The sequence below is a fragment of the Eurypyga helias genome, unplaced genomic scaffold, assembly GCF_000690775.1.
Source record: "Eurypyga helias isolate BGI_N326 unplaced genomic scaffold, ASM69077v1 scaffold1144, whole genome shotgun sequence".
Taxonomy (NCBI): Eukaryota; Metazoa; Chordata; class Aves; order Eurypygiformes; family Eurypygidae; genus Eurypyga; species Eurypyga helias.
The window spans coordinates 1-52,887 of record NW_010245464.1 but is presented as its reverse complement, the minus strand read 5'-3'; the positions used below and the strand labels follow the sequence as shown (position 1 = coordinate 52,887).

The 52,887-nt window shown below is 39.8% G+C and overlaps 1 protein-coding gene across 1 annotated transcript; it reads left to right on the top strand.

Moving 5' to 3' along the window:
* Positions 1–26,450: 26,450 nt before the first annotated feature.
* Positions 26,451–50,213, top strand: LOC104508432 (collagen alpha-1(XIV) chain-like; the record flags this gene model as incomplete). The annotated part of the gene is made up of 14 exons (XM_010150065.1): positions 26,451–26,606; positions 27,215–27,334; positions 28,722–28,886; positions 29,269–29,430; positions 31,151–31,302; positions 32,299–32,428; positions 37,467–37,612; positions 38,931–39,060; positions 42,155–42,294; positions 43,975–44,101; positions 44,661–44,800; positions 47,893–48,025; positions 49,194–49,259; positions 50,083–50,213. Coding segments are annotated over 14 exons (1,898 nt in total), but the record flags the coding sequence as incomplete, so codon positions are not given.
* Positions 50,214–52,887: the final 2,674 nt, after the last annotated feature.

Genomic DNA, 52,887 nt, shown 5'->3' with positions numbered 1-52,887 from the left:
CTTTCCTGGCTGAATGCAGCACAAGGGGTTATGTTTTATTTAGTATACTATTTCTTTGCTGCAGGTGAAAACATGTAGTACTTAATGAGGTTAGAGTTTCATTTGACAATATGATGCCTTGCTTGAGTAAAACCAGATACAGCATATATACAAATCCTTTTTTGCTCTCCTGTACTATATTTTTTTTTTCCCTTCCTCTGACAAGTGGTTGCTAATTCTTGAGATGAAAAAAGGTCAAACATACGAAGCTTTGAGGATATCCTCTGGTTTAGTGCATTGGAAGTATGTTTTTAATGCTTCCAAGCTGTAGCTGATGTACAAAGAATTCTCAAGCCTACAGTAAAATTTTATTTTTAAAATATACAGGTATACTTTCTTAGTCTACTGCTGTTTGTAAATTATACATAGTATGTAACTAACAAAGATCACTGGGGATTTTTTTCCTTTTAAAATGAATCTGTAAAAACATTCAGTAGGTAAGGGTTTTTTTGTCTGCATAAGTATGTGAGTAAAACTGGTGTCTTCTTGTCTGTTCTTTCTATGTGGTTAGAATTTTGACAGTTAAAACTGGCTTTTCCAAATCCAGAAATCCCTGATAGGATGTGATCAACTTGTCTCCTATGAGGATTTTCAGACTTTTGTACTGTTTCCCTGGAGACTTGCAGCTCCACAGCACTAGCATTAGCGGAGACCATCAAGCAGCTCCTTAGAATCATAGAATGGTTTGGGTTGGAAGGGACCTTAAAGATCATCTAGTTCCAACCCCCCTGCCATGGGCAGGGACACCTTCCACTAAACCAGGTTGCTCAAAGCCTCATCCAGCCTGGCCTTGAAGACATCCAGGGATGGGGCATTAGCAAGCATTAGCTAATTAGCATTAGCCTTTTCTCAAAGGGCTGCTCTTAGAAGGCTAAGCAATGGTGTCCTTTTTTACTAGCATTATTCTCGCAAAAGAATGAAATTACCAGGTGAATGTTGAAGACTTGTTTAGGTAAGGATTAGACCCAGGCTTCTGAGTAAGGCCTGGTGTCATCACGGCTTTATCTGTAACCCAGCTAATAACCAAGACCTACCTTGGTAAAAGCTGACTCCTCAGCAAGCTTGTGGACCTGAACTTGCTTCTGAATCAGTTTGACAACCGTTTGCTAAAGGCAGAGGTGAGGTACAGGTGCACATGCTGTTAGTAAGGAGGGATGTAGAAACTTTGGTTACTTTTTCACTAGTATTCCTACCTCTGTTCCTGGGGTGTGAGGGCTGCAGGTTCTGCAGAGGGTTATTGCCCTGAGAAGGTCACACTCAGATGTTTAGCAATGGCTGCTTGTCTTGTGAAGACCTTAGGATGGTCTTGTGATTGTGTTTTGGATTGGAACTTAGAGCACCCTTGGCTGTTTCAGATATTCCATATACCATTCAGTAAATTAGTGAAATCCATTTGACTTTGGTTCCACTTCTATAGAACAGAAAACTTGTTTCTTGAAACATAGGATACAAAATAGACAGGTAACCTTCTTTCAGTGTTAGGGGTTTTTTTCACAATGTAGTGCAGACAGACTCTGATCCAGCCTAAGACTCTGTGCCTGCCTGGATGAATACTGGTCATAATCCAGCTCTACATAAAATAAGGGTATAGTTGGAGTAGAATTTTATTTTCTATGAAAGATAGTCTCTGTTTCATTCCTTTAAGCTGTTCCTGGCCACTGCCTACAGCTGGGGTGTTGACACCAATTAGCATGGTAAGGAAATTCTGAAAGGATTTTGTTTTTCTAATATGTGATGTTGGCAATGATTTTGCCAGTGTATTTCAGACTGAGTAGAGCGATACTGGATACTAATGTAATATTAGGAATTGCTAATCAAGCTGGCTTCTGCTTGGCTGTTATGAGAGATTTGGGACATAATAAGGGAGGTATCTCGCCCACTTGTGGGACGGGGAACTGTTGAAGTCTGAGCTTTGGAACAACTTTGCTCTCATGGGAGAATCTGGTGCCCCAAACACAGATATGGGCATGAGATCTAAGTTGTTTCTTTAAAGGGGATAATGTAACAGCTGGCTTATGTGCTTTTGTGTTGAATGACTTGGAGTGCAACTCGGCAATGCTGGACTTCCCTCAGCTAGCTTTGCCAATTTTCTGGACTGTATTTCCAGTGCTGGATCTTGTCAATGCAGGCTTATGTGCTGATGTCACTGTATTCGGACACTCCTGTGCGAGGAGAGCCACTTCTGAGAACTTTAATGATGGCAGGATGGGGGAAGATGCAAAAAAGAATAAACCTGGAGGGAGGGAAAACCCAGTAACTGTTGTTACCTAAGCATATTGCAAGGTGTCATATGCAACGTCTTTATCTGGAATAAGAAAATTACTTGCTTCTGACTGCACTGTTCCTAGTTTGATTGACTGTTTTCCTCATCTTACTTTTCAGTTAAAGATATAGAGAGAAGAAAAGAAACAAGTAAATCCAAGGTGAAGGATCCAGAAAAAACAAATGGGAGTAAACCAGCTCCAGAAGGTCAGATCATAACACATATGACTTGTGATATTCTGAAAATAATCAGCCTTTTTATTTACCTTGGCCATTGTATAGATTTTATTTAAGTCAGTACTTTAAATCTGGTTCCCAGGGTTAAGTTAAACAGAAGAAGGCGGGAGGGGGGAAATGAGTATCTTCAGGCATAATGGAGAGTTGTTACAACAGAGGTATTGCTTTCAGTTCTGTGTGCTGCTTTATAACTTTATACAGTAAGCACTGAATACCACCATGAATAGCATAAAAGCAGTCTTTAAACCCGCATGAAAAATCATATTGCCTGTACTTCCCCACTGGGTGCACTTTGAGTAGTGAAATAGTTGTGTGTGTGTGTACACACATAATAATTTCATATTATCTTGGCTGCAAGAAGGACTTGAAGCATTAATTCCCACCTAAGGTCAAATTGCTTATTGTATAATTAGGCACATAATAACTTGTAACTCTGTCCTAATGTAGGTCATATGTATGATAACATTTTGAAGTGTTTTGCGGCGGCGGGAAAGGAGTTCCTTTCATCTGGTTGCAAGAAGCCAATCTTCGGGTGAAATGTGTTTTTTGCTTGTTTGGTATAGAAAGTAACCTATTTCAAGCTTAATATATAACTCTATTTCCTGTTATTCTAAAATTCAAATAGCAGCTTCTTTATGAAGTAAGCCCAACAGTAATTTTTCCCTTCAGTGGTTATTTATGATGTACAGAACATGCACAGATGACAATAGCTTGATATGACCTTAAATAGTCTCTGTGTATAAATTGGACTATTTCAAGGATCCCATTTCTCCTGTCCCTTTGACACTTGCACTAGTAGGAGACAGAGCTAAAAGACCTCAACCAAAGCTCCTTGAAGCCCCTGCAAATTTTTCTCACTTCAGTGGGTGGTTCTTCTTGCCATACATACTTGTGTCATGTTGTATTTATTAACACTATACAAATTTCTTTCCATACAACGTTTCTCAAGCCAAGACACCCTTGAATTCATCACGTTGGGTGCACTGGGGAAAACATTAGCGAGCATTTACAATACTTAATAGAAGCGAGATATACCTGCTGGTTCATGATGAGGTAGTGGATAGGTGATCTTTCATGTCTAGAGGAAGACTGAGCAGGAAGAAACGAGAGAACTAAAGAAGGAAAATGTGATTTCTTTTCTTAATGAAGGACAAGTGATAGAAGTTGAAAGAGGGAAAACTGGGCCTGTAATAGGAAAAAGTTGATTAAATGCAGACAGAGGGAAGTGTCTGCGAGACTGTGGGAGAGGATTTATGCTTTTGCATGAAGCAGGGGCAAAAATTACAGTTGGCAAGAGGAGGTTGGATCTACAGTCTCTCCCTTTTTAGGATTCTTGTTTCCTTGCAAGGTCTTTAGCCCAATCACTTTGCTCCTCCCTGTACAGCTTTTTACTCATCTAAACTTCTTCAGTTCTATCAGGGCAGTTTGTATTGAGGCAAATTACACTTACATCTAGCATTTGTGAAAAGCTGGTGCCTTAAGCTTACTGTAGCAGGTTTTACTAGAAAACTGAGATATAATTTTGAAAGGCAAAACTTACAAACTTCTTAATCAGTAAAACTGACCAGGAAGAAAAAGTATGCTGATTTTAATGAAATCTTGATTTTTGTTTAGCCCTATTCCCAACTCAGCTATATTTTAATGTAAAGTAATAGACTTTTTTCCAACTGTCTAGCTATTGCGTATTTTTACCCTTTGCACAGTATAATGATTATTCAAAGTGATGGAGATTCCAACTGAATGACTTCAGTGGGAGTAGAGCGAGAGTCCAAGCAAAAATGCTGTGCAGAAATAACAGCATCAGCAAAAAATGCAGACATGGGATAGAAGTGAATTCAGAACTGATACACAAACAATAATGGTATCAAAACATTTCCAGTTTAATATATGAAGATTTACACCTCAAATTGAAATTGGATCAGAAATAAAACTCAGGAAGAGTCTGTGAAAGAAATGCATTAAAGAAGTAAGATGCATAAGAAATAAGATCTTATGGCAAAACCATGAAGAATAACTTGATCTTCTGCAGATGTTTGACAGGAAATGATTTGAGTATGACCAAATGAATTCAGGCCAGCAGTTAATTGGTTTCATAACTGCTTAGTATATGGCTAAATTTGATGGATTTAGTAGCAACCTTGATACATGCTGTGTCTGTGTTAGATCGTTGATAAAGTTGATAAAACCTTAGGAGTTAACAGTAGAAAAGAAATCCTTAGGTAGTATAACGCCTTACCTGAAAACAAGAGCCATCTTTGCCCACAAAACACATCAAAACCAATCATTGTCCCCATTGGTGTTGTCAGTGGTTGTGGCTTCTGCTCTTGGCTTACGCTATTCCTTCAGACAAGACTATTTCACCATTTCTGCAAGTATTAGAGTCAAGTTGTGCTGTAAGGAGGTGCCTTCTGCGAACATCTATCCCACTTTTTACAGAAGGATGTTTATGTAGGAAGAACCTGGATTGTCTTTGCAAGACTTAGAAAGGCAAAGTCATCTGTCATTATTCTGCATATGGGGAACTGTCTGGCAAAATTCTCCAGTGTGACTATTAGGATGGATTTGGCAGGCCAGATAATCCAAAATCAAGGTTTTGGGGCAAAACAACTAAATTGTGGTAACACGCTTGTCAAAGTATATGAAAAAGCACGTGGACTTTGTAATCATGCAAGACCCAGTTCACGCATTACGGTAACTCTTGTGATGTGATCTGTGTGCATCCTGCCGATTTTCCTGAGAGTCACAAAAGGCACACAGTCATAGAAATTTATTGTTTATAAATACTTAGCAAATGTATTTTCTTCAGGGTCACATAATAAAACCTAGAAATTTCACTTTCAGTTTCAGTGGGACAAAGATTTCACCATAACCTTTCTACTCATAAACCCCAGCTTTTTCACTAATAAAAACAAGGTGGCCACATAGATTGAGGGTTTCAAAAACTCTCACTTCAACTTTCATCAGCAGTTGGGAGGACTGATTCTGCAGTGCTGTCCAATATTTGACTGCCAGCTGTCTAAGGCTTTAGGTAGGCCTAAGAGGTGTGGATGTCTTCTCCTAACCTCCCAAACCTACCTTTTTCTTCTGTCTCAAAATTAGCTTGTATTTGGGTTTCACTCTGTCTTTATGGAACCCTGTCAGTGACTTGTGCGGCTTGCTAGTAATTTTTCCAGCAGCTTCAGTAACCTAGATTAAAATTTTCCATTGTGTCCTGCCCATTCAAGTAGTTTGAAAAAATTTACTCCTTTCTTTCCTGCTCTAAGAACCATTCTTTTATCTCAAACAAACCTTCAGTGTATATCCACTAATGTTATTGTAGCAAATTAATTCAGGTTTTTGTCAAACACTCGTCCATCAGATGTTCAGTTTGTTTGATTTCCAGAAACCTCTTCTAGTTCTTTTGCCCAACCAATTTCAAGTCTTGAAGCTTCTTTCCGTATTTTTCAGAACCTGTCAGTTTTTGGCTTAGTGATTTATCTCTGCTGCACACTCATATTAGTAATGTCAGAGGCCTTTTCTCTTTCTCTCTGTTGAGATAAAGTTCACAGACTCGGCTTCTTTCAGCACGCACTGATATTTGAGTACTTGTACCCTGGCACTTCTCCAACTCCCTCATGTACAAAGCTCCTTTTTGTACAGTGACAGGGGTTAATACATTCTGTACCTTCTCAGATGTTTTACAGTTTCTCAGAGAGCTTCTACCAGTGATTCTCTAACCAAATCCCTTTGGGCAGGGGGGGATCTCTGTTTTGATTATGTCCTGTGGCAAATATGCAACTATAGCCTTTCTCTGCAGAGTACTTCTCTGTGTGTCTGAAGTGGTTTTAGCCACCCATTTCAATAAAAACAACCAAACACTGAGGGCCAGTTTTATTTTCTTGCTTGTGGACTTACTTTGGGGGGTTGTTAGTTAAGAAGTGTGGTGGGTTAATCACGCTCCCACCTAGCTACTTGCTTGCTCCCCTCCCCAGCAGATGGGGGAGAAAATGGGAAGAATGGGAATTAAAAAAAAAAAAAGCTCATGGGTTGAGATGAAAGCAGGGAAACTGTTTACCAATTACCATGGCAGGCAAACAGACACAACTGAGGGAAGACTTACTTAATTTATTGCCAATTAAAATAATAATAAAATAAATTAATAATGGGGGTAGTGGGAAAGAAAAAGACAAACATAGAAACAACAGATTTCCTCCCCACTTTCCCAGGCTCAACTTGACCTTCCCTCTCCTTCCAGACTCCTTTCTTCCTCCCTTGTTATCAGAGCAGGTTACACTCAGTCCAAGTCCCTTCAGAGAAGAAGCAAGCAGTGCCAAAGGGGTGGTGAGGGGTTGTAATCAGGACGTAGTGGTTTCTCTCTGCCATTCCTTTCTTCTGACACCTTTCTGCACCAAGGTATGGCCTCCACAGGCTGCAGGGAATATCTGCTCCAGCATGGAGCACCTTCTCCTCCGACCTTGGGGTTCCCTCTATTGTTTCTCACTTGTTTTCCACTCCTTTCTCTGCCTGGCATTTTCTGTCCTTCCTTAAATCTATTTTCCTAGGGGTGGCACCAGCTGTGCACAGGCACAGGGCAGCCCCGGCCTCTTCTCAAAAAGAGCACCCCTGCAGCCTCCCTGATGCCAAACCTGGGCGCAGGCACTTTGTAAAAGTCGCTCTATTAATGCTTTACTCTAGTAAAGCTTTTAGAGTCTTAAACTTGTCCTGTTCAGAAATTTCCTTAGGCAAGTTTCAAATCTGGATGATTTAGGACGGCATAGAGCACGTATGGACCAGATTTCTCTTCTGAATCAAGTTTTTGCAGGATAAGCCTTCTACGGACTGTAGACTATTAAAATGTTGGGAAATAATCCCCCTTAAAAGATTGTGATTTATGTATGCTGTGATGTAACAGCTATTTTCTCATTGTAAAGTGCGTGTGATATAGTCATATAGTAAGTATGACTTGTTAGGGAGGTCAGAGATCTTTGCTGCACAGAACATGCTGGTTAGTTCAACCTTCCCAAATGAGAATTGCATTTCATCCCTGGAGCAAGTCCATTAGGGGCAGGTGTGGTTTTTTACAGATTCCTATGAAAATCTAGTGACGTGTGGCCTAGTTAAAAATCCTGGGAGAGCTCTAGCTTTTTTAATTCCTCAGATACTTCCTTCTGATGGAGTCACGCAAGGAACCAAATTGTCAAAACCTCACCCGAGCTGCCTGGGCTGCTGTGGGGCCAGCTGGATGGCCTGAGAAAAAGGGTATTGCCCCTCTGTTCCCTGCCCAAAAGGAGCATGTGTGAGGAAGCTCTAGGATAAATCAGCTTGCAATAAAAGCTAGATCAGTTTCTCATCATGGAAAACTGAGACCAGCAGGTAGATGTTTAGGAAAGAAAGTTTATAGCTGATCTGTTGAGTTATAGGTATAGAAAGGACAACCTGGGAATGGAAAAATCTGACACTGGGTGAGTGGGCCTCAGAGATAGGAAAGAACTGCAGAAGCTCTTTTTAATGAGCTGTGTAATGCCATACCTTGTCTGCCACAAATGTAATAGAAAGGTGCAGATGCCGGGTTATATTATCTGTATGTAGGTAATATTACATGAACTAATGCTGAAAACATTGAATAGTGACTTCATATGTCTTGACTGATATTCCTGTGTCCATGTATTAATTAAAATATAAACTTTTTTGAGGAAGAGGTAAAAACAACCTGTAAGGATAAACAAATCTTTCCTTTGAAAGAATTTAACATTATTAGTGATCCTTACTAGTGATTAAATGTAGTGAATTCAGTATCATTAGTGATAGATATACATACAAGTTATAAATATCATGGAGAATGGCTCCTGGCTCAGAATTCCCTCTGATACATGCTGGTCCTACTCTCTTCTTTTTCTCCACTACTCCAGTGCTGCACAGAGGTTTTGGATATTTTGTACTAAATACAAAGTTTTTAGTACTTTCAAAATTCAGTACCATAAAGTCTTCTAGAAAGAGACCTGAAGCCATCTGTCACGTGATACTTATCTGTTAAGTAGTAATAGGAATAAGTATGCCTGCAATTTTTTTCAGAGTAGTGTGCTCTGCCACTGCTCTGAATCATGCAGAAACCATGTCTCTTAAGTGCTGGATCTTGTGAGCATAACTTTAGCTTCCTGGTCCATGTCTAGAAAATACGTGGAGTTTTCAGCTGCCTGCAAAAAGTGTGTAGGCATATCCAAAGTTATTTTGATTTGCAGTGAGATGGTTTTTGATTTTTTTTCCCATCTTCCCCATGTATTTTACATTATTAGTGATGATATTATTTACATTATTTCTAGAATCTTTAACTGTTTCTGGTTTTTTTTCAATAGATTTTCTTTCGGTGCCATACACACTGTCAGATAATGCAAAATGCATACCATTCTTCAAAATGACATGGTATACATATCTGAGGTTTCTATTATAATAACTCTTGCAGTGAGGTCACATCAGTCATCAGATAGTGATAGAAATGAGATGTGCAGTAAACTTGAAAAATACAGTGATTCAATTTTTTCTTTCAGTACTTCTGTCACCTTTGATGCAAGTAAGCTTTGACATTCACTCAGTAGTGGTTGAATGGCACTAGTTAAGCAGAGTAGGAAAAAATCACCAGAGAGGTCTAATAAAATACTGTTCAGCAGAAGAGACTAATTATCTAATTTATTAACTTGTCTGTTTAGTTAATGTCAGATGCTTCAGTAAGTATTACTAGACAGTGTGAAATGAGTGCTGTGAGGTATTTGACTAAGCCACAGGAATGAATACCTTCTGAACTTCTGCTCTGCTGGCTGCATTTTGTAGTTTTACTCACTTCGTCCTGGCTAATATAAGCGCAAATGTTGGGTTTAGTCATGACTTTTTTTTTATTACTTACTGAACTCCTAGGCTATGGAACTTATTAGCAATGTCTTTACACAACCTATACTTGGCCTTATTGAAGTGTTTCCCTGAGCTTTCTGGAGGGCACATTAGCTCTTGCATTATGAGCAAGCAGAGGAAAGAGACCGTAACACTGTTGTGTGGGCATTTTTCCCCAGTGCCATTCTGTTCTTCCTAAACAGTCTTTATCTTCTCAACCCTTGCACGTTAATCTGCTTCTGCAATCTGAGGGTCAAAGCAAAGTTTATTATAGGAAAGTGACAGGGGACAGATAACATTATAGTGGGTGTCTGCTATAGGCCACCCAACCAGGAAGACAGAACAGAAAAGACCTTGTATGGACAGATAGGAGCAACCTCACACTTTGAAGCCCTGGTCCTCATGGGAGACTTCAACTGCAACATTCCAAGCAACCCCAGGTTGGAGAGACAACACATCAGGGCATAAGCAAACGAGGTCTGAGACCACCTAAGGAACCTGAAGGTGCATAAGTCCATGGGCCCTGATGAGATGCATCCATGGGTCCTGAGGGAACGGTTGGATGAAGTTGCAAAGCCACTATCCATCATATTTGAGAAGTTGTGGCAGTCTGGTGAAGTTCCCTGTGATTAGAAAAGGGGAAACATAAGCCCTGTTTTAAAAAGGGAAATGAAGAGGAGCTGGGGAACAGGCCTGTCAGACTCAACCTTGTGCCTGGCAAGGTCATGCAGCAGATCCTTCCAGAAACTATGCTAAGGCACATGGAAAATGAGGAGGTGATTGGTGACAACCAACATGGCTTCACTAAAGGCAAATCATGCCTGACAAATTTGTTTGTCACTTATGATGGGATTACAGCATTGGTGGGTAAGGGAAGAGCAACAGATGCCGTCCACCTGGACTTGTGCAAAGCATCTGACACTCTCCCGCACAACATCCTTGTCTCTAAATTGGAGGACTATTGATTTGATGGATGAATCACTCTGTGGAGGAGGAACTGGGTGGATGGTCACACTCAAAGAGTTGCAATCAACATCTTCATGTCCATGGGGTTAGAACTAGGTGATTTTTAAAGTCCCTTCCAAACCATTCTATGATCCAACTTGTCTCTTCCACTGTTGATATGATTTTGTTTTTGTCTTGTGTTAAAAATCATTGAATCCTGTAGCTCAGTAGAACCATGCAGGGTTTCCCCAGCTCCATGCCCCCAGATCCAACCAGTAAGTAGCAAGATCCAACATATAATCCTAATAGGGCTGGGGTGATCAAGCAGGACAAGAGGAAATGGCCTCAAGTTGTGCCAGGGGAGGTTTAGGTCAGATATTAGGAAAAAATTCTTCACTGAAAGGGTTGTCAGGCATTGGAATGGGCTGCTCAGGCAGATGGTTGAGTCACCATCCCTGGAGGTATTTAAAAGACACATGGATGAGGTGCTTAGGGACATAGTTTAGTGGTGGATTTGGCAGTATTAGGTTAACGGTTGGACTTAATGTTCTCAATGGTCTTTTCCAACCTGAAAGATTCTATGATAAGCACAGAGCTTGGCCAAACAAGTACTCACCAGCTAACTGTGTAGATGGAGCTGACCCCCTTTATCTTTCTATTTTCCCATGCTTGTTTCTCCCTAAACTACCTTGATCCCTCCCTTTCATTGCCTTTGGTTCCTGCCCTAACCGTATCATACTAAATCTCATGCAGTCCCCAGATACTCCTTCCTATAGCCTCATTACCCTGGAGGCAGCAACCCCACCAGTTTGAACCATGAACAGACCACGTTATGAAGTAAGTACAAATTATAAAGATGTGTTGCTGATCTTGGAAGGCACCAGCAAGATGAGACTCCTGTAATTAATCTTTAGTTTCTGGGTCTATTCTGTACTTACACAAGAGGCAAACACTTAACTACTTGGCCTGAGACTGCATAAGGTCACCAGAGTGACTTTTGCTAATTCCATCATTAGTATTTGCTAATCAGCTGGGGGGTTTTTTGTTTAAGGTCTTTTTCTGCTTACTTACTTTTCGTTTGTTTGTTTGTTTGTTTCAATGAAGTGCAGTATAACATCAAAGAGTTGCTGGAACTGGATGCCACCAAGTTTACTACAAAGCTAATAGCAGTGCAGCTATGTTGTCCAGCAGACCCCTCTCCTGGTGAATGCGCTAGCCTGCTCAGAAGTAGCTAGCTCAAGGACCTCTACCTTCTTCTCCATTACAAAGTGTAGACACACCCTGGCCATTAGTCTTTTGGCACTGTTTTCTTAGGTGCTGCACAGAGACAGATGCATTTCCTAGTTCGGTGATGTGGTAAGTTCTTTAAACGTTGTGGGGTACTTCAGTATGATAGGGTTTGGTTTTGGACATGAGTGAATTGAAGTGTCCTTCAAAAAGTATAGTGAAGTTTAGAACTATTTATTGCATTTGTATAAATGGTAGGCTCTGTCTGCATTTCCCTAAAAGATGTCTATACATCATACCGAGGCTTGAATATTTCATCTTTGCTGTGTCTGCAGGGGGTATGTGGATGCATTACTTTGTCCCATATTGAAACAGGATACATGTTTGCTGTCGCTTAACTGCCTCACAGCTGGGGACATGTGCTCTCTGTAGGCTGTTACCTTACTTCAGGACTGCATTTTTTCCAGTTTGTTTTTGAGTTCTAAGCTTACTGTCTCATCAAGGATATGAGTAGTCTTTACCAAAAATTGTCTTTTAGCACTGTGTGGCACACAGAGATACGCAGTTACATGCAGTCCTTTGACTTGATGATGAGTAGCTGTTGTGTGTGGTGTATACCTGCTTGTTCAAGCATTTGCTAATCAATTAAAGGTAATACCTTCATTTTTATGCTTGTATTAACCATGTTTCTTTAGGAGAGTGCCCTCAGATTCCCGTCTCCCTTGAAAAGACTGGGGAATGCTTGGACTGTGCTGCAGCATTCCGAGAACATTTTGGACCACTACAAAGCTTTGACAAGCATTTATAGTTGTGGTCTCCTCACTACACTCTTCTAACAACTCTGAAATTGCTTAGAGCAGGATTAATTTTATGGACCTGTTTGGTTTCAGACTCTGTCACTTTGGCTTTGGGCTCACTTTGCTTTGTTCTGCCCATCCTCAGCCCAAGCAGAGGATCCATGATGCATCATCCTATATCAGCTTTCGCTGGTGCGAGCTGCACCTGACCATCTGATCTTTGCCAATAGGACTCTCACTTAAATACCTGCAGCCAGTCTGGTGTATCAGTGGTTTCACTGCTGGTAAGGTCACCATCCTGATGTGCTACTAAAAGATCTCTGCTCTGGACTCCACTTAGAACCTGCCCAGTAGTCCTAGCTGCAGGTCCCCATCCATGTTAGGTTAGTGGACCATGGGTTTGGTTTTTTTTTTTGACAGTGACTGTTTTTCAACTTTTGCTATGCAAGTGATAGCTCTCCATTCTTTTTCTTGGTGACTCCTCATGGGCATCATCTTTCTCAACTTCAGGGGATGCAAATGTCTGTTTAAAAGCAGGAGATGAATTAGACTTACCAGAATACACAACTGCTTTCTTTGACATACAAATTTAGGATACCCTGTCCAAGCCATGTTGGTTTCTGTGCTTCTCAGAAGGTAGCATTTGATGAGAGGCATCCACTAAGTTTCCAATCTAGTCTAGAAATCTGTGAGCCACTGTGCAGAGCTTTGTAGATTCAAATTCTTTGTTAGTCACTGGAGGACTTCCAGGAGGACTCTTATTACAAGGAAACTCTTGGGTAAATTCCCCTTTACTGTCCGGAAAGTTTAGCTCATTGTGCTGTGGATGATCAATGCTTATTCCAGGAGTTCATCATGTGCATTTCTTTGGAGGAATACCTAAGCTTTTGTATCCTTTGACTGCTACTTGCAACTTGGATTTCCTTTTGCAGTGGCAATACTTTTATGGACCTGGCCAGGATCCTTCGGCAGACTCCTGCTTCCTGCCTCCCACAACTGGAAAAACCTGATAGGAAGTATCAGCACTGACATGGACAGAATTCTTAAATGCTTTTCCCTTGCCATCATTTGGGTAGTTGTTTTGGAGAAAACCAAGCAAGCGACATTTAGAGATTGTAGCATTTACATCTGCCATCTGGCCAAACTAAGTATCCATTAGTTTATTTGCGAGTGTGTGGAAATCATCTGAATGAGAGAAATATGCTCTTGAGAGAAAGCAAGCTTGAAACTGAAGAGAAGACCCAAAAGTAGCTATGAAGGCTGGAATTGGGAAAGGATTCACTTTGAGGAGTGCACTTTGATTATGACAGAAGGAATCCCTGATTAAAGTGAGAACAGGGAAGAGAAGAACAGAGACAAAGAGAGATTGGAAGGGGAGGGTTTGTTCTTAACATAAGAAGGGTCTTGTATATATTTTGTAGCTGACTTGTCTGTTTTGGATATCTGTAAAATGGTGAATAATTTTATTTATGTTCTTCAGTTTGTGTATACCAGAAAAAACCCTGCTTCATTCAGAAAATAAAGGGCTTGACATTAGAAATTAAGGCCACTCTCCACTACGCATAGATTCCACTTTTCTCCTGGCTCCTCCTTTCTTTTGGAAGAACTGATTTGCTTCCATCTGTCAGTGTGTTAACATCATATAAATGGTCGTGGTTGTGTGTTACCTCTCGTACAGTGTTCCAGCCCAGGCGGAAGCTGGAGATTGGACAGATCTCTTTGCTGTTGCCCACAGTCTCCCTCCCTGTCCCTCTTTAGGAGCTCTCTCCTTGAATGCATTTGCTTCATTGAAAAGTAGACACAGTGTCGACACAGGTATTTATAGAACTTCTAGCTCTGAAAAAAACAGTGCTTTATAGAAGTCTTTCTACTCTCTCAGGCTAGAAAAAGACAGCCTATTTTGGACCTAAACCTCAGTTTCAACTTTGTCAGAAAGTGATCCAGCTCCTAATATCAGAACTTCTCAGGTTCATAGAATGGTTTGGGTTGGAAGGGACCTTCAAGATCATCTAGTTCCAACCCCCCTGCCATGGGCAGGGACACCTTCCACTAGACCAGGTTGTTCAAAGCCTCATCCAGCCTGGCCTTGAAGACATCCAGGGATGGGACATCCACAGCTTCTCTGGGCAACCTGTTCCAGTGCCTCACCACCCTCTCTGTGAAGAACTTCTTCCTGCTCTCTAACCCTTGAGTTATGTTTGTCCTCACCTCTGTGCACAGCAAATGTGATGATGCTTGGCAAGTCTGACTATTACCAACTGAAAACCTCCTGTCTGGGCTCCCCCCTTGGTAGTTTTCCCCATGGCACTGACTTTTTTTGTTCAGTCTATTCTTGGTTGAAGTGGGAGACTGCTATTCATGTTCTTGAATGACTGATTAATAGAAGCTCAGATGAATGAATGGTCTTTCATTCTCTTCAGACTGCTTTTCATCTCTTCAAGTCATTAGCTACTGAGCATCCACCAGATCCACAGTGTGCTGGCATGGATGGATTCTGCTGGCAGCAAGGAACTGTTACCTTAATTTAGGGTCAGTGTTGACATGTTTCTTTACTGAAATCCTTTCATTGCTGCCATGCTGAGACACTCCATAACAGTTCTTCATCTTCTGGCAGCATGAATTCTCATCACTTGAAATCTGTAGGCTTGCTTCTGGGTATGTATATTCTGGATAAATATCTCTGTATATTATGAGTGATGATTGTCTGTCATATGAGACACTGTCTTTGAAACTGGAGCTGCATTGTAACAAGTTGAAATTCTGGGCAGTTTCAAAACTGTGTGGCAGCCTGAAGGGAGTGTCAAAAAAGCTTTGGTGGTGTGACAGCAGACTGCATCTGCACCTTCTACGTTAATAAACACTGAAGTGCAAGACCAGGACCCTCTTGTAAGAAATCTGTGATTATAAAGGATTGGTGCATTCATCAGCAAACTCATCTTTTGTGGATTTGCCAGTTGAATAAGCTGCTTTGTGCTCTGGACAACAAAATAGGAGATTAACCTTTGATAGATTTTTAACTATCTGTTTTTACGGACTGTGATCCTTGAGACGGCCTTGTCTTGAATGCAACCAGAAGGTGCTGAATCTTTTGCTTTTGAACTGTCTGCCATACAAGTGCTCTTTCAAGGCTGTTCCCTACAGTGTGAAGGGAGGGAGCCTTGTTTCACAGTTTCATTCATCTGATACAACACTGTTGATCAACATTAAGCAGGAGGTTGTAGTGAGGAGAGATGATTTCAGGGTCATTTCCACACTCTGCATAATCTGAGGGTCTTCATGTTCTTTCGGGAACTGTGGATGCAGGGCAGACTGATTCTAGTCTATTTTATGGTCAGCACCCTTTGCCTGGTGCCCTGTGTGCTGAGTAAGCCTTGGTATTACAACTGAGCTATGCTCTTCAGTTAGAAAGATGGTAGTTAGCAGCTGAAACAGAACTTAACCTGCCTGAGTGGTCCATGCTTTTTTTGAGCCCTATATATATGCCCCTATATAGCCATCCACTGCAGCGCTCCAGTTGTGAGTCATTCCAACATGTTTCTGTGATGGCAACATGGAAACAGATGGCAGAAGGGAAATTCTAAAATGCATCTAATAAGATGTAGTTAATTATGCAACAGTTACTATTTATTGGAAAAAATTGAGCAAGAACAACTGAAAAATTATTTATTGAACATTAAGTAATTATTTAATGAATATTGAACAATTATTCTTTAGAAGAAATTTAAAAGATCCTCGAGCTCTGTAGGACTATTTTAATAAATTTCATATGGTTACCCTCACCCTGCCTTTCAGGCATTAATGTGATTTGACTATTTGTGTGTATATCGAAGTACATGGTTTTAGTTAAGGGCCAGCAGTTTAATTTTGATTATGGATATTGTAAATTGTTCAGTAGCTACTGGCCAAACTGAAATAAACTCAGATGTCTAAGCATAGTCTGTACCTTGTGATAGGCCGCTCCTTTGGTTTTGACAGCTCCTGTAATAGCTGTATACTTTGGGTAGCAGCCAGTAATTTGTCTAGATTAATTAAAATCATTGTCTTTTCCTCAGTAAATTTTAAATTCATTCTTACAGACATAGAATTTATCATTATTTCTGGAAGATGTTTTAAACAATATATGCAATCTCATCATAAGTGTCTTACTACTTCTTATGCACACATCTTTGGTAAAAACAGATTAGTATTTTTCTCATATGCTTGCAAGTTCAAGATTAAAAAATTGCCTTCCTCTGTAAAATGAAATTGTTAAGAATATCCCTGTAGTGAAATCTTTATCCTAACATTCAGCGTTAGATTTTTTCTTTTTAAATGCAGTTGGATTTGGAGATAAGACTTGTCATTTTGTTTTAAAGCCTTTGAAACACTATCAACAAAAGTAGCTGTAAATGGTGTTGAATGGAAGAAATTATGTTGAGATTTATTATTAGTCCTTCTTTAGTTTAAAAATTTAACTATCCACCATATATGATATTGCGTAACTGATGTGCCTATATACATTGTGTATCTGTCTAGCTGGATGGTACAATAAGTACAACATCAAAGTAATAAGTGAATGAGAGTGACCAGAATCTGTGACAGAAAATAACATTGCAGGCTTGAAGATATCAGTGTAATCTGCCTGAGGGGAAGAATATCCAACATGGCTATTTAGTAATTTGTTTATGGTAGGGACAGTGGATGAGAGGAATTCAAAAGTCTGTGAACTAGAGAAAAAGAAAATCACAGAATCATAGAACAGTTTGGGTTGGAAAGGACCTTAAAGACCATCTAGTTCCAACCCCCCTGCCATGGGCAGGGACACCTTCCACTAGACCAAGTTGCTCAAAGCGACATCCAGCCTGGCCTTGAAGACATCCAGGGATGGGGCATCCACAGCTTCTCTGGGCAACCTGTTCCAGTGCCTCACCACCCTCTCCGTGAAAAACTCATTCCTGACACCTAATCTGAATCTCCCCACTTTCAGTTTAAACCCGTCTCCCCTTGTCCTGTCACTACAGACCCTTGTAAAAAGTCCCCCCCAGCTTCCTTGTAGCCTCTTCAGGTACTGGAAGGCTGCAATAAGGTCTCCCTGGAGCCTTCTCTTCTCCAGGCTGAACAAGCCCAACTCTCTCAGCCTGTCCCCATAGCAGAGGGGCTCCAGCCCTCTGAGCATCTTCGTGTCCTCCTCTGGACTCACTCCAACCAGTCTATATCCTTCTGATGTTGAGGGCTCCACAGCTGGATGCAGCACTCCAGGTGGGGTCTCACTGGAGCAGAGTAGAGGGGCAGAATCCCCTCCCTCGACCTGCTGGCCTCACTTCTCTGGATACAGCCCAGGATACGGTTGGCTTTCTGGGCTGCCAGCACACACTGCCGGCTCCTGTTCAGCTTTTCATCCACCAGTACCCTCAAGTCCTTCTCCTCAGGGCTGCTCTCAAATCAAAGGTTATCTTAAATGCTCACTTAGGAGAAGGTATCTGCGGTGTGTTTATTGCTGTGTAGCCCACTGATCGGTAGTTCAATACAGAACAGTGACACACACTTTTGGAATTTTTCTTTTAAATTGCTTAGTGAGACACAACCAAAAAGCCACAAAATCAAATCCTACAAGGAAGACTTGTTTATAGTGTTTGTCTGCTTTTGCTTAATAGGATGTATTTTAAGAGAATATGGGAATTAAACTAATTATGGTAATCCTGTTGCCAGGGTCTCTTTCCAATGGGTGACAAACTATCAACTACATGGCTCTTAGGGCAATGGTCACGGGCATGGGGGATCAGGTGGTCTTCTCTTTGATCCCACTGAGAGGACAGGGCTTGAGGAGAGCTGGGCAGGGTCCTGTAGGTCAATAACTAGCTTTGCAGCTGCTGTTAGCAGCAAGGTTGAGGTTTCTATGACGATGGGACCCTCTTTGAGGCTCAGTAACTGCTTGAAAGAGACGTGATCCAACTGACAAAGTGAGGCAAAATCATCTTTGCCAACAGGCTGGCCAGCCTGGTGAGAAGAGCTTTAAGATAGGAATGATGCGGGAGGGACATGAGCACCTGTAGTGAATGATGTGAGGACTGGGACGATGGGGAAGAGCACACCCTCAGTGAGTTTGCAGATGATATGAACCTGGGAGGAATGGTTGATACACCAGAGGGTTGTGCTGCTAGTCAGAGCATCCTCAGCAGGCTGGAGAAATGGGCCAGCAGAGATGATGTGCAGCTCAACAAAAGGAGGTGCAGGGTCCTGCCCCTGGGGAGGAATAATCCCAGCACCAGGACATGCTGGTGGCCAACTGGCTGGAAAGCAGCTTGGCAGGAAAGGCCCTGGGCATTCCAGTGAGCACCAAGTTGCCCTTGTAAAGAAGGGCAACAGCCTCCTGGGCTGCACTAGGAAGAAAGTTGTCAGGAGGTCAAGGGAGGTGATCCTTCCTCTCTGCTCAGCCCTGGTGAGGCCACATGTGGAGTTGTGTGTCCAGTGCCGGGCTGGCTTCCCAGTAGAAGGAAGATACTGACTAACTGGAGTGAGTCCAGTGAAGGACTGTGAAGTTGATTAAGGTCTTGGAGCATCTTTCATAAGAGTGACTGAGACAGCTGGACTGTTCAGCCTGGGCGGCAGCAGGTTCAAGGAATCTCTTCCCAATGTGTAAAAATGCACATTGGAAGGAGTAAAGAGGGTGAAGACAGACTCTGCTCAGTGATGTCCAGTCAAAGGACAAGAGGCAGTGAGCACAAGCTGACATAACTGTAAATTCCATTGAATCAAAGAAAGCACTTTGTTACTGTAAGGATGGTTACTGGAGCAGGTTACAGAGGTTGTGGAGTCTCCATCCTTGGAGACTCTTTAACCTGACTGGATGTGGCCCGGAGCAATCTGCTGTAGCTGCCCTTGCTTAGAGTAGGGCAGTTTGAGACGGTCTAGTCAAGAGGTCCCTTCCTGCCTCCACTACCCTGTGATTCCAGGAGTCAGAGATTTTTCAGAATAGGTTGGTCACTCAGACATCTCTGCTAATTAGACAATGGATGAATTGTTACATTTGAGAGCATATACAAGCGTATACATTGTTTACATTATGATAATATAATTTCAAGAAATGCTTGAAGGTAATACAGGGACTTGAATTTGAAAGTCATCTGTACTCTAACTGTACTGCACCATTTTTTTTACACTGGCCACATCATCATATGTGTCTGTATCTATAATGCTGGGCTGTAATGTAACAGTGTTGTAGCAGTTTGCTTCAACTGATTTATAATTAGTTCTGTGTTAATGACTTTCATAGGTACTCAGCTTGTGTTTTCAGGCAGGCTCTTTTCTGTTACTTTACCTGTTGTGTTAAAGCTGTATCTTAGTTACAAGCTCAGGCACAGCCCAGCTTTTTAACATGGTTTAGAGGGATTTATACATACAGCTTAAATAAAGTTGGGGATTTCTGAGTGCCGGTTTTGTCTGCAGGCTCCTGATTAGTGGCATTCTAGATAGCCAGAGAATACTGTCTCAGGGATTTCATACTTCACTAAAGCTAAAGGGAAAAATAACTCTCTTACATCCTGGTGTATTTGTTACATAGGAATGGTGGATAAATATGACCATATTAATAAAAAATTATAGCTTTCTGCCTTGGAAAGTAATTTAGACTTTGAGACAGCTGTTTCATTTAAAACATTCATGCACTCAGATGCAGAACTGAGAGCAAAGAGAAGTAGAGGATTATCACTGTAATCTGCAGAAGAGTTTCTTGGGTTTCACACACTTTACAGGAGGGTTGTGAACCATCTTCAGTGTTAATCGTTACAGATAAATGGACACAGTTATCTTGCCATGCTGAACTTCAGTTTCAGGAAAGCTTTCAGCAGCATGCTTTGTTCTCTGCTGACGTTGCCTGCTGGAAGAGAAATTGAATGTTTTGAACTCTCAGTTTAAATGCAGGGGGATTTTTAAACACATGTTTCTATCTAGGTACACAGACCAAGAGTTTAGTGCTGCTATTTGGGAAGCTGCTGCAAACATTAGGTGCTTCAGTGCTATCCATCAGCAGTAGCCTGCCAGAAAACATCAGCACATTCTTTAAATGTGAGGGGACTTTTTGCAAGGGCCTGTAGTGACAGGACAAGGGGTAATGGATTTAAATTGAAAGTGGGGAGGTTTAGATTAGATATCAGGAAGAAGTTCTTCCCGGAGAGGGTGGTGAGGCACTGGAACAGGTTGCCCAGAGAAGCTGTGGATGCCCCATCCCTGGATGTCTTCAAGGCCAGGCTGGATGAGGCTTTGAGCAACCTGGTCTAGTGGAAGGTATCCCTGCCCATGGCAGAGGGGTTGGGACTAGGTGATCTTTAAGGTCCCTTCCAACCCAAACCATTCTATGATTCTATGATTCATAGTTACCTTTTATATCTATTCTGTCTGTCAAGTAAATTAAAGTTAAGATGTAGGGAGAAAGTTCTTAAAGTTTTTGTAAGCTTGTGATTGCTTACTGCAGAAGTACAACTGTCACTGAGTGTGTATAGAAAGGTGCATAGAAAATGGCTGTATGCTTCCTTCTCTCACGTGAGAATTATCACTGGTATATGTAGGCAATTAGTGTCTCTTATCACTTACGGCTTTAATTAGTTTTGCGGCTTTAAATTCAAAAAGGATGCTTTGAATAATAACACTTATTTATTGCTGTGTTTCAAAGAAACAGAATTATTGAACGACAGCATTCACAGTCAAATGTGCCATGATTAGACACAACAGATTCAGTAAATCTTAATATTCCAGCTCCCCCAAATAACAAATTTGTAGGCCTGCCAGTTGGGCTATAGTAGTTTCCTGGAACAGAACAAGGTGCATGGGAAAGGGCTGGCTGCTTTATTTTACTTTTTTTTTTTTTTCTAGGGAGCAGGGACAAACTTCTAACCTCGCTGGGCTGCTCTTTCAACCTAATGATGTTACAGCATTTGAGTCCTTCAAATCCAAGCTATGCTTGGATCTAGTTCAGAGAAAAGCAGTTATGTTGTACGCATTTGTCTGGTCCGTAGCCTGACATATGGGATGTGTTAAACTGAGGTCTGAGTGCAATGATGATATCACCAGCACAGTGCAATAATATCAATGTCAGAAGCGTGGACTAGCGAGTGGCTGAATTTTGGAGCTGAACACTGCCTCATGTCCGTGTGTTTTTTTAACCCCTTTTTAAAAAAGAAGTGACATTTTGTTCATGTAGATTTATATTGCCCTTGTACTCAGTGGTGCTTCTGCTCAGCTCTGGTGCTGTCAGTCACTGTGGCGACTGACTTTATCTGTCACTCATGCTTTATTCACAAGGTATTTTTCACTCACTTCTGTCATCAAGCTTCTTGCCTTTTGTGCTTTGTTACCTCGTGGACGAGTCTTCCATTCATACTGCATTATTCCTGACCTCTGCTTGAACTTTCTTCCTCTCCTTCCACATATATTATTCGACTTTTCCACTGTGACAGGGAGTAAGAAAGAAAAGACATATTGCAGACTCAGAAAGAATTATAGTCTTAACTTCCTTTAGCAGAAGTGTGTGTTTTGGCTTTTGAAAATGAGAACAGAGTTTCATACCAAGGGGAGGCAAAATATCAAATGTGTTTCTGCAAAACGTATCTTAACCATGCAAATTGAAGTGGTTCTTCTAAGGCATTGAGTGCCTGTGTTTGCTGCTTCTCCCTGTGTCTCTCAAAGAGCACTCAAGGAGGAGTAGTATTAACTACAAGAGCCAGAGCCATTACTCGAGCCTAAAAACCATGGGTTTTGTGTCTAATGCTTGCAGTTTTTTGGGTCAAACTTCTGTTTTTTAACACTGCTCACTTATTCACTGAATGCCTGTGTGAAAGAGTAACAGCAGGCTGAAAATGCAGCCTCAGAGAGGTTGGGCAGTGTTTACAGAAGCTTGCAGACCCTGCTTTGTTCTGTGTACCCCCCATACTGCCAGAGCCCCTCCCAGTCCTCACTCTGCACCCTATTCCCCTCAGTAGGACATCTCGAGTCCCATTTTGCAGTCTCCAATAACTCTCTATCCCAGAAAGTTCTAGATGGATCTTTTTTCAGCCTTGCTGAAGGTTCAGCATCACTCTCAGCCAAACTCTGACATAGGTCTTGATAGTGCTGTAGCACTTGCACATTGGAATTGCAAGTGAACATGTCAGCTTTAGTGTCTGAGGCCTTGAGGGATTGATGGCAGGAAACTTCCTTCAGTGCTGGTGGTTGTTTGAAAGATTTCCCTGAAGCAAAGGTGATGGTATGACTGTTGGCAATACTGAAGCAGGTTTTGTACAAAAATCTTGTCCTAATCCATTGCTGGTAGCCTCTAGTTGTATGCTGGTATCTTTGGAGATGAAACTCTGAGCTTATGCCTTCATTTGTGACATGTGGAAACAAGCAGACCAAGCCCCTTCCTCCTCAGTTATCTTTCTGGCAGTGGCAAGTTTCTTCTGCCAAAAAATGTTGTGAAGATTGTAAATTTGTTACAGAAAGTCCATTAATCTTTTACTTTCTCCCCATCAGACTCCTCCACCAATTGTAGGTGGATGCACGGAGGACTGTTGCTGGTATAAAATATATAAGCTCTTTTTCTGGCTTTAAGATGTTTGCAATTTTGACATTTTCTCTAACCTAAAACTCACAGGCTCTGTTATGGTTTGTTATGGAATGCAGCACTTGAAGTAGAATAATGCTATCTATAGCACTAGGAAACATTACACAAAAATTAGGTAACTGGTCTCCTCCCTGCTGTCTTGCTCCTGGTAAGTATTGTATAATTCAGAGGAAAGTGATACCTTCTCTCTCACTACTGTTTTCTTGATAACCAAGTAAAAGGGAAATATGTGTAACCTGATCACAGTATTGAAATGTGTAGTGGGCAAACACTGAGTGTTGGAAGCTTTTTTTACATGGAATTATATGCTGTCATCCTCCTTTAAGAAATGATTTTGAGAAAATTGCCTATTAAAATTACGCTTGGGTAGTTGAAATGTTCAAAATTGTTCTCAAACCCTGTAGAAATTCATGACCATGTATGGTTGTACGGAATGGTTATTGAAAAAGACATTTGCTAGAACTGGTAACGGAAACTGGCTAATCTCAGTGGGGTGTGGGTGTGTAAATTATTTGCTCCACACTGTGTCTTTTAGACTAACTTTATAAACTAGGGTGATGTGGTGTTTGTATTCCTATCAGGTTTTAAGATTTCTGTACAGCATGCTTTTCTGTTTAATATCTCACTGTTGTTTATTCCATTTTAGGGAACTTTCTACAATTCTATTAAGTACAACAAGGAGAAAACATAAGCAAATAGTGGGTGTACAGAAGTAACAAAACCTAAATGTTTTATGCAGAAAAGATTCAACAAGTATCTCCTATCTACGAAGAATGAATCAAATTTTCACATTCTGTGACATTGCAGTACAATCTTGGATCAAACCACACATGGTTTTTTAACAAAAACGAGTTGAATGGTACTATATGCACTGATCTGATGCTGTGGAAATAAAATGGAATGCCGTTATTGTTTTCTTTATTCTTTGGGTTTTGCTTTACTGAGTGGATTTACTAAAAACAACAAAAGGTTTTATTCACAATGCCATCACTACAGGGTCAGTAGTGATGTCCTGTAAGGCAAGTCAGATGGCTTGCCTTATAGGCAAGCAGAACTTGTTGATATGAGATGAGTAAGTCTTAAAGTAGTAACTGGGCTTCACAGTAAGCCTAACATTTTAGGAGAGAGGGGAAATACAGCCACACAAATCTTATTATCATCATTGAGCTATATGATTAAACTGCTGGGATCATACTGAAAAGGTACATCTGTGCTACAGTACAGCTGTTTGGATGTGAATCAGGGGTCCAGTTCTATCATTCTTATTGGTGTTGAGTAGCATTTTACTTTGCCAATAGTTCTTCTGAAGCTTAGGACTAATCACAGCCAGTGTGAGAATGGCACAATTGAACTGCGTGTTAATGGAAGACAAATGCAGCAAGTTACTCAGGCTGATGAACAGGAAGTTGATTTGGCAAAGATATTTAAAACGTGAATTTTGCCATGACCAGTAAGTTCCTATTAAATCACAGAACAGATTCCAGTCCCGCTGAAATCAAGGGAAGTTTTCCCGTTGACTTCAGCGATACAAAGATTTGGACCTCCTTTGGATTCATCTTCCAATTTAAGATCATTTTTCTGATGCTTACTAAATGCTCCCCAGTGTTCATACATTAAAATGTGTGGCCAATTCAAATAGCGTTGTCTTGTACTGTAAAAACTAAAATAAAATATTTGTTTTGGCATCGTTGTAAGTGGAATTTTTGTCATGTGTTTAGAACTTATTATACACTGCTAGCTGCACGTAGGGAATGTTCCCTGCTCTTCTAAAAACATTTTTAGTACACGTTTAAGACATTAACTGTAACTTTATGGATTGAGTTTCCTGCTCAGTGGATTTACACTACAATACGAATCTAACTCTTAATTATTACCAATTGTTTGAAGTCCTTCTGCACATCAGATTGGTTTTGCCTGTGAGACTATCATTTTGTCTTTAATGAAAAAATTGTCATTAATAATATGATGTTAATGTTTTATGTTGCTGTGTGGTTTATTCCCTCTCTGTAACAGGAAAGCTGCTTGTGAGCTAATGCAAGCACCTTTTTGATTATTTCTCAACAAATTACTTTTATTTGCTGAGCATCTCTGCTTAAGAGCAGTTTATTTCTAACAATGCACTTGGAGATTCCTGTTAGTACCACCTTAGGTGCTGGTATCCTTTGTCAACTAATTTCTGTAGTGTATCCTAAAAAAAATGATAATAAAAGTTGGGCTGCAGCTTATTTCATTAATCTGCATTTCTTTTTTTTACTGTGTTTAGGGACATGATTTTCATCCCTTAATGGTTTGTGATGCATGATAAGTTTTCTACTATATGCTTTGCTTTGACTTTACTGCTTCCACACTTATTCTATAATCAATCTGGTGGGGACTTTGCTGTTTTAATACTTCAAACATAAGCTCTTGTCTGGTATACCTGCATAACAACACTCATTTGTGTTCCCCTCCTACACTGTCAATCCACAAAGCGTCCTTACTTTTAGAGACACACAGCTGCTTCTGGCACATGGCAATTCTGTCTGAGGTTATGGAAACATCTTCCTTTCTCGTACTTCCCTTCCTGCCATTTTCTCTAACTGAATGTGGCACTTTGTTCAGGCTTTTCAGTTTGTTAAGAATCTGTACCCCTAAAAACCTTGTTGGCTTATCTTGCAATTTGTGTCTAATCTCTACTCCCATTTCCTCTTATTTCCCCATTGGTTAGCTAAACCTGAGAGACTATTAATATGCACCTCTGCTAATTCTCTTTTCTGTTGCTTTTTTTAATGCTCTTTTTTTTTTGTGCACTTTTCCATATATCTGTAAGGCTAAATATTCATGTGGTGCAAGTTCTCGTAGAGAATGTGAATTTGAATCTGAGCTCTTTGCCTTTTACCTTTGCTGTACTGAGTGCCTCCTACTTAGGTTCAATACAGCACGTTCCATTCACCTTCAGTTTTCACGCAGACTCCCAGGGTGAGATTCACTTCTGACTTTAGAAGTCCACAGTGGCAGCTAAAGAAGTTTTTCTACAGAGCTGTTAAGATGTATAGAAAGATCTGCTTTTCTCTGTTGCCTGTAAATGGGGTCTTGGTAACTGTTTTGGATGTCTGCATCTCTTGGTAGCTCTCTATGCATTGGCTGCACCTAGGGATAAATAACATGGAGTGTATACGGTGTATGTGAATTCTTGAGAATGCAAATGAACTGCTGGTTTGACCGTTTTATATGACAGTTAATTTTTTTTTACTTTCTGAAGTATTGTATTTTTAGAAGCAGCAATTCTTTTTCATGGATCTCCCAACACTAATTTTGAACACCTTAATGAAACAACTGAAGTAGATAACGGCCAAACTGTTCAATTACTGAATTTGGAACAAATATGTTTAGTGATTTTGCTTATTTCTTACTTTGCCCATGGAAGAAAACTTCAAGTGTTAAGCTTAGTGGGAAGAGGAAGGTATGCATTTATTGGATTACAATTACTGTTGAATTCACAATATTGTTTTCATTTTAATGATTTACAGGAAGCCTGTTTACCTGTAAAACTCCAGCAATAGCAGATATTGTGATACTGGTAGATGGTTCTTGGAGTATTGGCAGATTCAATTTCAGACTTGTTCGACTCTTCCTGGAAAATCTGGTTTCTGCTTTCAATGTGGGATCTGAGAAAACAAGAGTAGGTATGGTGCCATGTTTTTTCTTCATATTTCTGTGGCAATGTAAAAACGTCATGATTTCAGGATAATTAACAGCTTAATGCTACATATTTGTGTGGAGTTTTTCCTCATCTGCAAGTAGCACTTCTCTCATAAAAGTAATGCTGCTGGTATGTTTGTTGTATTTATTCCTCACAGTTTCCTGTGATACTCAGCTTAAGTAATCTCTAGTGCAATGCCAGTGGAAAGGAAAAAACAGTAGAAACAGTCTTACTGACTTCAGTCAGCATTTGATCAAACCCTTGCAGTTTTGTTTTCAGAGGAAGAATGCGCCAATGGATGGCCTTTGTCATGGTTTAAACTGGTTCAAATGTTGTATTTCTGTTCTGCTGCTTATATTTTAGTCTGATTAAAAGTGTATTAAATGAAATAGTTCTTTTTCAAAAAACAATTTCTTGGAATCTGAAAAAAGTTGAGGACTCACTTACTTTCCTTAGCACCTTAGTATGGTAGCAAAGCTACTTGTGGTAAGCTTGATTTTGTAAGCTCTTGGATACCAAGTACGTAAAGGGTGAATGCTTGACAAAAATGCATTATTGCCTAATGGATTACCTTCATTTCTGGTTCCATAGGTCTGGCACAGTACAGTGGTGATCCTCGAATTGAATGGCATTTGAATGCCTATGGCACAAAAGATGCTGTTCTGGATGCAGTCCGTAACCTGCCATATAAGGGAGGGAATACATTAACAGGTACAGTGTATGTTTTACCTTTTGCCTTTTCTTAAAAAACATATTCTGGTGCACAGAGTAAGAGGCATTAGCGCTTATTACGAAGGGTAAAAAGGATAGGGGTTTGCAGCTTGCCAATGGCTTTATCCAATCTCAGTGAAGTCTTTTCTAAAGCGCTTCTCTGAGAATCTTTCTGGTCAGGACAGGGTCTCATAAACCAGTGCACATGAACTCACTGCGCTGGAAGTAAAATCTTTTACCTGCTAGGGAGAAAATGCAAAATCCATTCATAATGTTCATGCACAGAGCTTTATTCTGGGGAAGGAAAGAATGTTGTTTTAATATCTGACAACTGGCAATAGTAACTTTTCAAATGATTGCCTGGGGCTTTTAGATTTCCATTGACCTTTTAGTAGTTAGAGCACTGAAGTCCCAGAAGACACTTAGTGATGGATAAATGGGGGATGCCTGTCAACCTGTGAAAAGTACAGTCTCTGAATACAACTCCAGTATCATCAAAGCAGCAGTTAGTAATACTGACTGTCTCGCCAGGAGAATGATGTATCTGAAGACCCAGACATGGCTTTAAGTAAATTGCTCTCTTCCTTTTTTTTTTTTTTTCCCTTTTGTGGGGAGGAGAGGGCAGAAAGCATGTGAAAGATCCTCTTTCTTTTCTGCAACAGCCTTTAATTTGGTAGAAGGGGTGATTGCAGTGGGACAAGGACAGAACAACTCTGTTATGATTCTAGGAATGAGATTGCCATGAGGTAGCAACTAGTGAATTATCATGATTATTTATATCGATGTTAGAAGAAGGTGAGTTAGGAACCTTTTCATGTGGGAGACTTAAGACAGTATGCAGATGGGATCTCATTGTGACATGTAAGTTTGTCCTGAGGATTTCTTGTTCCTTCCATCTAAATAATTAGCTGTTATTAAAATCAAATTGTCCTTAAATTTTATTTAAGCTTTCTGCAGCTTCCAAATTGAAAAGAACAAACAAACAAAGAAAGTAAGGCTGTATGTAGTGTGGGGATTTAGGAAGCTCTCTGGAGCATGTGTTTTCAAATAAGCAGTGTAGGTACGAGGAGAGGGCACTTCCTATTCTAACTTTGTAGAATAAGAAAGAAATGATGTGTTCATAGGAAAGTCACTTTACATATCCATAGCCAGTTTAAAATACATTGATTGACCAAAAGGCTGCTGTAGCTGAATGTCACCTTGTCTGTAATTTAGGTTGCTTGTTGGAATTTAATCTTTCAAGAAATAAGCTCTTCTTTTATAGTTATTTTTCATTAAAGGGTTTCTCAGGATTTTTAAATTGAGTGGAAAGACAAATACTGTGATATTAGTAAAATTAATGGGTATTTTTCCCTTTTAAAGTCTTTTAAAATGCTTCCTTTTTTAGGTCTTGCCTTAACTTACATTTTGGAAAACAGCTTTAGGCCTGAAGCAGGTGCGAGACCTGGAGTATCTAAAATCGGTATACTGATCACTGATGGGAAGTCCCAAGATGATGTTATCCCTCCTGCTAAAAACCTACGAGATGCTGGCATCGAGCTGTTTGCTATTGGTGTGTATTCTGGCACATCCATATACTGGGTCCCATTATGCTCTGGAGTATTTGTATCTGTTGCCCTCTTTATTAAGGACGTGTTCTTTTCTGTCTGTATCCCCTAAGTATCATCATTGATTTAAAACTTCTTTAAGGTGTTCTCCAATTCATTGCTGCTGTTACTGGAATTTAGCTGCCGCGTTATCAGGAGACAGCTGAAAAAGCGCCAACTACGCTGGCAGAAATTGGTGTCTTGAAGACAGAGCTCTTAATGGCAGAACAGTCTGTAGTTGGTCATTAAAACAAATAGAAAGAATTGGATTTTAGTAATTTTTTAGTTATTATCAATCCCTGTGCGTGCAAGATTTATTTTCCTTTGTATTTTTTTGTCCAATGAAAGGTGTGAAGAATGCAGATATAAATGAACTCAAAGAGATTGCCTCGGAACCTGACAGCACACACGTCTACAATGTTGCTGACTTTAACTTCATGCATACCATTGTTGAAGGTCTTACCAGAACAGTGTGCTCACGAGTAGAGGAACAGGAGAAAGAAATCAAAGGTGAATAAGAAACAAGATCTAATGTAACTTAATATCAACTTAGAGCTACAAATTCCGTGCCAAATACCTGCAGTTCTAAGCTGGCTCCTGGCACTTGACTCTTGCTGTATATTCTTTTGCTCACAAGAAAGTACATTGTCAGGGAAATTACCTTCCTAGGTGTGTTTTATTCTGGCTTTGATATCTTTGATCTTTTGCTCTCTGTCTTTGATAATGATAAATATTATGGTATTTGGTGGTATCAAAAAATGCAAAAATATACATTCATGATGCTGCTGTAACTATTTCCTAGTGGTGGGTAAGGAAATTTTTTTTTATAATACACAGGTTTGGGGATGAATTACTTTAACAGCTGCACATGGAATTGCTAGGTTTGTGCTGTGCTTTTCATCTCCTAACTTACTGTTTTTATTGTCTCATAACTTTTCCAAGTTTTCAACTAGTAAGATTGCTTTGTCCCTTCCTGATGATGGATTTTTTCTTCTTCTTTCTTACTTAATACACAAAAAATTATATTTCAGAGCATAAGAAAAGATGGTGAAGACAATTGTTCTTAAATTTAAAAAAGACTTCTCTGACTACAATATTTTTTGCTTTTCTGAACAAAAGAAATGGCCATGAAAAAAAGGTACAGTTTGCCAGAGAAACAGTCCTACTTGAGAAAATTATTTCAGAAAGGCTTCAGTGGATTTTGTTTGTATTGCTTGGTTTGTGATTCTGTAATATCACAGAAATGCTGAGTGATTTTTTTTTTTTATAGATTGTCTTGGGTTGGAAGGGACCTTAAAGACCATCTAGTTCCAACCCCCCTGCCATGGGCAGGGACACCTTCCACTAGACCAGGTTGCTCAAAGCCTCATCCAGCCTGGCCTTGAACACTTCCAGGGATGGGGCATCCACAGCTTCTCTGGGCAACCTGTTCCAGTGCCTCACCACCCTCTCCGGGAAGAACTTCTTCCTGATATCTAATCTAAACCTCCCTGCTTTCAATTTAAACCTGTTAACCCCTTGTCCTGTCAATAACCCTGTAATATATATCAGTAAGAAAGGCTGTCTGTCACACGTATTTCTACCTGTGCAATGAGAAAGTGTGTATTGGTAAGGCTCCATTCCATTTTTTTTCCTCTTTTATTCACCTGGAAACTGTAACAAATACAGAATATTAGCTCTGTCTTGTAGAGGGAGTAAGCAGTCAATCAGGAAATTGAGAGAGGGAGGATGGAAAAACGATACAGAGATGAGACATCTTTGTGGAAAGGAATGATTACCAGAGACGATGACCATTCACTACATCTCTTCAATCTGCTGACAGGCAGCATATCAATTTCCAACCTGCAGAAGAGCACAGGAGAGAACAGCTGTATATGTACTTGGATGTTTTTCATGACTGGGAGAAAGGCAACCTGAAAAAAAAAACAGAAAGAAAGGGCTTGAAAGAGTGATGGGAGGAAGGTCAGGAAGGTTTAGTTTTGTATTTTTGTCTCTTTTGTATAAAGGTTTATGGAAGACCAGGGAGGCTTAGTCCCAGTGAAAACTCCACGTGCAATACTCATTCTTAGTTTGTTGTTTCCATTGTAAATGACCTAAATAAATGTGCAGTACCAATTATTTGATTATCTGATGAGGAGCGATTTTTCCAGTTTCATACAACAAACAGTACAATGTAGCAAATAATTACTTTGCAGAGGGAAATAAAAAATGTGTGTTGTCTCTAACCTAGGAACAGTTGTTGCTTCACTTGGGGCTCCTTCGGATTTGGTCACATCTGAGGTAACAGCTAGAGGATTCCGGGTTAGCTGGAGCCATGCACCAGGCAAAGTGGAAAAATACCGGGTTGTGTACTATCCCACTCGAGGAGGACAGCCAGAAGAGGTAATAAGAGGAAAAGCTTCCCAGGAAATTTTGGTACAACCACAAGAAGTGACCAGACAGAAAATCCATGGTCGTATTTAAATCTACCCTTAAATTCCCTCTCTGAGCTCTGAGGCCTGCTACAGAAAGGAGATAAGGTCCCATGGGATGGTGGTGAAGGTTAGGTAGTAGCCAGGCTGCTTTTCTGTCATGTCATTGAAAGCAAATATGTTATAACAAGGAGCACTCTTGAGGGGTGGGGTGAACTCTGCATTTTTGCTTACACATGCAGTTACTTGAACCAGTTCTGTACACTTCCCTTGTACCATTCTGTTCTCAAGAGCAGAAGAGGTCGGAGCGGATGGGAAACCAGATTTTCTGTTCTAAGAAAAAATAATTAATAAAAGGAGGATTATACGGGTGTATATTTTAGGTTGTCTACAACTGGTTATTGAAAATTTGGTGTTTATTTGAATAGGACTTAGGCATTTTGGAGGTGTGAAAAATGCAGTAGAACAAGCTTCTGGCTTCAGCTGTCAACTTAGAAAATTGAATGCAAATCCAGAAGAGCAAAAGGATTTAACTAACTAAAGATAGTTCTTTTTTTTTTTTTGTACTGGAAACTTGTTTAGCATGGGTATGTATTAATGTCAGTTTGAAGCATTTTGTGTGTACATATGCAGTACTAAAGGAATATTTATGATGATATCAAAATGTGCCCAATACACACTCTTAAAGTGTATTCTGTACACTTTATTTATCTAAGCAATTCCCTTGTTCTAAAGGGCTACTTATGTTGGCTAAGCATTTTGATTCTGTGTATGGTTGCTGTCCTATTTTCAGACACCTTACTGTACGTAAAGGTAGCAAAAGAAAATTTGATCTGTAAATTGAACCTTAGTACATTGAACCTTAGTTGTCAGTGCAAACACTGACTGACAGAGCGGGATTGATTGATTTGATGGTAATCGAGTTGCTTTGCTTTATGCCTATTTAATTGTATTTTCTTCTGAACAGGTTGTGGTAGATGGAAGCCTATCAACAGCAGTTCTGAAAAACTTGATGTCTTTAACTGAATACCAGATAGCTGTATTTGCTATATACTCAAATGCTGCTAGTGAGGGCCTTCGTGGAACTGAAACTACACGTAAGTATCCTTATCATGTTTGTTACAGGTTTGACTGTCTGCATTTGATCACACTGTGTAAGCATTAGTCTTTGTGAAAAGACATCCAGAAAGGAGTCTTTCTGAGTGTTGCTTTTTGTAATGCATTTGCTTTAAATTAGCTTGTTTGAATTGATTATGGGCCAAGTTCCTAAGTCCAAATCCTGTGTGGGTATTTAAATACTGAGAAAGGTTTACTCTCTGGGGTGAACTTTGAAGTTGGTTGTATTGAGCCCTAAACTAGAACATTCTTACACTTTGGGTGTGGAGCCAAGCTTTATAAATAAGGTTTGTGGCTGAAGATGATCTCATGAGTAGAGGATTAGGTGGGACCAGAAATACCTGCACGTGATTCCCACTAGTGCCAAAGATTTCAAGGTGACTTCTATAAGTTCCTTTCTCAATGATTCAGTGGATTTTTTTGTCTGTAAAATGATGGCTTGGGATATTGTTTGAATGAATACATTTACAGTTTTGGGTTCTATAATGAAAACTATGCTACTACCTGAGATAACGTGTTATTATTAATCATATGAGTTTTATGTATTTGTATAAAAAATACACTTGCTTTTTAGTAAATATGACAAATATTAGGAATGGAAGTAAAGAGTAACTTTTCAGTTCAAACTAGGAGGCCGGAAGTCAATATGCGACACATCAATAGCTGGTATCTACTGGAAGAACAACTCAGCAGGGCTCAAGCAGTCTAAATTTCCACAGTGCTTTGACACCTTCCTGACACAAGTGATCGAAGAGCCAGCAAGAGAAGGTGCTGTGCTGTAGCTGATACTTAAAACCAAGGAAAAACTGATAGGGGGTTTTAAAGTCACAGGTAGCCTTGGCTGCAGTGACAATGAGATGGTGGAATTCAGGATTCTAGTAAGAGGGAGGAGAGCAAAAAGCAGAATTACAACTCTGGATTTCAGGGTAGCAGTCTTCAGTCTCTTCAGAGACGTGCTTGGAAGAATCCCAGGGAATATGGCCCTGGAGAGAAGAGGGGTCCAGAAGAGCAGCTTGATACCTTGTAGGATCACATCCTACAAGCTCAAGAATCACATCCTACAAGCTCAGGAAAGGTTCATACTGACAAGTAAGAAATCAGGGAAAAGTGACAGGAGGCTGGCCTGGATAAGCAAGGATCTAACAGAACTCAGATAGAAAAAAGAGGTGTGTAAGAGATGGAAGAAGAGGCAGATGACCCAGGGGAAGTATAGAGTTACTGGCTGATCTTGAAGGGGTAAGTTTAGGAAGGCCAAGACCAGCCTGGAGCTGAATCTGGCAAGGGATGTGAAGAGCAACAAAACCAGACCCTACAAGTACATAAACAGTAAAAAGAAGACTGAGGAAAACATGGGCCCACTCCTGAATGGGATAGGAGATCGGGTGACAAATGAAGTGGAAAATACTGAGGTACTCAATACCCTCTTTGACTCAGTCTTTACCACTCAAAATGGCCTTCAGAAATCCCAGGCTGCTGAGATCAGTGGGAAAGTCTGGAGAAAGGGAGACTTAGTTATTTGAGGAGTACCAGTATAGGGAGCACTTAAGCAAACTGGACACACATGAGTCCGTGGAACTGGATGGGCTGCACCCGTGAGTGCTGAGGGAACTGGCTTATGTCACTGTGAGGACAGTCTCAATTATCCTTGGTAGGTCATTGTGACCGTGAGAAGTTCCTGAAGACGGGAAGGAAGCAAATGTCAGTCCTCTGTGAAGCAGGCTCTGGGAAACTATAGGACGGTCATTGTCACCTCAGTCCCAGGAAGGTGTGGGGCAACTAATCCTTGAAACCCTTTCCAAACACATGAAGGACAAGGAAGTGATCAGAATTAGTCAGCATGGATATATGAATGTTTGACCTCATGCAGTTCAACAAAGGGAAGTGCAAGTCCTGCCCCTGGGGACATATAGCCCCATGCGTTGGTACGTGCTGGGAGGTGACCAATGCTGGGAAGACAGCTCTGCAGAGAAGGTCCTGGGGGTCCTGGTAAACAACAAGCTGACTGTGAACCAGCAATGCAGCCTTGTCACAAAGAAGGTCAAAAGCCTCCTGGATTGCATTAGAGAAGTATTGCAAGCAAGTTGGGGGAAGTGACTCTTGCCCTCTCTCTGCTCAGCACAGATGAGGCCAATCCTGGATGCTTGGTTCTGTGCTGGGCTTCTCAAATGAGAGAGATGTGAATTTATTGGAGTGAGTCCAGTGAAAGGTCACACAGATGATTAAGGGCTTGGAGCATCTTTCATAAGAGGAGAGGCTGAGAGAGTTGAGGCTGTTGCCTGGAGATGGCTCAGGGGGATCTTATCAATGTGTAAGAATCTTTGATAGGAGGGAATGAAGAAGAGGGAGCCAGACTCTTCTCAATGGTGCCCACTGACAGGACAAGGGTCAATGGGCACAAATTAAAAAAAAAACGTGTAACTAAACCTGAACAGAAGAAGACGCAATTTTATTGTGATGGTGGTCAAACACTGGAGTAGGTTGTCCAGAGAGTTGTGGAGTCTGCATCCTGGAGATACTTAAAACTGAACTGGAGCTGGTTCTGAGCAACATGCTCTAGCTGACCCTAACTGAACAGGGAAGTTAGAGTAGATCTGAAGCGATGCCTTTCATCCTCAATGGTTCTTTTATTCTGTGTCAGTGAGAATTTTCCCAATCTGAAAAGAAAATAAAGTAGGATCATATAAAATTATTAGAGACTTCTGTCTTAGTCTCAGTCTCCCAAAATGTCATATCCAGCTATGTTATACCCCATAACAAGGTGTTAGGACCTGTTTTATTTATTGATGCAGAGAGAACAGAGTCACACACACTGAGCCAAGAGGATCATTTCGTATTGCACCTGGTATTCCTTTGAAGTCACCTAGTCAAGTTCTGACGGAGCCCAGCCCTGCTGGTTTTCTGAGATCTGATCAGATCACAGCCCACGGTCATGCAGCATCAAGTATTTTATACAATTGACTTTGATAGTGTGTTGGAAGGAATACTCTGACATGTGCAAGTATTAATCACTCCATATGATAAAATACCTGCAGTTTGAAAGTACTTTTTACTGTCCTAATGGAGAATTGTGGAAAATTGTAGTTTGCATTCCCACCTTTGTGTGAGATACTGACAGATTAAAATAGCCACCAAGCCCATCTGTCATACAGAACATTGAAAATAGTTTACAGGTATGTAAAATGTAAATAGACGCATTCAATATGCATAGCATACAGATAATTAGAGAGGTTTGTGATTTCATAATCACTTATAACTTGAAATAAATATGAAATACATATACATTTAAATTTGCTGCAAATATATTTTTACCTCTTTTAGTTTATTCCAGTCGGCTTTTAGCAGGTTTAATTTATCCCTGTGACTTTATTAGAGTACTCATAACAGCCCAAGACGCAAATCAGCATTTTCTGCTGGATACTTATATTTGAGATTCTGAGATCTTCAACTGAAAATTCCAGTAGAAAACACCACTTGTTTAGTTTTCAGTCACCTCTTTGTTAATTATTATTTATGTTGCCAGAGTATCTAGAAGTTCCTGTTGAGAATTAAAATATGAGTCATAAGTTAGAGGATACTTTGTTGTAGGTTTTTAGAATCAAAATAAGGAAAAGGACACATGATGGGTATTCTCTCTGTGATCCTGGGGCAGCTTGAAAAGGAATGAGACAGTGTGGTGGAAAGTGCCTTCAGAATATCCCAACATGTAGTTTCTTTCTGTAGGTGTCAGAGGTCTGAGTGGAGCTATGAGGGAGGAGAGTGAAGTATGTTTGAAATATGTATGGGTGGTTTCTCCATATAATGATGGAAAGCGTGGGAGAAAGCATGAAGCTCTTACCTAGAAATTCAGCATGTGTATGCTGAAGGTAGGCGTCATGGGAATAGAAGTCAACACATCAACAAGGGTTTAAAGAAAGGGTTTAAAGAGAATGAAGGTAGGCCGAGAAAAAGGTTTTGAAGTGCAGGTAGATGGGTAACCTGGGAATTGAAACCTGAGAGTTGAAGTTTTGCCGACACTTACAGGCTGAACAAGAGAGTGAGTTATCAGTCTCCGTGAACAAGAAAGGACGAGGTTGACATGTTTTGTACACGGGAAGTTGAGAGCTCTGTTAGAGCTTGTTGAATATAATGTAACAGATGTACAACTTGGAGATGTCAGCTGGACAGGCTGCAATTTTTGTTTGGACAAGGAGATTATAGAAGCTCTGTGAATTATTAGCATTGTAATTAGAATTGGATGCTGAATCTGTGTTTGCAGATCAGATTCTGCAGAAACACGCAAAGCAAGACCTTTGCAGAGGCTTAATATCCGCCCTGTTACAGTCTGAGTTCATAATAGTAAAGGATTGATACAAATTACCAATTGTCTTCTGTTCCTTTCAGCTTCTCTGAGTCATTTTAGGTACTATTCTCTGTGTAGAAGTTCTGAAGAAGCAGCCAAAGTTCCCTTACGTCTCTGCAATGACCAGATATTTTGGCGGGATCCATCAGGGATGTAACAGCAGTGGCCTTGAGATGTTATTCTGTGAGGCAGAAAATGAGGGTAATCAGAGAAGTGTGAAGTGCTACATTAAAGAGTTACAGAAATACAAAGAGAAATTTGGGAACCCAGATTAGTTCTGTGTTCTGGTGTCAGTGCCATAAATTCATAAGTAAACCTCCTTATAACGTTTGGATTTTACTCAGCCTGCTTAGTGGGTGAGATCTCAACAGAGTGATTTGGGCTTAAAGAGCAGAAATCCTTCCACTTGAACTTTTCAAAGCCATTTAGGACAAAGAGCTGAAATGCTTTGTTAGGGGTAACTCTGCCCTGGCATTAGCATTGGTTAGGTCCTCATTCCTCTAATGCTGCGATCTTTTATGTACTAATCAGGTCTTTATAATTGTGGCATACAGACAGAACTTCCGTGCCTGGAGATAGATATATTCCTTTGTGCTTCTTGGGGTAAAATAAACTGTTTGAAAAACAGCTGGTAGTTCAAGAGAGACATCTGAAGTGTTTGGCTCTTTTTTCCACTGTAGTTGCTTTGCCAATGGCATCAGATCTGCAATTGTACGATGTGTCACAAAGCAGCATGAGAGCCAAGTGGAATGGAGTAGCGGGTGCCACAGGTTACATGATCCTATACGCTCCCCTCACGGAAGGATTGGCAGCAGATGAGAAGGAGGTGATGTATTGTGCTTTCATTTGAATAGCTATTATTGAAAAAATAAATCCTTTAAAGAATAAACTAGTACACGGCCTTTAACCTCCAATTTGATCAGCAAATATTTTGTCTTTTTCTTCCATGAATGCCTTAAACACTGTATGTTTAACTGACTATGAACAAAGTGCAAGTACCCAGTTTATTATTTTTATACGTCATTGCCATAAAAAATGCACCGATTTCAGCTGAATTAAAGTGACTCTTCTGAAATTATATATGAGGTGATATTGTACCATCATATAAAACTAACACTCAAAGGAAGAAAAATCTCAAAGATATTTTCGAAGTGTGTTATCAGAAGAATATGAAGTTTAGCCTTTGTTCTCATCAGGACCTTTAAAAGTAAATAAAATTTGTAGGTGTGACCTTTATAGTTTTCTTTTAGTTCTGTTCAAACTTTATTTTTAAATTTAAAAGTAATGCCTTCCATCAAAAGTGATTTTTATAAGATAATTTTAGAAGAAGGAGAAGGTGGGACAAGGTAAAATTTGATCTTCTGTCGCTGAAATAATAAAACTAGTAGACTTTTCTGAAGTTGCTAGCATAGTTCCAATGGAACTTTTGGTCTACAATTTAAAAGTTTTTATGCTCAAGTTTCTATATGTATAATTAAGATTTTATACAACATTTTTGTTCAGGCAAGAACACTAAAAAGCATGCAGGGGCATGCGAACTTGCGGAGAGTGTAGGAAGCTACTGAAAGCTCGCATAGACTTGTGCTCTCTGCTGAATGAGTGGCTGTGAGCATGTAATTCTATTAGAAATGGGGCCTCCCTGAAAAATCGCTGATTCAGGAGAACTGAAGAAAGCCTTTTTTTCAGTAAATCAGTCAGTCCATGTTAATGTGGCTCTCAGTGAAGAGGTGGAGGAAGAAAATGATACACACCTTAAATAGCAACAAATCTGAGCTTTGATGTGCTTGGAAATTAATTCCTCCTGTAACGTTTAAGACTTAGGACCAAAGGTGAAATAAGGTGTAGCTGGGAATGAAAAGGCCTCAGTAGCTGCATGTTGTAGAGACGGGTCTTTTATCATTACTAATGTGACTTGTTAAAGTCCTCTTACCTGTACGTTGGCTTTTGGCTTTTTTGATGATTTTGTTCTTTCGATTAATGTGCAAAATCCCAAAATCTTGTGCCAAGTACTGCAGGCAAAGTATCAGACAAATGTTCAGCACAGCATTGGATCATATGTCTGATTTCCATTGTGTAAACAGTATTCTTTCCCATCATGAATTAATTCGGAAACAATTTGTCTTTTTTATTCACGGTGTTTTTAGATAAAAATTGGGGAGGAGTCAACAGATCTTGAACTGGATGGACTGTTGCCAAACACGGAATATACAGTCACAGTTTATGCCATGTTTGGAGAAGAAGCCAGCGATCCCCTTACAGGACAAGAAACTACATGTAGGTAGCACATATCTATATTCACTTCAGTGTTAATAAAACTTCAGAATAGTCTTTGCACGTATTAGAGCAGACATCTGATTTTAAAACCTGATTTGCATAGTCCATAGGGCAAGGTCTTCACTGTACTTAAGTTTCTCAGAGCAAACAATCTCTAGAGATTGAGAATGTGAGTTTCTACAAAACGGCTTTTTTTGAAACAGGTTTGTAAAATCTTCTCTCTTGGTGGTGGTTGTACTGTGGAAATCCATATTGATCTTGGTGTAACTACTGATGGTTTTCTGAACTTGCTGAAGGTGAACGAAGGTCACCACGTAGAGCTAAACTGAGACTGCTGTATTTAGGCTCCTGTAGCCAGAGAATCAGGTGTGTTGGGGAGCCTGCTCAGATGAAGAAGTTCATTCCTTTGGCTCAGTAGTAGTGCAGACAGAAAAAAAGCAAAGAGAAGATTTCTGCCCAGCCCCTGCTGCCTAACATCTGGTAAACGAAGGGTTGGAAAGTGCCTGTACACTCCTGATGGTGTGTTTTTAATAAGCAGCAAGAGTTTTGCCAGCTAAATTCTGTCCTCTGCTAACTGTACACAGCCCCGTATGTCAGCTCTCTAAATAGCCTCAGCATTTGGAAGACAAAGGAATTGAAAATAAGCAACTGTGCTGCTGGGCTATTTCTGGGACTTCATTCAGTGACATCTCTTGCTCCCAGCAGTGGAATGATTGCTTCCTCTTGTTTTGTGCTCCTGGCATGAGTAAGCCAGTGTGAGAGTGACATTTAATAGGTGAGAGAAGTTCAGGCATGTGAGTGCTATGAAGAATTGCTTGTAAGGTCAGCAACTAATGATGGAAGAAGGTCTAGGAATGCTGTTTGCACTGGCTCATCTCTGAGAGGACAGTTGTAGACAGATAAGTGCCAATAGTGACCTACTGCAACCTGGGCATGTTTGTGGACTTGAAATGAGTGTGGAAGATTCTTAACACTTGGAGAATCAAATCTTTGGCTCTTTGTCCCTCTGCCCCTTTCTGTCTCTTACTGCATCTCCTTCCCTGCCCTCCCTTCTCTTTGCTTTTGGTCAATATCTGACCAATATCTGGTTTTCATTAACCCTGACCAGTAGTTTATGTACTTTTTCTGACTGTGCCAGCCTGAATTCACTTCACGTCGTATGATCTTGGAGGCTGCACGGCTCTAAACCTGGCTAACACATTGGGTGGAAGATCACATGGAAATTCCAGATGCATTGGCACAAGCTAAGGATTCATGACCTCAGTGTTTGATCACAGAAGCTAGTAACATCTGTTACTCAGCCCATCATCACTTCTGTTACCAGACCAGAATAAAAACCCCCTAACTACCCTGCAACTTTCATTTATTTTTAGGGTGACTCAATGCAGCCAACTCTGACTGGTCTTTCACACTGTAATATGGAAGAAGATTGATTCTAACCTTCCATATGCAGCTATTCAAATAAACCCTCTTTTAACAGGCTTTGATTATCAGGCAATGGGGCAGTCTGGGAGGAAAGGAAACTTGGTGAGCACACCTCTCCCACATGGTCAGTGTTCAGTGGTAAAGTCTGCCCCATCCAGATTCAGATTTAAGCTACTTTTGCTTTCAGTGTGATTATTTCTGGCTTCCAATTAATGAATAGGCTACCTGGTATTTCCTTCCTGGTGCATATATCTGCCTGGAGAATGATCTGCCTAGTTTGCAGTAGCTTTAGATGTTAGTATTTGATATTCTGTATTTAGTAAATAATATTCTACATACTGTATCATCTCAGTCACTGTAGCAAAACCTCTCTCCTTGCCAAACAGAGGCATGATCAGCAAGCTTATTCTGGGATGTGGTTTCTTTTGGGGGCCAGGATTCATCCAAGACTCCCTGTAAATATCATGTAACTCTGGCAGCAGGACTGCCTGTCTGGTTGAGAGAGACGCTGTCAGGAGGTTGATTCCAAAAGGAAAGAGCTGAGACTGAAGCATTTTGTGGTATGGCTGGGATGGTGAAATGAAGTGCATTCCACGACTGAGAGAAAGTAAAAAGGAAAGCTAGCACGTGATACTCCCTTCACTGGACTCTGAGGAATATAGTGAATGCCAGAAAGTGTGGCAAAGCCATCTAATACAATTCCAATGTGTTCCTGTCTTCTCTTTCCTCATAGCCAAGCTGACTTGACTGTTCCTAAGCTGGTTAGGTGTTTGCTTGTGGGTTCTGAGTCGATGTATGGTCTGGCTAAAGATCTCACCTAGTATATGGGGGTTTTATCTTTTGCTTTTACCCATGTGCTCTTGTGTGAGGGAAACAGCTTCTAAAGGGCTGAGACTTACCTGTCCACATGGATCGGTGAGGAGTGTGAAGGCGGGATGGAGAGAGAAAGGTTTTACAGTTCAGAGAAAATTAGCAGATGTTGGGCTAATACAGAGCCTGCTGCTGAAAGTAATGGACCGCACAAATTGCTTTCTCTGGTGTGACAAAAAAGTGGATGCAATCGGAGATGCTCTTGCATGACCTTGCTTTCCTTCAGCCGTGACAGTCAAGGAATATATAATATCTAAATATGGCTTTAACCAGGGTTGCTGTTTGGAAACAGCTTCTTTCTGTAATAAAAGAGGAAAGGTTAAGCAGAGGTTAGAAAAACACCCATTTTTGGAGATCTTCTGAACATGGTTATGCTTTTTTGAACAAATTTACCCTTATACTGGGGACTTTTAGGATTCAGATGTTTTTTTGCCATGACTTATGGAAAACAAATGCATATAGGATAAAGATCTAGTTAAATTAATTCACAAAACCAAACACATTTATTGCATGTATTGTGTAGGCTATGTTATCTGCTATGAACAATAACTTTTTCAGTATTACCTGAGATGCACTTACCAAGACTGAAAGTTCTGTTTCAGCAAAGAGCTAAGCTAGTTTACCTGCCTGTAAGTACTTGTCTACTCCATTGATGTAGATCTTTTAATATAAATTTTGGTGACCTAAATTTTTGCATGACAAATGTGCTGTTTATTTTCAACACATGAAAAATGTCTTTAGCTTTTTTACAACTAAAACCTGGAATCGCTTTCATGGTTTTCTTTTTTTCCTGTTCAAGTGCCTCTAAGTCCACCAGCAAACTTGAAATTTTCTGATGTTGGACACAGCAGTGCTAAGCTAACATGGGATCCTGCTTCCAAAAATGTAAATGGCTATCGCATCATGTACGTTAAAACAGATGGAACAGAAACCAATGAGGTAAATTATTAGCATCTCTCTTCCCTTAACCAATCTCAGACCACCCCAAACTTCTGTAATTAAGGGTAACTTTTATAAACAAAAGCTTTCTTGCAAGCTGTAAGAAAAGATTTGCTAGATAATTCTGAAACAGCGCAAATAAGAGTTTGTTCAGTATCAGGTATGCACCTGGAGTGCATCATACATGTGGGGGACAGTACTCTGAAGTTCTTGCATACCAGAAAAATCATTGCTGGTGCATATAAACTGAAGGAAACTACTCAAATGAACCATGGTTTGTGGATGCAGGATCTTGACTAAATATATGGTATGGAAATAATATAACCATAATATATGGTTCTTGATCAGTCCAGATAATGAGATTTTTGGTATATCTTATGTCATGGACTCAAGCTCATTCAAAAAGGCTGCCCAAGGCTTTGCCACATTTTCTTAACATTTATTGCTCTAATTATATATTGAAATCTCTCTTCCTGGAAATGGGATTTGGCTTGAACAGAATGATAAGATGATACCAAGATGTTCTAACTCAGACTCGTGCATTTAGTAATTCACTTATGCAATTTTTAGTTACCCCTTGTTACTAAAGATGCTTTATAATAGCTTTTAGGAGCATGCATTCTGTGATAGAATGAAAAATGGGATGGAATGATCCTAATACAGAAATCTGAAAACACATAGAAAAAGATTAAAGAAGTAATGTCCATAAATGGGTCCAATTATTAAAACATTTTGGATCCCTTACAAAATAAGTTGTCATGGATAACTTAGTCCTCCAAAAAAGTCTTTAATAGCAGTTATGTGTAATTATATTTCCTCTGGGACATATCTGGCCTTCCATCCATGCAAGATGGAATATTTGTATGAAAAGTGAAGAAACTGCTCCTGAGTTTAGAGGAGAGTATACCTGTGCAATATTTTGTGACTTTTCTTTCTGCTAGGTCCCTTAAAATATAAATTAGTAGTTCCTTCCTATTGATTACCCTTATTATGGGTTATATGCCTGGCTGTAGCCATCACACTGATATTTGCACATCTCAGGCTTGTGGTAATATATTTAATAGTATGAGTGAATGTTCAGTAGGTTTTTATCTACCTCTTAAATTTTCTTTTATGTCTGTTCAAAGAACAGAAGGCATTTTTTGTTTGCATCGGTAGTGTTTTCCCTATGGTGCTGAGCCAAAGTCAGACTTAGACTGATAAGCTGTCAGTTTATACAGCTTTGAGTTTTATATCCCTGGCAAAGTCATGTTAACTGCAGCCTGATTAGAGACCAGATGAAACTGTTGCCTTGTCTCTTGACAAGTGTTACACATAATGGTTTATGCAATGATTGTCCGTGGTAATGAACTGGATGTAATAGCCCAGAAAGTTCCTTCACCCTCTGGGTTCCTGAACACGCAGTGCTGATACGCTAGTGAGTTAGCCTTACTAAGGCTGAATTCTCCTTTCCCCTAGTTTGTCAAAAAAAATATTTCCTTTACTCTAGTTTGCCTCTTTTAATTGATTCTGTCAGCTTTTATGGCCCTGAATTTATACTTGTTTATAGTTTCACAGAATTTCTCTACTAATTGCATGACAGAGTACTCTCTTTCTGTATCATTATTAACCAGCAGAATTTCAAACACTGCTAATGTAAAGTGTATGAGTGATATCTATTGCAAATTCTCTTTTCTCTAGGTGGAAGTTGGTCGTGTTTCAACCCATACTCTAGAAAGTCTGACATCCCTTACAGAGTATACTGTTGCTATTTTCTCCCTGTATGATGAAGGACAATCTGAACCACTTACTGGCAGCTTTACCACAAGTAAGTATTTTTTGAAGGCTTTCCAAGAAGAATTTTTATATTCTCTGACTTTACTGGAAAGTAAGACCAGTAACAGCAAGTGCCTCTGGCTGTGGATTCAGACGTAGGGAGTGCTTTCTGTTATTCTCATTGGCGTTTTCGGCTTCTTTGCTCCCTTATTTACGGGGCCAATTGCATCCTTACTCATGGGATTAATCTCTTGACATCATGAAAACATTTGTGTGGATAAGGTTCATTTCTTAAATCTTTCCACAACTGGCCATTTTAAAGCATCTTTTATTGCAGTTAGGTAGTAAAGCATTTGTCTTCCCAGCTTTCTGAAGTATCATTCAGTGTGATGGCATTTGTCTCTCCAGCTGAAGACTGATAAGTTTTGAATCATATACATTTAACCAGTGAACCATCTAGGCAAAATAAATAAAATATAAGACATTTAAGGCTCCTGTAGTCCATTTAGCACAGTTAGTTTCTGTAACTGTAGTTCTTCATTAAACAAATGGCTGATGCAAATCTCAGAGAATAATTTACCATCACTTTTCTTTTGCATAATATTTTGCAGAAAAAGTTCCAGCTCCCCAGCATTTGGAAATTGATGAAGCATCAACAGATAGCTTCAGGGTCAGCTGGAAGCCCACCTCGTCAGATATTGCTTTTTACAGACTGGCATGGATCCCTTTGGATGGGGGGGAATCTGGAGAGGTGAGTTGCCGTGACTTTCTGAGGGTATGAAATGGAAGAGAGAATTCCATTCTGAGGAAACCTATGCTGGAGTTTTTACCAATTAAATATGATCGATTGACAGAAAAATCTGCCCCACTGCAAAGCTCTCTAAACCAAAATCAAACCAATATTCCAGTTTCTTTTTGAAAGGAAAGTGAGGTAAGAAGAGTTTGTTTGTGAATAAGCTGTAACGTGCCGACTGCCATAGAACTAGCATTGCTTTTTGATGCTACTTCAGTTGTTAGAGGTCCATGGTCTTCATTTTGCTGTGAAGCTGAGCCAGAGCAGTGATATCCTCACCTAAGGCTCCAAATCTGTCTAATATGCTGACCACAGTGAAGTTGCCGTGAAGCCTCAGTTATATAATGCTACTAAGGGAAAAGTTTACACACAGTTAATTTGTTAGACCGTTCCTTTATTCCTTATTACAATTCTTCTCTTTTTCCCCCTCACGCTGTATTTTTTACTTTAGGCCCTTGTGCTTCTTCTCCATAGTGCTGTTTTCATCAGCCTGAATTTTTAAATTACTTTTCATCCCTTTTGCTTGTCCTGTTTTATTCTCTCTTTCCAAGTAGAAAATGACAGACACTTTCTCACCCTTTCCCAAATTTTCATCTTTCGTAGTTTGTCTCATTTCTTCTTTCCCTTTCTTTCTTCATTTACTCATTCCTTTGGAGTCTTTTGTACTTCTCAGTCTTTAATGACTCTCTCAAACATCTTGCTCTTTTGGCATTCACACTGTGAAGAAAGGCCACATTGGTAAACTGTTTATCTGTGTACAGAACTCAGTGGGGAAGAGGACATTTCCTACCCGGCCCTAGGTTTCATGCATCATGTTGTCATCCATTATGGCAGAAAGCAGTCATTGCACCTTAGGTTATGTGGCATTTTTTTCTGTAAATTTAGCTTAGCCTGATTCTTTCCTCCCTTTCACCTGGTGAGAGGTAGTCATGCAAGAAAGAAAGGAATTACAGGAGGGAGCAGGGAAAAGGAGGAGTTGGCAGATGAGTGAGTGGACACAGGTCATCCCCTAGCATTTTCTCCTGCAGTAGATGTACTGATTTGTTTCTGTTTAAGTTCCAGTGAGTAGCTGTCAGTGCATCCCTTTAAGCCATATGCATTCTTAAGAGAGATTTATATCATCTTTGTTCTTTGAGTGTGAAAATAAATGATTAAGAAATATTTGAACTGTTAAGGTTCTACTTGTTCATTGTATTCACTAAGAACTGCTGGAGGCCCTAATATTTTAGTATGTTGAAATATTAAAAATACCCGAGCTGCTTTCTTGTTCTCCTTGCACGACCTCTCTAATGGGGTCAGGCCTAGGATAGCACAATACCTCCAGGCTGTTGCCTCTTTAAGCTTCTTTCCCAGCTAAGTGATCAGTCACGCAGAGAAATGACATGCACTCCCTCTTCTTTCTTCCAAGACCCAACTTGCCAATTAGCTGAATAGGGTCAGGGGGTGGTGGTGGTAATTACACACCTCTCGGCCTATTTCACCTACGCTGCTGGTGGGTGAGGAGTGTTTAGTGGGGTGTTAGTGCTAAAAAGCCAGAATAAATTTAAGAGTGACCTTTAATTTCTATGCTACAGTAGAGAATGCGTGCTGTTACACTCCTGTGCTTGAACTATTCTTGGTTCTGTTATTTGTCCTCTCCACCTAAAAGTTCAGCATTTATGTTCCTTTTCTGTGGTCTTCTCTGTGGGCCGAATTAGCAGGGAGTGGAGTGGGATTCAGAAAGTAGACCAAAGTTATGTGTGAGGTAGTAGCTGTGTATAGATATTTTGTAATGATTCGATACATGGCCAGAGGCTCTGGGGAATTGGGAAGGAAGGTACTACTTATACCTAATTAGTATGCAGCTAGACTCACTCAAGCTTGTTTCTGAAAACTTCCCAAGCAGATCTGTGCCAGAAAATGTGCAGCTTGGGATGCCGAATTCATTACTTGATAGTTGTAGAAGGCATGGCCCCAACTCATTTCTTTCTGCTTTTGTTTTCTGAATCTGAGTTCAGAAGGTCTGTGATTGTTATATGGGTCCCTCTTCCACAGGACCCACTCAGGAATCTCCTGTGGTAATTAAAAGAATGATCTGTGACTCCCTGTTTCTGCTAACTGCTGTAGTAGATTTTATGCAGCATATGCCTATTGCTGGATTTCCATTATGTCTTACTTTGATTCTGTCTGTACAGTGTCCACCTTTAAAAACCTCTCTAGTGTTAACCTAGAGAAAGGTTGTTTTATCGTAGAGTCTGTCTGCGTAACCTCAAAACTAGTGAGCCTGTTTCGGCAGAGTTACTGCTCAGGCTCGTTGCATTCTGCTTTACAGTCCTCCTAGCTTTCACTCCTGCCCATCTGCTGATCCCTGCCACAAAATAAATGAAACACAAGAATCTGAACTGAAATCTTCTGCTTACAGTTGACATTGCACATGTGAATCTCCTGCCACTGTCATAGGTAGAAATTAGGAAAATGACTATTTAAAACCATATATCAAACTTCTTATCAGCACATCTCCCCTAATCCCCAAGTCTGCAGCAAATATTCTTTCAGGTTGCATTCAGGTGTGTGGAAACCTAACTCGGCTTATAATTCTGGTACAGAAAACAGCATTTTGTAAGGCTGTGGAGGTGCTGAATACATTTGTCATAGCAGTGCTTGAATGGCAGAAATAGGAATGAAAATTCGTCTACCCTGTCATGTTGTTTTCATCGATGAATGTTTCGAATTTTGGTGATTTGCAAATGAAATGCATACGGTCAGCTTTAGCAATTAATTAGTTATGGGTAAAAGTATAAGACTACACAATAGAATTCAAGCTAGTAACAAAACAATAAATACATTTTAAGTATTCTTAACAGTATTTTAAGTATGCTTGACAGTGATTTTTCCAGATGTACTCTGTGATACTTTTTATTTCACCATAGCTAATAGATTCTTTGGGCAGATCTGACTGTAGATTTCATTTATTTCAAGGGAGAATCTGGTTTCATTCTTTAATGTCCGTCAATTCATATAAATCAATCAAATACAGAACTGATTTTTTCTAATCTTGCTGTGTTACTTAGGTTGTCGTAAATGGAGACACGGACAGTCATGTTATTGAGGGTTTGTTGCCCAACACAGAATATGAAGTTTCTTTGCTGGCAGTTTTTGATGATGATAGTGAAAGTGAAGTTGTTGCAGTCCTTGGAGCTACATGTAAGACAAACTCTTGATTATAATTTTTAGAGACATTTAAGTGATTTAAATTTAACACATGTATCTTACATTTAAAATACAATCTATCTTTGCATAGCTATAATACTGAAGAATGTGGTGGTTTCGCACCGGGGCTGTGCTGACTGTATTTTTTGCTTTTCTTATTTCATATTATGTGGTAGATGGCATTGAATCAAAATGATGGTTTGGCTCTCTGTCTGAGCTTTGGTATTAATAACCTTTGGATCTGGGTAGATGCTCTTCCATCCCACACTTCAGTATTTGGTCTTTGAACAGGGCTCCTTATGAGAAGATATATAAGATTTTGCAGGGGTGGAGTGAAATGTTTTAAAGTAAATAATTTACAAGAATTTCCTTTAAGATGTTTGGCCTTTACAGTATACCAGTTTGTTTCTTATTTATGTAATTTATTCTTACTAGAGGATAATTCACTCTTGGCTGAAACACTGAACCAAAAAGCTTACATAGACATCCTGTGGTGTTAACATAGAAGTAACAAAAGATAGAACTTGAAAATCATGTACAGTGTATTTTATAGTTTATAATTGAAACAGTGGCCAGCATTCCAGGTGGATAGCTCTATCCATTCTCTTTTTATGGATGGTGACTAGGTTAAGTAAACAATTATGTTTTTCATGTGTAAATTCAAAAATTTATTTGATTCATAGTAATTTAACTGCAGGCTTAATCTTGAACCTGCTGTTCAGGCAAGAAGCCTTTACGCATCCAAACGATGCTGATATTACCCAGTGTTGCTGAGTGTACTTTCTGTTTTTCACTTGGACAGAAGTGGAGGACCCTTGAAAAGCTTTCCATCTAATTAATCTGCCCACCTTAACAAATGTTCAAGGTGGAAGTCATTATGCCCAGTTCAGCCAGAAATGTGGGAAGCTATGTGCACTCTTACTTAATCATCCAGTTTATAATTCTGTTTCATCTGTAGATCTGAGTGCTAATCCTGCAAATATATGTGCCTAAAGTTAACTAAATGAATAGCTCCCTTGTAGTCTCGGAAATGCCTGAAGTGTGTGGGATACTGGTAGGTGTGAGCACATAGTTTTATTGTCATAGAAATACCAGATAAATTCTGTGACTTCCATGTCTTATGGGATTGTTAGTGAGCTGAGTATTGTTTTTTCAGTTGCAGGGACTACCATGATACCTACTACGGTGACTACTACCAGTACCACAACTTCTAAGCCCACCACAGCAGGTAGGTTACAGAACAAATGTCAGCAGTTTAAATGCTGAATGCAATGTGCTAAGGCTGCCCGTGAGCACGCCCAGATCTGGGGGCAGAGAGCTGTGCTGTTAGAGGAGCCGATAACCCCAGTTCCTGCTGGTCCATGCGTTCAGCACGCTGCCATGGCAGGGCTTGTGGAGGTGTAAACCCCGGGCAAGAGACATCACCGGTGAAAGGTGCACGCTATCACGCTTCTGCACCACCCTTCTGCGTGCGGCCGGCCGGCTTCCCGCACGGCCACATGTGGATCAGGAGCCAACTGCCATGCGGAGCCAACCTGTAACACACTGTAGGGCCTCTGAATGATATCAGCGTTACTACGTAGGACTACAACAGTGGGGAAAATTCAGCTCTCTTTTCTTTTTCCCTTTATAAATACGGGCTTGGAAACTCTTCAGGATTTTCTTTAGAGTGTTCTGTTTGTTTTCCCTGGAATTAGAAAACTGACTTTTAAGGAACAACAGTTCTGGATTATTTATCTTCTGTAGCATTCTAGCTGGAGTTTTGATTATTCTAAAGCTCCATAAGCAGAGTAATGTAAACAAAGCAGATGGGGTAATATATGTTGATGGCAGTATAGGATAACTATTATTTTATTAAATGGTTAAAGTTTTTATGTTATTAAGCCCAAGTATGACTGAACTGTATGGGTTTGCCCCACTATGGATCTGCAGACCTGCCATGACTTCAGTAGAGCTTGCAGCTACTTAGTGATAATTAACACAATTTAAAATCTAAAATTAGAGTTAAGAAAATATTAATGAAATATTTTTGGGTTTAGTTTTTCGAACAGGAATCAGAAACCTTGTTATAGATGATGAAACAACATCAAGTCTGAGGGTGATGTGGGACATATCAGATTACAATGTCCAGCAGTTCAGAGTGACCTATCTCACTGCGAAAGGTGACCGCGCTGAGGAAGCGGTAAGAATGGTCTGTATAGGTTTTGTGAATGCCTTCATAAGCTTGAAAAGGTTGTTTAATAATTGCTAAGGCATGGTCTCCCCTTATCTGACGCTCCTGGTGCAATTAGGAAAAGATCACTGGTTGGTATTAGTGTGAGATTGAACATCAAAGTTCTAACCGTATAGCAGCTGCTGCACTGTAGGCAACAGCAGTTAGCTGTAAGATCAAGGCCCAGTCACACAGATGTTTGAAGAAGTCATAGCAGCTGGAAGATTGGCTGCCTTTCTTCTTTCTTCCATATTCTAAAAATTTGTCTAAGTTTTGTTTTCTTTTGCTTGCTTGTTTGTTTTTTTACTCCCAGGACTTTTTCTTTCCCAAGATTGTGTTTTAACAACACTTAAATGTTTGTATAGGACAATCTTAGGTAATATTTTTTTTCCTTCAGAAATTTTGCTTTTTCCCTAAAAGCCTCATTTTTAGCTAAAACAATGTAGTTAAAATTCAAATGCATTTTCACACTGCTTATCAATCTGAACATGTTACATCAAGGCCAGCACTTTTTAATCTAAGTGCCTAAGAATATTTGTTATTTTTCTAATACCATGTGATGATCAAAATTAAAATTATCTTAAAAAAAGTTTCTGGTGATCAAGACTTTGGAAAATATTTGAATGAATGAAGAGTATTGCAGGTACTCTTTTGTGCGTATAGCAAATAATAATAAAAAGAAGCCCTAGCTGTAAGTTTAAGAATTCACAATTTTTGAGGTAATTGCAGAATTCTGGGAGGCCAAGTGCTACTTCTTTTTTTTATTTATTTTTTAGGTTGGAGGAATCTTAGTATTTCAGTGCTTGGTTTCCACAAAAACTAAGTTATAAAATTTTGAGACAGCTCTATGTAGATACATTTAAGAGATTAAATTGTATAGTTCCAAGTTATATTCTCAGTAAATGCTCAGAATGCAAAAATACTCCCTGTATCATTCTCCTTCTGGGTGTCATGTGACTCACTTCTGTTCATAGAACTGTTATATCAAAAGTATGGAGTATTCTTTTTGATGTCTAGCAGCTGACAGTTTTAGCCCTATCTCAGACTGTATCAATTAAAACTTTGAAAAGGATTTAATTGAATATTTATTTTCTAGAAAAATAAGAATCAGTCTTTTTTCATTTAGGATCACTGATCTTTTATGAGACCTTGGCATAAAATTACTTTTTAGCCATCTCTTTCACCTATAATCTGAAGATGAACTAGTGGTTTCCTTTTGGACTAGACAGCATGCTTTATGACTTTACCTCAATTATGTGATAGTATAGTGTATAATACAGTGGCAAACTTGCATAGCATAATGGCACAAATTGTACTGTTCTTCTGACAATAACCCAAAGCTGCTGAAATTCAGATCCCAGATTTACTGTTTCAGCTCTGGAAAGCTTAATCAAATTCAGTTGGATGATATAAATGTTTCAGTATTCAGTGACCATTATTTTAAAAGGAAATTAAAACTGTAGGAGAGGTATTAAAATTCTGGATATCAGAAGGATATTATAGTTCACCCAAAAGCTCATTAAAGAAAATCATAAAATTGTAGCTTTAGGTAGGTATCCTGGCTCTATTTCTGCAAATTACAGAATTTTTAGTACACTCTCAAGTTGTATTATCTTTGGTCACAATTCAGCAAAGAGGTTAATCATGTCTTTTCATCTTTGAAACTGATCATGTGCATAAATACTGAGTAGGGAATGATGTCAAGTTTATCCTTAAGATTAAGCACACTTTAAACAGAAGGAATGGATTTTATCACGTGGTTTCAAGCACCTGAGTGATGCAACACAGGTGTCAATAAAACGACACAGGCATTCAATTTTTGGGGGAGTGTTTATATGTTTAAGTGCATTTGTTAAGCAGAACCCAAAAGTTTAGTGGAATTTGGGCTTAAATACACTATGGTGTGACAATTGTGTGATGGATGCTTACGTTTTTTTGGCTCTAATTTCAGTGATATAAATTTCAGTTACTCCTCCCTTTCCATAAAAAGATTAATAAGCTTTGTGATCCTTGATGCAATTGGCTGAAAACTGGGACTAGAAAATGTAAGAGGATACTTTTCAGTACAGAAGGGTCAAGCCCTAAATCGCATGTTTGTTCTTGGGAGTGCTGTACATACTGGAAGGATCACTTTTTTTTCCTTCCTTAAAGCCAAGAATGTTTTTCACTGCTGAAAACTATATTGGTCTGTAGAAGATCTCTGATGTGCACATGTGGGAAAGAGAGAGTTCTCAATGCTCACATCCCCTCTCCCAAAAGAGCCAAAAGAAGTTGGTTGTTCTTTTTTTAGAAACTTGGTTGGTGTGTTTTGAGTATATTTATGGAAGAGTTTAGCATGGGAATCTTTCATGCACATGTATTTAGATGGTTTTGTCCAGTTTTGATCAATGAATGAAGTACTTCTTTGACAAGTCTCAACACCTGGGTGTGCTAGATTAATTTCCTTCTGTATATCCTTATCAAAATTAGAAGTAGTTTGAATGTATCCTGGGGTATTAATACTGGTGAGAGCTTTCTTGCCTGGGTATGTACTTCAGAAAATTTTGCTCTGCCATCATCACATGCATCAGTCTTCTTTGAAAAAAACAAAACACTTATAGGCCCAGTTTCTGCTTGTCCCCCTTAATCATAGAATCATAGAATG